Here is a 51,838-nt window from a genome sequence, read left to right on the forward strand (position 1 = left end):
TGTGCTGTCAAGGAACTACGATGAAGTTGCCCCTATCAAATTAAACGTAAACACCTATGTTGTATACATCAATGTTGGTAATATTTGGCTTCCTCCCCAGTCATACCCGCGGGACACAAAGCTTTGTTGTTGTGTGATTGGCATTGAAGTGTTTTCAGAATCGTTTGGGATCTGCTCAGTCCAGCAGGATGGACTTGCAGGGTCTTTGTATGCTCGGAAGCTAACGTTAGCTGTTACGTCTCTCTTCGTTACCACGACACACTCACTCGGCGTGCTCCCAGTCAAGACAGACGCCCTATTGACTCATATTTGCTATTTCTGATTCTTTGACTGTATATGTATGTCATTTCCAATGAAAAGGTGCGTTGTATCCACCGAGTTGTGTCGCAAGTTATTGTTGTTTTTGGCCTCATCGCCTAAATGCTTTGAACGTTTCAGTGTGTGTATTTGTGCCCATGCAGTTTTAGAACGTATAAAGACAGATTACACATTATCTTGCCTTCTGCTTTTTGTTTCCAATTCAGAAGTCAAACTCACTGCTTTCATCAGCTTTGAGAAGGTCCCCGAGTTTACAGTGCAATGGCCAGCCATTTCAGAAGCTACATCTGGGACCCAGTCCTTATCGTTTCACAAATTGTACTGATGCAGTGCATCTACTACAGCTTCTTGGGACTTTGGATGGCAGGAGTTGACAGCCTTGTGCAGATTAACCGCTCTCTGGACCAAATATTTAGCTATCAAGTAAGTCCTACTCTTAACCATGTGTAATAGCAATTCATGCCGTGATATGCCAATTTATGAACCCAACTACTGTCTAAACCAGGCTTTTCTACTTGCAGGCCCTTGGATTTGCAACTATACAAGGCAGACTTTCAATGATGGCATTTGTTTTAAATTCTCTTACATGGTAAGATAAAGGGTAATCTTTGGAGTGCTTCTTAAATAATTTTTCTTGTTCCTCTATCTCGTCACATCCGAGCAACACACTTTGAAAGCCTGGCCAATAACCTAAACCACATTGAAAGCTGCTAAGGATGGGCATCCCTATTGGACCACATTCTCAGTGCAGTGCGAATGAGTGTGCATCCTCGACCACGGCCAGGGTGTTTCATTTGCAGTCTACCGCCTACCTACTCAAAATTGCTTGACTCATTTGTTATAGTCTTCTAATCACAATCTGTTTTTCAATATTGCATCACAATTCATTACTAAAATGATAAGGTTGGGACATTTTAAGTTAAAATTTTAGAGTTGAGAGTTTAGGTACTTAAAAGGTCAAGTCACACCTAAGGTTTAGGTAAATTTGGCCTGAAAACATTGCAGGAGTGTTTTTATAGAATATTTATGATTCCAACTCCATATTATTTCATGTTTATCCTAACTTGTGTCTGTCCCAATATTTCACCAGTGCCCTCGGCCTGTGGTTTTTTATCCGCCGAGGGAAGCAGTGCCTGGACTTCACCGTCACTGTGCACTTCTTCCACATGATTGGCTGCTGGATCTACAACGCCCACTTTCCAGCTGCTCTGTCCTGGTGGCTCGTCAACATTGCTTGCATGGCTTTGATGGCTGTGATTGGGGAGTACCTGTGCATGCGGACTGAGCTCCGGGCAATCCCTGTCAACACGGGCCCCAAATCCAACCTGTGACTCACTGAGCGCACACTGTGATGCCGATGTGGGTACCAGTGGACAGGACAATTGACCATGGGAGTTTGGTCAGTAAGGGTTTTGGACTCAAAGAGCAAGCAACAGATGCAAATAGACTGTTGATTTAACAGAGATAAAAAACACAAGACCTACCCTTTTTTTTCATAATTGTCCATCTTACACTGAAAATCGTTCATTTGTATGCCAATTAAGATGCAATGCTAAAATGGTTTTAGATGCAGGTTAATGTTAACTGCATCAGAAAATGCACTATTGGATAAGGTGGTGTCTGAAATGTCCATCGATTTGTACAGTGTTCTGTATCCTAGTGTAAACCAGCTGGGGATCTTGTTTGCTTTCATCAACATTCTTGGCATATATAGCGTTGGACAAAAGGTTGTTTTCTGGGTTGATTCTCAAAATGGCAACTGTGGCTCATAGTTTGCAGATTGCTTCTATAATGCTGTGGCTAGTTTATTATAAAAAGACATTTCCCCTCTGTAAGGGATTATCTACCAGCTTCCTGCTTCGTTGATTTTTTAAGTGTTGTGTGACGTGGATATGGAGAGGAGTATTCCATGCTTTTACACAATGTATAATTATTCATAGAGACCAATGCTTTTGAATCAGTCCAATTGTGAGATTGCTCTAGCTCGTGGCTGTGAACAATATAATATGAGTGTTACCATAACATCTATGAATTCAAAACTAGCCTATCATTCAATCTGAGCCTTTATCTGAACCCTATCAATGGTAATAAATCTTGTTTGGGTTGATATTTCTTGATATAGTATTGTATTAGAGCCTGGATGGTAGCAGGCAGAGAAAGCGATCTTCACTACCAAAGCAATTCATCTATTTAGAACAACTTGAAGTAATCATTTTCACATAATCAAATTTATTCTATAGAGAAAAAGTTGTGTGGTGGTATGGCTCTGTTTGTCCAGAATCGACCAGGTACTCTCTTCAAATTTTGCTGCATTAAGATAATGTGTCTTGGCAAATGCGAGGTACAATGTTTTATACATTACCCAATACAGAAAGTGTCCAACCCAGTCCATTGACAATAAGGAGAGAGAAGGAATTTAAACTCTCTAATTTAAACTCTCACTCTAATCACTGCTTTCATTTGACATTAACTGGAACATTTTAAGTTTAGCCTAATACAAGGGAAAGATGAATTAACGTCAAGATGTTATGGGTTACAAATAATTGTCCGGCTTACGTCAGCTGGTGAAACTGAGCTTCTATGAAGAGTGCCTTACACCACAAATGGGCATTATGGTGGCCAGAGGTCTTTCCTCTGGGCCGGAACCCCCTCCCTCTCTCTCCACTTCCTGTCTTCTGAGTGGTCAGGTGGAAGAGAACAGATGGGGACACACTAACGAGCTTCTGCATCGAGACGCCACACTCTCATTATCGACATTTTGCTACAGGCACGGCTAAATACAGAAGTGTTAGGCTGAAGGAGTGATCTCTGAGTAAACTGTTAAACGAAAACACCCTCATTTAAAGTGAGAATTGGTAACAATGTATTTTGAATGTCTTAGGACTCATTTGTTACATAACTACCTGTATGAGAGCTTATATAGACAACTTCACAACCATCACAATAAAACATTCATCACAACGAAACAAATGGTTGGGTATTTCAATAGATAGTTCTGTTTTATTGTTACAAACATATTACTTTGTGATACAATACTTGGTACAGGCTTTTATAAATACTGTGCTTTGTTATTGACTTCCAGAAATGACAGGTATTGCATTTCATGTTTACATTCAGTTCTTTAGATAAACTTTTTGTATATGAGCTTTTTCATGTTACTGAAAACCTGGATGCAATCATGTTCATGCTTACTTCATCAGACGCTAAAATAACTGACCTCTTTCTCATGCTTTATAAACCAAAAATACAGTGTATTTTTTATCTGACATTTACGGCCAACACAAACAAGGGTTGACACTTTGTTAATACTTAAAATTGAGCACAAGCTACTATAAACCATGCCAATTTGGAGAGAATCGATATGGATAAAAATAAATTAAAACATATTGCTTCTACTTGGGATCCAATCCAATTTCATGCATAGATCTTACAACTTGCTCTGTGTCGAGGTGCAGACAGATGCATCTATAAAATCCATCTGCAAACCGTATGCTGAAAATAATCATGCGTTTGTAATTGTATTATTATAAATACCAAGGACCACACATTTCAAAAGGGCTAAATTCTTATATGATGTGAATAAAACATTAATTGCCATACTTGGGCAATTGTCCATCATCAACAAGCCGTTAGTGTGTGGTCATAATGGCGGAAGGTGTGAGGCTCATGGTTATAATTATTACTAGTTGTTAGCTCTTTATTGTTATTTGTTTGTTGTGTTTTAAAGGCCTTTCAACGCAATACCATGTAGAATATTCAATTGGGAAAAAATAATCTATATCAACCTCATTTGAATGTGTTCAGTAACACCAGTCAGTTCAGCAATCAACAATATAAATCCCATTCCGCAAGCCATAACATAACAATGCATGTAGATAGAGATTATTAGCCAGGGTGAATAGGAAGTTATGTGGGTTCAATGCCTAATTTGGTGTCTTAATAGCGGCCATGCAAAAATAGCCAGGAGTAGCTAAGATTTGCGTGAACATTGATATGGTTTCATTCAACCTCGCTTGATTGTCACATAAACATAAAATCACGACAGTTTGCAATATCCTTACATGGCGGTCTTATGCATGTACCATCTGTGTCTGGTTTGACAGATGGTTCAATACTTGTCAACATGTACAGTATAAACTATTTCTTATTTTTACAAAACAGTTTTGTTATTTTCTTTATCAAACAACTGTCACTAGAGTTTATCTAAATCAGCTCATTGACAAAATAACAGCACAAAGTCAACCTTGCTGACAAAGCTTATGCTCAATAACATTTCTCAACAATGATATTCTTGAAGTGGTTACACATTAGCCTTCCAAAACATAACATCTATGGCTTTGCGTTAACATTTACTGTGGCCCTTTAAAATTGCCACACCATTATAACAGTGCCTAATTTGCTAACTTGTCAATCTTGTGCTGATCAAACTCGTAAGCAGTGTTTGATTTACAAACATTAAATTGCTTAAGGAAATCCTTGGCTTGACGATTTAAGTGCTCAGGGGAGAATATAATGTAAAGAGATCTGGGTGTGCAGAGGGAGGGGGGATAGGTGGTCTGCTTAGGAGTCCGCTTCATGCGTATGCGGCTACAGACATGATGAGCCCAGCCAGCATGGGTAGCGGAAGGGTGGTCAGAGAGGCCCGGAGGAAGGGAGAGGAGCTCGGGGCGCACAGGTCAAACAGGCTCCCCTGGAAGCGGATCTTCCTGGAGTCCTCTCGGAGGGTCTCCCAGATGGGGCCCACCTCCTCCTGACAGTCTGACAGAGCCGTGAGGGCACACGTGTGGAAGGCTTCCCAGTGGCTGCATGGCAAACACAAGAAACAGGGATGAGCAGAGATAAGCTTTGAAACAGCAGAACATTCATTGTTATGCACACCATGTGATTGTGATTAGAATTCCACAGGTTGGTGTTGGATATAATGTTGAAATAGGTCAAGTAAGACTTTAATTGCCATATATTAAAGCACCATAGCAGGACACATACAACATGTGAATAATGACTTGATGGTTTGTGTATGGCATTGTAGATTGAATACACAGTGCTGTGCTTGCAATGAGCACAGAGCAACAATGATTTTTCTGATCTGGGTAATTACTGCTGCAGCCATAGTCATAAATTATTTAAAAGTCAAGCAACTCTGTGCATTCTTTCCTGTTCTCTACCCTGGAGATCTGCGGACATCTGTTCATTTGTTTTCAGTTGGCGTACACAATGCACAGCCTTAGAGGATTATAGAAAAAGGCCTATCGTCAAAGCATATATATCGAAAAATATATAGAAACCTTCCTATACAAAGGAATATCCTGGATGAGATTACTATATAGTATGACCTTTCTTTCAAACACTTATATTATTATATTATATATTTTTCTATTTATTGTCCTCTCCAATAGGCCTACCTGCACACCGCCTCAACTCCCCTCTCGCTGGTCACGTTCTCCTGGTAGTTGTCCATGCTCTCCCCCAGCTCCAGGACACAGTCCGAGAAGTCCTTGTATATCTTCTCACACCTCACATCGGTAGAGTCGACCGTCACAACGACGATGCACAGGGACACTACAAAGAAGACAGACAGCATAAGACAACCCTTGACAACGTGCACAACATTTCATTTGAATAATACATATGAGATCCATCAGAGTAAATACAATGTGCCGGAGGTTAGTGGTCAATATGTGTACCACCCTTTGGCCAATACGGGGCACGTTGTATCGTATTTAGTCCCTGTCTTAAATAGGGGGCTTGGCAGCATTTTTTTTTTAAATATTGAATATGGCAAGATCATGTTGTAATAACTATTTAAATCATAAACCGTTTAAAATTACTCTCTTTTAATTTGAACGCCATGTTCAGTGTGCTAAACATTACGTTGATGTTCGGTAACACATTGCATGGAGGGGTGTGCCCTGCCACATAGGCAATACTTCGCTCCGTAAAAAAACATGTTGAAGATACAAGAAAGGATATTCTTTGCTTTTCTGCGGAGACGCATATGGATGCATGCAGACTTTACATAATTCAACGTGTTTGCAGGTTTTGGTACAATATCAAATCATCTTGCATTTAAACATTTGGAGTATCAATGTTGGAAAATTGTATATAGCGAGATTAAATATAGGTTAGATAGGCACGCTTACCAAAGACAAGTGCTAGAAGTCCACAGATCTTCGTCGATATAAATCCCATATCCCATTTCAAGCCAAGCAAATAACACTTCGAGCCATAAGACAAGGGAGCCAATAAACTCGACCAAACATATAAATATTCCCCGCAAATCGCAATGTTGAGCAAATCAGATGGCCGTCATTTGCAATGGATTGTATATTCGTAAATAATTACAAGATGCTACGCAGGCCTATTTGGCGCGTCTGGCTGTGGCTGCACAGATGCTTCCGACAACAAGGATACCTGCATCTATCTGTGCATATTTCTACTCTCATCCTGGACTGCTCTTATACCTCTATAACCCCGACATGCTGCTGCCACCCCATGGTTTATTGTGGCTTGGAGTGAAACAGCGCCTCTGTGTTACATATGGGGTCGGCAGCTGTGCACTATCTAATCGAACTTGATAGAAAACAGAAATTCAGTTTGTTCGACGGTCGCATAGACCTATTAAAAAAAGGCTAAACAAGCCTACTTCTAAATCTTGAATGGCCATATACAGAACTTCCTGAAGCTTTATCTTAGGACAAAGTATGTTTAGTAAGCCATAAATATAACCATGAAGAGACCTCACTTGTTATTTGCCTTATTGTTATTTTATTCTTATATTAAATATCCTACCCTGTTCATAGGCCTCAAATGAAGAAGGAATAAGCAATTACTTCAGACAAACAACGATTTTGTTCAGCCCTTTATTTGTCCTGTGATGCAGTTTGACAACATGGCACACATTTTTTAACAAAAGCTTAAAATACTTAATACTTTTCAAAGCCTCATGAGAAATAGGCAAACAAAAACAAAAAATCTGTTTCCTGATAAGGCTTTGCTCTTATTTGTTGTACCTAGAAGAAATGAGTTGAACTGATGGAAATAAAATTAAACTGCATCCAAACCATTCAAGCTTAAACAGGAATGATGGAAAACCGACAACCAATACACAAATCCAATACCAATATCAAACCCATCACATACAGTAAATACTTGGAAGGCAGCTTGAATTATTTTCAAGCTTTTTTAAATATAGAAAAGAGATGTCTCTAACGACATTAAACCTCAACGCACACTTAATGCACGTACATCTGGTGTGTGCTATTTTTCAAATTAATGCAGTACAGACCATTGTTCACATCTTTTTTCAATATATGATCGTGAAGGTCCTGGTGATCTTTAAGGCCCAAACCCCTGGCAGGTGAAGGCAGCATTAGGACAGATGTAAAGGGTTTGCCAGTCATACTGCTGGGACGGGAAGCTGTGCACTCCACGGCTGCTGAGCAGTGGTTATTCAGAGTCAGTTACTGTGGCTGATGAAGAAATTGGCGTTGGAAGTCGCTCATGGCAGGGAATGAAAGCGGGAAACTATTGATCGGTCCCAGCTGCCCTCTTGGTTCGTTTCCGTGGCGATGTCTTCGGGGATGCTCTGTCTGTAACACAGGTGGTTTGTTTAGAATGATGCTGTGGCTTTTATTAAGATCAGATAAATCAATTCAAACAGAATGCTGTTGTATATTGTATGATTCCTTGTAGAGTGTGTCAACATGTAAAACGTACTCATGGCATCAAGGGTTTCCTTAGGGATCCAGCTGATGTCCACATCATTCATGTTGCCAGTGCCCTTCTCTATCTTCATCGTAATTCTCCTCTTCTGAAAATAGAAAAATATCATGCCTTGATAAATAAACACAGGGCAATGATTTTTTTTAGGGAAGAATATTAGATAAAGAGAAGATGCAACAACCCCCTTATTTGGGGCTTCTTGTATAATATTTAATCAAATTATTAATAAAAAGATGCCATCATTACAAGCAGTAGTCTACATTATAAGCTATTAACATATATACTAAGTATGAATGAGTTGAGAAAGTTGTTAAAACCCTTACCGTCCTAGAGTCAAGAACCTGGTACATGCCGAACAGCATGAGAGCCACCAGTCCAGTCAGGAAGATGTACATGAACATCCTGGAAGCAGAACAAAAACAAAGGTTCAGGCCCACTTTCTCATTCTGTTTGGCACGTGATCACTCAATACATATGCAACTCTTTGATTATAAAAGCAAGGACCAAAGCTGTTTCTTAAGGACTTATTTTCTCATGTCATTATTCAAATAATATAAAACTATTACTATAAAACATTACGTTTCTCCATCCAACCCCTCCTCTAACTCTGTGATGGTGACAGTCTGGTTATAGATGGCGGTCTGGAAGGCTTTGCCCTGGAGAACAATGATCAAAACGTCATTAGTTAATACATTACAGACAATAAGCTTGCTATTACTGGTAGTAATCCTGTATACTGGTAGTATACAACTGATGTCGTCAAATGCAACCACCAAAAATGTTTTTAGCTGTGAGTATACTGGCATTCTAAATTACTCATACAGACAGATTGGGACCAAAATCTGTTGACCTGATTTCTGCATTGAGATAGCTAACTACAATCAGCTAGCTGTGCTGTGCCAGGTTGCACAACAATCTGTAAACGAATGTCATCCAAAAGAGCTCATTCTTGCCATTGGTTGACTCAGACCAGGTGTCCAGATGGTAATATCCCACACCTTTCATATTGAATAATATTCTTAGTTTCGTAGAATTAAGCTAGAAGACTTTACAACTTCAGGCATAAATACTCGATTGCAAATAGATATCGTGGGTGAATCCTCACTCTTTGAAGCTTACAACCCTTTGTAGCAGATTGTAGTTTCGCTTCACCCCATCAAAAATATCCTGTCCCAGAGCAACCAACCACACTGTAGCTTTCTGAAACCTCCATGGGGAGACTTCTTACTTCTGTGTCCATGTAGTTGAGGAGAATAACCAGGCCAAAAGGCCGGCCAGCCATGGGTTGAGCTGGGATGAAGGAATATTCAAAGGAGGCCTGTTTCTGGGCCGGCACCACAGTGTTCAGCTGCAGCGCTGTGAACTGCACAACAGAGGAATACCACATAGTTCAATTAAACATGAGACATGAGACATAGAATAAACTAACTCATGCAATCAAGTTTAGAAAACTAGCTTTGAAATTTCATCCCATATGGCATGTAGTCGAACTAGGTTATATTTATTTAGGTTTATACGTTTGATTTTAAAATGTCTGGCCTGAAATATAAGTGAAAATTTTGAGGGTCTCTATAAATCTCTTAACCTATGCACCACAGCTGTGTTTCAACATACGTTCTGGATGTAAAACTGGAAGTCTTGGGGGTAGCGGAAGGAAGCCTCTAGGGACTGGACCGTGAACTCCTGGTTGCCCTTGTTCGTGAATCCCACCAGGAACTTCACGATTTCATCAGATGGGAACTCTGTATTGTCGGGACAGACATGGTACACACAACATGGTTCAGTGTCAATAAATGTATAACATATATTCGGTAACATACATTTTACAATCCTAGACAACTCACAGGCAACTCCTCCAACTCAAGTGCATGTGTGTTTCTGAAACACACATGCACTTCACTATGCATAGGTACGCGTGTAATGTTATACTTAGGAAGGAGGCCCATTAAAACAACGAACCCTCTCCAGTCACAAAGACGATGGTTGTGTCAGCGTCAGGATGGGAAGTAACATCAGCAGATTCAGAGTCTTCCTCTGCATCACTGTCCTGTTCCTTAAGGATAGAGTAGGACACTCATATAATGACCATTCAGAACTGGTATAAATTCAGGATGTGCAAATCACAATCAGACAGCTAAATGATCCAACACTAACACTATAAGTACTTAAAATGAACTCTAAAGATGTAACATAAAATCTGTGTGAAATCAGTTTGGCCAGAGACACATGATACCCAGAGGCCTATGTTTGAAGAACAATTATCTGTAACACTTTGATGGGTTCCTGTTTGAAACCTACCTGGTGTATTATTTGGTCTTCCTCGACAAGGACCTCTTCCTCCTCTTCCTCATCCTCCTCATCAACTGTGGCATCATGTCCAATGTCCTCAGCAGATTCCGACTCAGCAGAAACCTGGCCTGAATCATGGCCAAACCAACAACAACCAAAAACATTTGGTACTTGGCAACATTAATGTACACAAGTTGCATGGGTTTTAGGATTTATAACGATCTGTGTGAGTGCAATCATTGAATAGTTTGGAAAGCAGTGATGAATGAATTGAAGTGAGCAGCTACCATATGCTACACAAATTTACTTTCAGGGAAATTATAAACACTTACATATGAAGTGTACGCCTTGAACTGTCGCATAAATTGGTTGGTTGCACAGAATCTCTTAAACCAGATTCAATAGGCTACAAACTGTTTTAGGCCAAGTTTAAGATGGTCAGACAATATGCATTGCTGAAGGCTGTATACCAACTCGAAATGGTGGGCTGAAATGGAAGCAATGATGACAATTGATAATATTTGACGACGATAACCAAACTTCAAAACTCGATTTAAACTGTACGTGCAGGCAGGACAGCGAATCAAGATACTCCGTGATTTTTACCCCCACACATTTGGAACTATGGTGACGTGTCCCATATGCTTCGTCCAGTTAAGTGTAAAGCACAATAATCACTGGGATTATATATATATATATATATATATATATATATATATTGATTCCAAAAAGATTAAACTCTTACGAAAGGTTTCACTTAACAAAAAATTAAGTAAAAAGATAAATGCGGGGTAACATTCCCAAAGTTTTACAACACAAGTAAGTAGGTGGAGCATGGCTTTCATTTCATTTCTTAAGAATTGCGACACTCTGACTTTGATACAACTTCACATACAACTTAACTTCAACATGCTTATTGTAATTTTAATGACCACTCACTAAGGCCTTCTTCCTTTCTAAGGTCTGAATGGAAGTTTTGTGCCACGTCAATGTTACGCTCCCTGATAACTGAGTAGCAACCGAAGGACTGCAGTCGACTATTGTCGACTGTATACTATTGCATACCATTCCACATCTAAACAAAGTAAATTACTTACCGATGGATATTAATCCACATGGGAAGGCCAGGAGTAAAAGGAGAACGATTTTGGATCCGAAGTTGAACATTTTGTGTACTTTAATGTTGGGAGATTCTTCCACACCAACAGTCAGGGAAAGAGGGCACTCCAGAAAGGGGAGGGGATTGAACCTTTTATGACACGCCTATTCCGGGGCAGTTTCGTTCGTTTATGATTGTTTCTTTTTATTGTGTTTTTAAGATGCTTCGTATCGGAAGACACTCTACCTGTGATTAAGTGTGAATACGTATAAGCTCGTCTTATAAATGTTAATACAGAGAATGGAAGACAATTAATCATAATCACTATGGTTTGGATACGATCAATCATTTAAATCTATCAACTTATCTTGAATAATGTCAAAGCAGATGTATCCCCACAGTGTAGATAGAAAAACAGTTGGTGTGACAGAGTTGGATGGTAAGAGAGCAGCGATACATTGTATGTGGAAGAAGATCAGGAAACAAGATGGATGAATAGATAAATTACATATAGATTAATTACTGAAAACAAGTCATGGGAATAACTTCACATTTTACGGGTTTCCACCACTTTATAGGTCCATGGTTAGCACACTGCCAGCATGTTGTTTATCTTTGACGTCACCGTTTGAGCAGTCGATCGCTCGATTTGGTTTGGTATGCTGTTTGTCCGCTAGATGTCGCACTTATCCACCTAGTGTTTTTTTTTATTATTGTTTTGGGGCCGCAGTTGAAAGATTATAGCCAGGTATTCCAGGAACCAGACAAATCGAGCTCAAGTGTTTCACGGCCGATGTCAGTCTAGAATGATCAGCAGCACCATGCCTATAAGGTAATAGTTTAGTGGAGTCAGTATGCAGCTATAATTACTAGGGACGCTGGAGCCAGGTAAAAGGGCATGAAACTTCAAGCCTAGAGTTTAATTTAATTTAATTTAATTTAACCGATATTCCTCGCCGCCACGAGGTGTCAGTAATAGTTTATGATGGACACATTTTTCGCCACCGTCAAGTTGAAATAGGCGTACTGCATGATAAACTGTATATAGGCATTATCTATCTTATTTTATAAGATATATAATGCCTAGATAGATAATTACAGTTTATCTCCTTACATTTTAGCTTACCTTTATATTCCAACAATTGCTGACAAATATGCCTGAAAGCCGCAAGGAAGTAAATAATAGTGTAAGGCTTCATTTCTTCAGATCAGGAATAAAATATAATAATATCAGGTAAACCAGTAGACACTACGACATTTTCTAATAAGTTATCTTTCTCATTTTAAGATAATGTGGGTCCCTCCATTTGTAAATGTAATGTTATAGCTATTATACATATCCATATATATATAGAATGTTTTAGATATTTCTTTTCATTTCATCACAAAGTATATTGGTGACCAAATTGTAGTAAGTATTAATATGGCATTGTATTAAAAGGATTTTTTTTTTGTCACGGAATTAACTGCACTTTTACAAAAGGGAAAGTAGCAGTAAAACCGTGTTGTAATTTATAGTAGTTTATACTGTCCAGCTACTTATCTCATTAATAACCATGTGAAGTGATAAGGGTGTGAAGGCCAGGCTCAGCTGAAATAGGAACTCCATAAATTTTTATTAATTTAGTGACATCCGAAGAGTATCATGCTTGTCATTTGACAACATTTCATAGCTCTATATATATATATATATATTCTATTTGTATTAGGTAAATGCAAGAAGTTGTAGTTATTGTGGTTAAAATTGAACCAAAACATTAATCACAGGTATTAAGCGTTCACCTATCATTTTTTTACTTGATATTCTATATATTATTTTTAATTGAATGAGACTGATGATTTAGGGTTATTAAAATGTGTAGTAAAATAAGTAAATGAACACATTATAAACCAATTTGTGTTTTGTATATTAGTATTTTGACTGTTCTAATACTTATCGTAAAACAACACGTGTAGAACACTTATCTTAGCGATAGCCCTGTGTTAGTATAATTGTAAGGTTTATTGGATGTGGAAGAGTTGGGACAGGGGCCATGGTGGATTCCTATCAGCTATTGTCAGGCCCATCGGAGCAACTCAGGCATGGTCTGGATTAATTAATGTTAGGGTTGGTTATTCACACATATGTTTTAAGTGACCTGGATTGTTCCCTGCCCTTTATCTGTATTTATCTGTTTCAGTGGTTGCCATGCATTAAATATTTCTTATTGGCAATAGCCTAGGGAAACTGGAATAATATATTTCCATTATCCTTGATCCCGCCGTTTGATGATGGATTGTTAATAAATTAATAAATTATACCAAACAAAGGTATTGGAAAACTATTGTTCAGGATGATATTAAAATGATAAAATGATAACGACAATAAACCAGATGGCTATTCAAAAAGATATAATCAATTATATAATGATTAAGCATGTGATCGGTTGCACATTTTTTCCATTATTACTCCATTTAAAATAACATGAATCACATTTTTGAATAAATTAATAAAGTATACATTGAAAATAAAATATGCTTCCAATCCTAACACTGTTTCTCCTTAACATTATGTATTCCAATAATTATTGACTAATAGCAAGTTCAAGATGGTATAGGTCCTCCTAAGTGTGTAAAGCAGGTAAAACTACCCTTGACCCTAATCGTCCGAACAAATAAATACCACATCAGTCATACAGATATGTATGGCTTCCATGAATACTTGTGAACCATACATATATGGTTATCGACATTCCAACTCTGCAATCCACTGACCTATGTCATTCTGTCTTAAAGAATTCAAGAAATGTAGTGTCAGAGCCAATTAAAACATGTATTCAATACATCCTGCACCTCACACCAGCACACTAAACCTTGGAGTCATGTTCGTTGATGGGAGTCTTTTTCACCTCACTGTAAAAGTCAGTGGGCATATGAAAGAAGAGTTCATCGTCAAAGCAATCTTCGTCGGCGGGGGAAGCCAGGCAGGGCAACTTGAGTACAAAGCCAGTCACCACGCCTCCCACGGTGGCCGCTGCGATGGTGGAAAAGATGGCTGCCACCTGGTAGAGGGCTTGCTCCTCGGCGCTGCGCCCTAGACCAGCCTTCAGCCCCGGGATGAGCTGCCGCAGCGCCAGGAGCTTAGGATCTCCCTCGGGAGGCGAGCGGTGGGCGAATATCTCGTACATACTCGGCCCGTACGTTTCCTCGGTCGCCAGCAGGATGGCACAGATACCGGCTGTGCACGAGATGAGGCCCGTCAGCCCATGGAGGTTGTGGATCCCGCACTGGTCCTGGATCCGGAGGCGTTGGGCAAGAAACGGGGTGAGGTACCTGTATCCCAGGAAGCAGGCGGTGCAGCCCAGGACCCCCAGGGCATATGCTGCCGCAGGGGAGATCATCATGTCCACGGAGGCCCCCACAGTCACACCACCAGCCAAGGTCACGTTCTGGATGTCGGCCATGGTGAGCTTGCCCTTTTTATTGAACACGGCCGATAGAGCGAAGGCAGTCATAGTAGAGGAACTGAGCCCAATGAAGGTGTGGAGCACTGCTCTGTGCTGGTCGTCACCCTTCAAGGTCAGGGAGGAGTTGAACGAAGGCCAAAACACCCAGAGGAACAGCGTCCCCAGTACAGAGAGGATGTCTGAGTGGTAGCTGGTGAGCTCCTTCGAGTGTCCGTTGTTTAAATTGGGTCGGTACAGCACAAATGTCACTCCTAGGCCGAAGTAGCAGGCAAATAAGTGAATTACAATGGAGCCACCTGCATCATTGACCCTTATATACTTCAACACAGCCCACTCTGTCACAGAGAAGAAGGGGACCTCTAAGAAGGCCATCACCAGAAGCTGCACAGGACTGGTCTTTCCGAGCACAGCCCCGAATGAGATGAGTACAACTGCACACGCAAACTCTGCATTTATGAGGTTGATCACGGCGAGGTGAATCTTGCCGTCTTGGTAGAACTGGAAGTAGCCTTGCACCAGGATTGCCCATTGGATCGAAAAAGTGGCAGTGAGGAAGTTGAAGACCATTCCACTGAAGCCGTAGAAGCGTAGAAACGCCAGCAGACAGCCGAAGCCAACGAAGATCATCACCTGCACGTCGGCGAAGTAGGGATAGTCTCGGTAAAGAGAGTTGTCCATAGGTAAGGTCATGTTGTTCTGCATCTTAGCGTTGGCATTGTCATCGTACGTGACGAAGAAAGAGTAAAGCACCAGAAGTATGACTTCCAGCACCAACACCAACGCCGGCAGGCGCACTCTCAAGCTCGTCGACGATGGATTCATGTTGATGCACAATGAACAGCTGTGAGTCGTGTGGCTGTAGGGCTCTTTTATACTGCAATTCACCTTTAGATAAGAAGCTTTGACCTCTGGGTCAAAGCTTCACAGCTTCACATGACAGTGCACTGCAGCCCCACATGATTTTAAAAAGTGCTGATAAAGCTGATGAGACACAATTTATATCCTTTCATATGAATATTTTAATTGTAATATTAATATTAATTGAACAATTATAATAATTAAGAAAGACAAATATTTAACTAATTTTTTTAAATATAAGTAATTAAGATTTGAAAACAAATTTTGCTTCGATTTAAGACAGAGAGACATATTATATTTTACCCCTTAATACTTTAAGATTTAATTGCATTCTATTATTGTTGTTTTATGTTTTTTTTAGACCCATACCATTTGTTTTTTTTATCAGATGTTGTTGTTCTTTATGAACTACGTCCGCTGTAAAAAACAAACAAACATACACCACACATCAGGCTATATATCGTTTTATTAGCCATGGGTCATCATAAACAAATTGAAGAAAATATTCCATTAACTTTATGAAACCATTACAATAGCAGCGGACTATAACTGATTTATTCATTATTTTTTCAAAGGGTGTCTTGGAAAATGAACACGGATAGCATAAACAAGTAATAGAAATGATACCACTATCAGGTTTCTCCATGTCAAGATTGTCCCTTTTTAGAATCTCGCTTGTTGCTGTGCATTACTCTTTATTATCTATTATGTCCATTTGTCAACTGCTGGCTATTATCTCTAATACCTAGATATTAGAGATTATATCCAGCAGTTTACAACTTTTTTAGTGCACTGGACAGTGTATGCTTTCTGACACGTAACTCAACATACTTTGCACTGCACCTTATTAGAGATGAATGACCTCCTAACTATGGTGCCTTACCATTAAAGTCGCTCTTTACTTGCTGGGACCCTATGAACTTAGATATAGTAACTATAGTTTTGCGTAGACAAATATGTCGTTCAATGGGCTTTACTGAACATAGTAAAACGTACAAGCTCATACCCTTTTCCACACAAAGTGCTTGAATATTATACTTGCTGCACAATGAGATGGACTGATGTGGGATTGATTTATTCATGTTATAATTTTATTTGAATAATATAAAGGCAGATCATCAATTGGAGATTATTCTGAATAAATATACTTTTTTTTTTTAAATCCTGACACATTGTTAACCCTTGACCCTTGTCTTGGCTTGGAAATATGTTATGTGAAGATGAAGCCCACCACCTGTGACCTGGACCCATTTCCCGCAACCCTGATAAAAAAGTCACTCCCCTGCAATTAGTCCCATGATCACCAAAATCATCAATCAGTCTCCGGTCCGGCCATGTCCCCACGTCTCTGAAAACTGCTGTCATCAAGCCACTACTCAAAAAGCCCAGCCTTGACCCCGAAGCACCTACCAACTACCGCCCAATCTCTAACCTCCCTTTCCTATCAAAGGTGTTGGAAAAGGTAGTTTCTGCCCAACTCCACAACCACCTCAAAACAAACAGTCTTTATGAGAAGTTCCAGTCTGGTTTCCGCTCTGGCCACAGTACGGAAACTGCCCTGGTCAGGGTCACCAATGACCTGCTGATGACTGCTGATAATGGCCCTCCATCACTTCTCATCCTTCTCGACCTCACCGCAGCATTTGACACGTCGACCACCACATCCTTCAACACCGCCTTCACTATTCCATCGGCCTCTCTGACACTACCCTGGCATGGTTCACATCATATCTCTCGGACAGAACAGAGTATGTATCACTGGGTGATGCTCAATCATACACGCACTCTGTCACTTGTGGTGTCCCTCAAGGATCAGTCCTTGGCCCCACCCTCTTCACGCTATACATGCTCCCCCTTGGTCGTGTCATCAGCCGGCATGGAATATCTTTTCACTGCTACGCTGATGACACCCGACTCTACATAAAAACAAAACCAAACCCCTCTGCAGCCCTATCCACAATTTCCACCTGCCTGGAGGAGATCAAGGTGTGGATGGCGGCTAACTTCCTGCAGCTCAATGGCTCCAAAACGGAAGCCATTCTTGTTGCCACTCCACACCAGACCCGGTCATCCACTATCACCAACATCAGCTTCTCCGGCAATGACATCCACCTCTCATCCTCAGTCACTAACCTCGGTGTCAGAATGGACCCTCACCTGACCTTTGAGGCCCACATTCAACATCTTTGCAAAACCTCCTTCTTCCACCTCAGGAACATTGCAAAGCTCCGCCCCATACTCACTCTCCCCGATTCTGAAAAACTTGTCCACGCCTTTGTCTCCTCCAGGCTGGACTACTGCAACGCACTCCTCATCAGGATCCCAAGCAAGAACATCCAGCGGCTGCAGTACATCCAGAATTGTGCTGCCAGGATCCTGATGGGGGTGCGGAAGTACCATCACATCACACCCATCCTCAAATCCCTCCACTGGCTTCCTGTCCAGGACAGGATCGAATTCAAGATCTCCCTTCTGTCCCACCAGTGCCGCCATGGCACTGCCCCCCTATACCTCAAAGAACTCATCACCCCCCATTCCTCCTCACGCCATCTCCGCTCTGGACAGGCCAACCTCCTCCAGCTTCCGAGGACAAGGCTCCGAATTACGGGCGATCGCGCCTTCTGCTCAGCTGCACCAAGTCTGTGGAACGCTCTCCCTGACCCTCTAAGGGCCCCACAGACTGTGGATTCTTTTAAAAAAGGCCTAAAAACCCATCTTTTTAGAAAAGCCTTTGGCTAAACTGCTATTTTAAAGGGGACATATCATACCACCAGGTGTGAGTGTGATTAGCCATTACAATCAGGTTTGAAAATGTGCAGCATTGTGACATCACAGGTGGGCGTGTCCATCTAGATGTGTGCTGGATAGATCAGTCTACCAGCCTACCCAGTGGACTAGCAAACGCTGCTCATCTATCCGTCACACATCTCGGTGGACACGCCCACCTGTGATGTCACAGTGCTGCACATTTTGAAAACGGCTTGTAATGGCTAATCACACTCACACCTGGTGGTATGATATGTCCCCTTTAAATGATTAATTTTTCTCTGTTATTTTTCATTTTAATCTAGTTAGTCTTTTATGTTGTATTTCTTTTAATGTGCATTGTAGCACTTTGAGGTCATTAAGTTGATGTAAAATGCGTTATAAATAAAATGTATTATTATTATGTGCAATGATTGTCTTTATGTTATGAGACATTAGGCGACAAACGTGTATTTTGTAAATGTAAATGTATTTTTCAAACTTGTAATATTACAATACCATCCCTACAAAGCCCCCTCTGTCATTATTTAGAGTAGGGTTGGCTACAGGTAGATCTGCGTTTGATCAATACCTGATGTGGCTGTTATCCAAAGCATTTCTCTTGGGATCACTCTGATCACTTAATGCCGTCTAAAGATCCCAGGTCTTTACACTATATTGATATTTGTGTCTTTTGCATAATGCTATTCAATCAAAATGGTTTTGATGAATAGGTATTCTACCAAACCCCGCTGGACGCTCTAATCTAGACGCATGAGGGCTCCGCCGGCCGCTCGCCGCTCACTTGAGTAACGGCCGAAGAAGAACCGATGGACAGGACCAACTCCCAGAATGCACTGCAATGCCAACGTAGGCAAACAGGAACATGGCCACCGGTGTGTAGCATCAGCAGCCCATATTCATAGTCGATCGAGTTCGATCAAATTACCGTGAGTGTATCATAATCTAATACTTCTTGCGCCTCAAAGAGTGAAGAACATATTTCTTGGAGTGTTTGAAACCAAACCCGGATAGAGTCGTGTTGCTGGAAACCATTCACTGACAGGTAAAGGATGAGAAAGATTCAGTTAGCATGGACATTAGCAATCATCAATACAGTATCAGCCCAATTGAATGTTGGCAAGATGCTCATCAATAACTTCCACATGACATCGATCCTCAGCCATGGATTAATTCAAAAACCTGACATTACATTGTCGCCAATTCTTGACTAAACCTGGTGTTAGCTCTGTTTTGGGATCTTTAGCTTAGCATATTTTGGGTGAGTTAATTGCTCAATACTTTGACCAAATCGTTATTGTACCATGTCAGTTGTAGACTAACGTTATATATTGTGCTTCAGCTTTGGTTTCTCTAGATTAAAGTCCAATATGTTGGAGAGTAAAGCTCAAGCCGCTCAGTTACTGTTCCAGATGAGTGTACAAGTATAGACTGTTCTTGTACTTGTCTAAATACTGTACAGACAGTATGTAGACATGTTAGCAATACCTGGCGAATATTTTTGTACATGTGTATTAATTTACAGTCACAAGGTGTGACTGTAACAAACTGATGTACACATATCTTGTGTACAGCGTTTGTACTATTGAGGCTACTTTGAACCGACCTTTACTTTCTCTTCAGAGTGGCAAAATGGCAAGTCCAAGGACCAGGAGAGTTCTGAAGGAAGTACGCACCGAAGATGAGAACAACGTGAGTACTCAACTGAAACAGGGTTTCCCGCAGAAAATGTGTTAGTTAAGGTGGTGGGGTTTGCCTTCAGAACGTTGGGGGTGCAAACAACATTGTCAACATAACAACAGAAAGAAGAGCATTCAAATAATTTGGTGAAATTTTAAATATGCAAATATTGATAGGTATACTGCTAATCAACATTGTTGTCAGTTTTGTATATCTCATGACATAGTTGAGGTGGCAGCCGTGAGGTGCTTAGGCGGCCGCCTAGGCTGTAAAGTGCTGTGGAAAACCCTGTGAAAGCTGTCATTATTGATCACGAAATGGTGAATTAACAGAATTAAAGCAAATAATCTGGACAATAAATGTTAAACACATTTTGAAAAGATTTTCAACTATAAGTCTAGACCATAACTTATATACTTTTTGAGAAAAGCTTTGTGGCATCTGCAGGTTGCAACCAATTAATAAGACAATAAGACATTATTATTTTCCAAATCCAAGATTAACCAAATTTTCTTAAGGATGGAGATTCTTTCTAACTTCATAAAAACAAAATCCAAAATATTTTCATCTGTATTCAATCATAATAGTTATAAACGAAATGTGTCAATATAACATATTCATTTTTTTCTAGCTTTGCTTCGAGTGTGGTGCTTTCAACCCCCAGTGGGTCAGTGTTACGTATGGTATATGGATTTGTCTCGAGTGCTCTGGGAAGCACAGGGGCCTGGGAGTACATCTCAGGTACGCTCAGTGTTAATAACCGTATTCTTTTTTTACTTTCATAAGTAATATTGAATGTGATAACTTTATTATAAAATATAACATTTTAGTTAGTGAATATTCTTTCTGAGGCCCCGTCAACATATATATTTTTTAATGTTCATATTTAAAGCACAGGAAAAGCAATCTAATGTAGCACAAATTATTAACAATTAACAATTCTTAAAGTCAAAAGTATCAAGTAGCTACTGAAACAACATTGGGTATTCCATTACTTTTTATCATATTTTTTCGTCATCCTTTTGACAGTTGACCTTACTGTGATGACTCTTTTATACTGAGAGTAAATTCTTCATAGCCACAATGAATTTGAAATGTAATTCCATTATGGTATCCACTTCCCTCTACAGCTTTGTGCGCTCGGTCACCATGGACAAGTGGAAGGATCTTGAGCTTGAGAAGATGAAGGCCGGTGGCAATGGGAAGTTCCGCCTGTTTCTCGAGCTCCAGGATGATTATAATCCCTCTTGGAGTTTGCAGGAGAAATACAACAGCAAGACTGCAGCCCTATTCAGAGACAAGGTAGCTTACCTGCTAGCCAGCCCTGTTCGGAAAGTTTCACATACACTTTGAACTAATGACAGCAGCATCTGACTGTATTGTCTTTAACAGGTTGCTACAATAGCAGATGGGAGGGAATGGTCCATCGAAACTTCCACTGCCCAGAACTGGACATCTCCTCAACCTAGGACTAGCATGTCAAATTCTAGTCGGTAAACTGGAATTTAATCCTGTTAGGCGTTTTGAAATGTTTTTCTTTATTTGAATTGCCGGTGGAGTGACTCATTAACCAAATTGTACTCAGTAATATGTTTAATATAATAATAAATAAATGTATTTATATTTTATTGATATTATAGCTCAGTAGCACCCGGGCAAAACCCTCACAAGCCTGGCGACAAGGCGTTTGAAGATTGGTTGAGTGATGACGTGAACTCCTATCAAAGGTATAACAACATTACATACAAAGCTCCCTTCACATGTATTCTGTACGTATCCTCAACCAGTTTGTCTAGGCTAGATTCGAGGGGATATAATGTTTCCCCCATACATCCCACTTCTAGCGGAGGCGGCTACAGTGGAAATCAGGAGAACCGATACGTCGGCTTCGGCAACACGGTGACCCCAGAGAAGAGGGATGACGACTTCCTGAACAATGCCATGACGTCTATATATTCAGTGCGTCTTCCCATAATTACACCAAGAGTCGGGTGAGTCACTGGTGGAACGCCTCTTTAAATGGCCTCTGTTAATTCACTAGGGTTGGAGCAACTTTGCGGTCGGAGCCAGCAAGTTTGCAACTGTTGCTAAGGATAATGTAAGTTTATTTATTTATATTATACGGTTCATGACATTGGATTTGAAATTCAATTGAAAGTGTGTTTTTTGTTTATTTCTTTTACTTAATACAGACAGCAAAACTGGCAAACCAAGCAACTCTAAAGGTAGGAAAAGGAGAATCAATCAATTAAAATGTAAAACAATGCATAAAAAATGTGTATACAATTAAATCCTTCTCATAAATCATGACGATAAGAAAACACGATTCTCCCAATTTGGTAGACCTCATTTTATTTCTGATTAGTATTTGAAATACTAATTTCTTGCACACATATTTAAACTTTACGTTTCATTACGTCTATGCATGAATGAGTCCTTCTGGCTGTGAACAGCTCTCCCTCTTTAACCTTCCTCTGCCTTCTCTGGATGTAGTTAAAGGGCTATAAAGCGCCCCCAGAACCGGTAAAACATACCTGCTGCATGGCCCTTTCACTACAACGCTGACATTTGCCACGCATACCTTTTTACTTTAATTTGGGATTTAAATGGTTGTGGTTCTTGTGATTTGGAATGCAGCATTTGGATTTAATCAAATGTATATGTAATTTTGATTATGTTGCCACATCCCTTATTTTGCCTTCTAACTTATTCACCACTAACTCATTTAATGGATCATCTCTCAGACAGTGGTTCGCTAGCTAGAAGTAAAATAACTGAAGGATGATGTTGGCATCATCTAGACTCAAATAATTGACATGGTAGTCTACAATGATTTAAACCCAAGTCATGGCGTCCCGTTGCCATGGGGATATCCATTTGTGCATGGTGGCTTCATGTTCAGCTGATGATCATTATTTTTCTGCTGAAATTGCTTCAGAGGTGTCGGGTTGTGTGTGGGACATTTAACTGCTAACAACACAGTGGGGAAACTCACTTTCTTTAATTAATTTGGACCCGAATACAATGTGTGATTCCTAAAAAAGGATAAACAATTATTTGGACCATTGTGTCCATTTTTAACAAAATAACCCAGGATGTAAAGTAACATGACTAATAACAAATTGGTATCCCATGGGGTTGGTAAAGGCGGTGAGTAAGATCAACTACCACACCACCATACCAAGGCTCTTTCAGTGCTACTAATGATACTCACAGTAATGCAATCGCCACTCAGTGCCTCCCCGCTCCTCTTGCATTACAAATGTTGAACGTCTCTTATTTCATTAAAGTGAATTCTTCCTTCTCACTTCCAACTAGGCCGCAGAGTTAGGACAGACAATAAATGAGAATGTTATCAAACCCACCCAGGAAAAGGTAACATTGATGTTTGAGGCAGGTTGTTGGCTTGGTGGCGGGCTGTAGTGCCACTGACAGTGAACGGCTTCAGAGGTGAATGTGTGCTTCAACACGATGCGTGTGGGAGGTGGCTCTGCACTGTTAACCGACAAAAGCAACAGAGATAATGTTGACATCTTTGATTTGATGGCTTTTCTAGTCTGCCTATCTGCTTCTGCAATTATTGAACTTATAGATGTTGTGATTCTTTGCTCCTTTCTGAAATCCTCCACAATGAAATCACTGCCGCTCTGATTATGGTCTTTCTAGAGAAAAGCAGTCTTATGTAATTTTTTGTACCACAATTTTAATATGTAATAATATAGGAATATAAAGATATATGTATATTAAAAGAAAATTATATCATACGTCTTTTGATATGGAAATTCCAATATGTTGTAATTGAAGGTATGGCTTTCTCTGCCTCTGTTGCTTAAAATAAAGCTGTTTTGGGTAATGCTAAGGCTTTTGCATTTTTCTGTAATAATAAGGCTGATTAGGCTTTCCAGAAAGGTCACTTATCAAGATGTATTTCAACACCAGGTGTACCACACACACTGCTTGGTTTGATTTTGCGTTCTAACATGCAATAGCCATTGTCTATGTGTGTGTATGTGTAACATTGAATGTTTAGAACTGCACAACACAGCCGCATTTGTCCAGCAAATCTTTCAGAATGTGTTTGCATGATGGTTAAAAAGTCTTATTTTTCTAATACTGTGGCTTATCCAGGTTAAAGAAGGGAAGTTGCTAGATGAAATGACAGTAGGCATCTCTGGGCTGGCCAACAAGGTAGGACGGTGGAGGACAGACCTCTGCTGCACTGTGTGCATCCATAACCAGTCTCCTCCGCAGGGAACTCTGCCTCCCAGCCCTGGTATACTTCTACTCATTGGCCCTCATTCGGCCCTTTAAAAAGCCATAAAGTCTGCTCAGCAAATTAATGGAAAATAACGTCGGGGTATGTTTCCATTCAGATTCCTGGGTGGAGACTGGTTTGGGTGTGTTGTATATGTTTCACCAATGTTAACAGAATTTTTCCGTTTTTCTTTTGCTGCCATTAATTTGGTGGTGAGTACTGTATTCAATTTTACATGACATGTATTTTCACAAAGCTACAAGTTTTAGAAATCATGCAATCAAAGACATTTCCGAGACTGGTTAAACACAGTTCTCTAGCTACGGATTAAAGATTGTTTAAACCACATTGATTAAAATGTGATTAGTAGTGTGTGTGTGTGTGTGTGTGTGTGTGTAAAAATATATATATATTATCCGTCTATGTCATTTGAAATGATATAAATACAGTTTCATTGTTTTAATGAAGTACAACTTAAACTATGTCCATTTTGCATAGTGGATCTCAATAATCATAAGCAAAGCTAGGGTTTTAACACACAAACTGCATTGCTAAACTGAAACTCTTTGCCATAGGTTCAGGGGGCCGGCTCCAAACTGACTGATCTCTTCATGGGAAAAACCGAGGATGGGTGAGTACAGTGAGCTACTGACCTTCATCCCCGCGTCGCGTCGGTCGATGCATGGTGTAAAGCATAACCACAACCTCCTTGGATTCAGGTCCACTGGAGACAGCTACCAGAACATGGAGTCCACCGGGGTCTACGAGGCTGCCTCCGGGCAGCCTCCAGCCAAGGACTTCTGGGAAACCTTTGGCAGCAACACCTCCCTGAAGCCCAAGAAATCCCCCAGCAGCGACAGTTGGACCGTGGCGGACAACTCCACCAAGAAGAGCTCCGACAGTTGGGACAATTGGGGCTCGGAGGCGGCGTCAAACAACAAGCACAGCACCGGGGACAGTTGGGAGGCCTGGGACAACAACTGGGAGAAGGCAGGAGACGGGAAGCCCAATAAGAGCCCTTCAAAGCCCGCTGAGGAAAGCTGGGAGAATGCAGACTGGTAGTGGTCACACACACACACACACACACACACACACACACACACACACACTCTCTCCCCCCTCACCTTACCTCTCTTCCTGGTCCTTTCTCATCCCTCCATCTCACAGACACTTTCAGGGAAAGGAAAGTCCGATCTTGTTAATCCATTTTTATATCATAGCTATTCATGAGTTGCCATTTCTGATGTCAAAGTGTCTTCAGTGGAATCATTTGAACTCAAAAATCAACGTCAATTTCTATTTCCTCTTGTGAATAAATCGGTGTTTATGTCGGGTGAGTTAGTGGGGCCTTTGATTTCGCCTTACATTTATTTATGCGTAAGGTTGTGTTTATTGTCGAAGGCGTATACCCCATCTACCTGGTAACCCTCCTCATTTTGGTACAGTATTCTGCCTCAAATAATAGTATTGTGTAGAATATTCAAATGAGCTAAAAACTAAAAAGGGGAGGGGGGATCGAAATCAAAGTCACATCTAACACAAATGATGTGAACATGGTAATCTAGTATCAAAATGTAGTTGGCAAATGTTTTATATATATTTTTTCGATGCATGATGTATTATTTATGTTTGTCTTGCAAGAATTAAAAGCTCAAGGAAGTATGCTATATTGTTGAAAAGACAGTTTAATTATAGAAATTGGTGAAGATATTCATGTGGATGAAATAAATTAAAATAGGGAAACTGGTTTGTAAAAGTCACCTACTTTTACAAACCAGAAATTTGCTCAGATTCATTTCTATGTTCACATCAAATTTGAGTGGCCAAATATGAATTCATCTTTTGGGGAAGGTTTTGTAAATGAAATCTAGGGTTAGTAAAACAGAAGTTGTACCACCATGAAACCATGTCCCCACGACAAACGTTTAAAGCTTCTTAAACGTCTCTCTCCGTCTAAAACTTCTAATTTTGACCTTAATCGGACAGGCATGCCCTTTCATAAAACTTAAACAGGAAGAAAAACTCCTGTAAAATCTTCAATTAGGTAAAAAACAAAAATCGATTTAACCCATGATAATAGGAAAGAACATTTGTATTTATTGTATAGATTTTATTTTCAAATAAAATATTTCATAGGGACCTGATTATATTTTCTTAAAATCAAAAATGTATATCAGAATATTCAAAGATGCATGAATGTATTCTTTTCACAAATGTTTGCCATTCTCAATTTGTAGGATCCCATTTTAAATCCCTGCCTTATTGTTGCATTGGTGCACTCAGTCTGAGCTATATATAGATGCATATTTACCCAGCATAGCATGACTATGCCATGCTGGACGGTTCATAATTATGTCCTGGGCAATAGGCAATATCATCATTTTAATATTTCCTCTGTATAGTGATGATTCTCTAACCTAAATCGTTTGTAAAGCTGGATTGTGTGTGCTTCATTAGTCATCTAATTTAAGAATAAAAAACATAACTATCGAGACATACTTCATACATGGAGTATGTCTATGACTAGAGGATTTGACACTTTTCTAACTCTGGGTGTCATGGACATACACCTATGAGCTTAGTCTGCCAAATGAATTGTTATTTAGTGGGGTACACAAACAAAACGTAATCTCTGTCCAAGGCCTTTTCTATGGTATAATTCCCCCATAGATGCACACACACCAAAATGTGTTGATGCTACAAACTGATAGGAATTTTGTCTTCTGTGACCCCTTATTCAAAGTTATGTCTTTTTTTCTCCCAATTTTAGGTTTGTGTACAATCCATACAACCTCTTGCATATTATCGATATGAATTATCAGATTTGTTTATTTATATATACGTCCTGTTCACCCTGCATGGCCCCATATGTGTAAGACCTATGACTTTGTACATTTCGAACAGAGATACTATTGTAAGATGTCAAGCATGTGTTGTGAAATGCAGGAAGTGTTGAATAGAATTGAAGTCTTCATTAGTGTGCTCTAATTGTTATAAAACACTATTAATTGGTCCCATGCATGCATTGGACAAATATATACCAGATGTTTTGGAATATAATAGCTATTCTAGGTGATGTGAGTGAGGTTCCCATGGTGCAACGTGCTTGGACTTGAAAGATGTAATCCACGTGATACCATGTACAGCCTCCACTGCCAATGTGGCGCAACTCCAAACCCATCCATGTTTTAGTGTTCGGTTGAGGCTTTTGTGTTCTAACCATTCTAACCAACAGCCCCTAGTTGTCACAAGTGCAGATACTAACAAACGTAAATAATGGTCACCATTGCAGATACTAACAAAAGTGAATCCTAGGCCTGTTATCATATCTGATGCTGTGATGCTGTGTGTCGCCATGTTCTCTGCTGAATGGCGGATCTGTAACTCATTCACGGGAAGAGGGGAAGGGTACCTCCCTGTGTGGACCTCCTTAGGTGTCATTCAGGTTCATTTCTTCCTCTGATTTCCTTTTCTGGATATATGTGATCCGACGGCATTCAGGCGACTCGCTCCCCAAAGTCGCCTATACATTCCATCCCATCTCTTCCCTTGATAGGTTTACTGTGTTGAGAACTTGATTTATGTAACCCGTGTCCCCTTGTGCTGCCACAGCTCCGTTTCGGCATTTGGTGTGGCATGTTATATTAGGGGGGGGGGGGTATAAAAAAAGGTGTGCTATCTAGATGGGTCTGATGCATTCACATGTTCTCAACTGTGATGACCCAGGGACACCCACAGCAGAGGGCCCTCTGCTGTGGGTGTCGCCCCCCCTAACCCGGGCTATGGTTTGCAAAAAAGAAAAGTTGTATTGGTGTTTTTTTTGTGGTTGCAGTAAACCCTTTTCTTTTCATGCTGATTGCTCGTATGACAAACTGAGTTGTATGCGTGTGCCTCGTGAATAAACATGTATGATGAAGTGGTGTAGGTCGAGATATTTTTCACTTTCTCTGCTCTTATAGATCTTATAGATAACAAGTCCCACTTGTTATCTATTGTCAATGGATGTTGTTATTGATCATGTGTGTAGTGTATAGGTCTACAGGGAACATTGTCTATTGCCATCACTATTGAAATATCAATGGTTTGGTGATGTGGGGAAAATATTGTTCAGTTTATATAGTTTATAGATGGCATATTGTTAGCACAGAAATCCATTCATTTCGATTAAATAAGGTAAAATCCTAGTTTTGAATACATTTTCATGTGAGTGCATGTGAGTATAAGAAAGTGTGAAATCCAGTTTTTTTTCATTTTCAATGCAGGTATATATATTTTTTTCTGCATTCGAATGTCATTACGGTAGGTGTTATTACAATGTTGCAACAATGCGATATTTTCAATTTGAGGACGATGTGAGGAAAATCCTTCTCATTGCAGACAGATCCATCTACCTTGTGGCCCGCCTACAAGGCGTGGTGTTGTATCCCATTTCCTAAACTATTTCATTGGAGGGGGAATCCTAAAACAGCATCTATGGCCGAGCTCGAGGGTAAGTAGCGTCTGAGCCGATACAAATGCGTTATGAGCGGTTAGTTAGTAAGAGGGCATTTCAATGTAACGACGCCAATATATTGTTGATTGGGTTTCTCTCAGTGTATCGGACGTAAATTGTAAATTAGACCAACTCGCTGAGATAACAGGCTGCAATGGTGGACCAGAGCGGATAGCAAGTCAATGACTGGCTGTTAGACGATCAAATATTACATGTCTGGATGTTTAATTCGCTGATATTGAAGGAATAGCCTGAGCGCCGAATATATGGCGATCACACGTGTTAAGTGGCTGCATGAATGGCGGAATGAATTAGTGTGCGTTAGTTTCGGGTGTTGCATATTATTTGTTAGCATCGACTGGTGGATGCACATTCCGTCATCAGGCACATAACGTTACATCCCAATCCCCTCTTCCAACTCCCCACACATCAGCAGGGCTATAAATACAACGTTTACTTCACGGACAGCTTTTAGACCTGTATGTGTCTTAATGCATTGCTTTGCTGAACCGTTAGCTCTATCCTGTCATGGCCTAGCGTTCATCTTTAATTGTGGCTGATCGCAGTTTCAGTATGTCCATTTCATTCACATTTGAAACCAGACATGTAACATATATCAGGCAAAACTGCGATTGCGACTAATTCCCCCGTGCTAGAACGTACTCCAGTATATGTTGATCTCTAAATGTAACCTTTAGTAAGCTCTTCATCAATTAATAATACATCAATAATAAATTAGATTTATTATCCCACCAAGAGTATTTTTGCATTTGCCAGATAGTTTGCTCAGAGAACTATTCGATTGTAAAATTGGCTTGAAATATTGGTTAGAAATTGGGAGACAGAAGATTCCAAACCTATCCTTAACGATGGAAGTGAATCGGACCCATGCTAAACACTTTCTGCAGACTAGTTTATCATCGCATGTTACCCTCTAGCGGTGTAGGTAGGTTTTCAAACCCTATTTGGAACACTGAAAAAACACCAACAATTGCCTGTGTGCAGGAGGCCTCTGCGCTTGAATAGCTTACTTGACGAAGGGCTAACAAAAGCTGTAACCCAAGGCTTACCTTAAAGTGGTCAGGTTTTAATACAGTCTCATTAAAAAACACACGTATTCTTGATTTAACCCAAATATTGTTGTCCTTGCAGGGAAGCTGACACAATGTTTTTTACAGCAACACTCTGAGATTGATTAATCAACTCATCACCTTTCAATTAGGTGATGTATTGCTTTATTTTGTTCCATTCTGTATTAAACAAAAGTATGAAAAAGGCAAGGAATACAGAAATAGAATAGCAAGTGTACGTACAAGAGGCCAATTTTAATGAGTGTGGCGCCAGCTGTCCTGTGCCACCATGTTTTAATACAATCCAGTGATCCTGAGAATGAAATACATGTGGTATACAAGTCATGGAACTAACCTCAGACAACCAAGTCTTTGAGTTCTTAAAATACATGGGTGTTTCTTAATAAGTGGTTGTTTACTTCACAGGGTCCTGTAAACAAATAAAACAGCAGTGATGCCGCCCCCATCTGACATTGTGAAAGTTGCAATTGAATGGCCTGGTGCCAATGCGCAGCTTATTGAGATCGACCAGGTCTGTACTCGTTCACTGCCATGCTTTTAAACGCCTCTAATATCCTCTCTACAGTCTGTTAAACAAGCACTTGGAGGCATGTAGACTGAGATTTCGTTTTAACTTCTGTTGTAAACCTAACACTGAAAATAATTGACGGACAGAGCGTTTGATCTTTATTGCAGTTGAAAGTGGAAGACTTTCAACTGAAAGTCTTGACACGCCGGTTATATTTCTGACAGTAGAGATAACTGCAGATTGTATTCAGGAATACATATACAATGTTGCCATATTACAATGTTGTATGACTGTGTAGATTCAAATGATCTTTTTTGTTGAAGCATTTCAATTTATTTCCCATGCATTTATAATAAATTATGTGTTTACAGAAAAAGCCTTTGTCTTCAATTGTGAGGGAGGTATGTGATGGGTGAGTACAACATTTTCTATATTGATTTATTACTTAATGTATTTACGTGTAATAATCTAGGTAAATTCATTCAATGTGCATGTTAAAGTGTATAGCCACCAAAGACGGGAATAAAAATAAAGTGTCGATTTGGCTTCAGGTTGCATTAATAAAAAAAGAATATATGATCAGTTTAAAACAAAGGGTTAGGAAATAATGTATGCTGAAATAATGGTTGAAGACTAGTACAAATTAAATTTTATATTTTGGTAAAATCCACGTTTTGAAATACATCCAGTATTCCCACTTCTAAAATGATTTCCTCTTCTGTCTAAATAAGCGTTTTCCTTGGGTCAATGGCCTCCTTAATGTTCTTAAAGCAGACTATCGTCTCCAGACCGTCCCTGACTGTTTGTCCCCCGTTTCCTCCTAGAAGTGTCTGCATTTCACATACATCGTATCTTGTCTCATGTTTATTCCGACAATAAACACACTGCCAAAAAAATCAATTTCCATTCCATTTAAGTTTGCTGCAGTTCTCCCTCCCTGCGGAGCAGCTTTCCTTCCGTACACGCACAACGCCCACTTCTTGTGTCCTCTATCCATAAATCCTCCATCTGCCATAACGAATAGACCTTCTGGAGGCCTCCGCTAGATTTCAAATATCTTTTTCTACCACGCGTGTACTGTTTGTCAATGTGTGGAAATTGTATGTGGGGTGAACACAGCCTACCCACATTCTGTTTGGAGAAACATGCATTTTTCAAAAAACCTTGCTCATGGCGTTGACTAATGCCAGAGCATCTGCAACGGCTGCTCTGATGTGCCCTTTCCTTCCATGTGCTGTCTTAGGTGGTCGCTGTCTGGGGCAGAGCAGTTTGCCCTCCGATATGCAGACGGGCCCCAGCTCTACATCACAGAGCAGGTGAGCCCCTCTTACTTCTAGTTCTCGAGCGGACTGCGGTCAGAGTTTAACTTTTTCAGACCGTTTACCCGCTCTTCTGTTTTTTTTCTTCTAGAGTCGTTGTGACATCAAGAATGGAACCATCCTGCGCTTAGCCATTTCTCCTGTAAGGCACCTATTTATCTATCTATTTATATAAAAGTCTGTCATTTTTTCATACTTCTGGTTCATCGAGCAATGCTTCATATTGTATGTGACAAGTTAAAAAAAGTTAAAAGTCCAAAACACATCATGCAAGTCACTGGAATTGCCCACAGTCTTTGCTTTTATAAACGCAATGCTCTCATGGAAAGCATTGCAAATGAATCTCCTTTCAAGGCAATACTTTGGGGTAAAAAAACGAACAACAACAATCCGACGGTGTGACTAATATAAGGGGGTATGTGCTTGACGTACGTGCCCAGGCCCGTGCAGCTCGTCAGTTGCTTGAAAGGATCCAGTCCCATGGCATCGACGCGCGCCTGGAGGCCCTGAAGGAGCTGGCCAAGCTGTCCGCCGACCCCACCTTCGCCGCCGAGTTCATCACCATGGAGGGCATTGGCACGCTGGCCCGGCTTGTGGAGAGTGGCACTCAGTGAGTCTTCAAAGCCTAAATGTATAGAAGGGATGCACAGATGTGTGCAGTTTTGGGCAGGGAATCACCTTCAATGCTGGGTTTATTTATTGGAGGCCTTTGTGTTTTTTGATGTCATTGGTTATCATATTTCTCTTGTCTCTAGTATCACTGCATATTTTTAGGTACATTATGTCAAACTGTGTTTCTGTTATTCTTACCACCTACATGTTTTCCAAGATGTTGATGAAAAGTGCAGTGTAGTGTAAAGTTTTAAGGGCATCCCCAGCAGGCGTACTTCCTGCTTTTGTCTGGTAACCACAAAGCAGAGTCAACCCAGTAAAGTCTGTATGCACTGAATAAAAGTGTGAAAAAATGGAGAATAAAAAATGAATGTTCAAAACTGTTTGTCCTGAAGCTTTGGCGAGATGCTGGCGTTCACACTCACAGCCTTTCTGGAGCTGATGGATCATGGCATAGTTTCCTGGGACCTTCTTTCCCTCTCCTTCATTAAACAGGTATGAATAACTCATTAATTTTCCACTGTTTCACTCTTCAAGGTCTTATAGGGTTTTATGCAAAAAGTTACATTTTATAAGAAAAGTTTGGAGCGCTGGCTTTAAGTGCTGCGCATGAATTGACAATATTTTCTTTTCTTTTCATTTGCTTGACCTTCCACCCTTTGTGCATGCCGGAACTGAGTGGGTTGCTGTTGCCTAGCAACTCGCTGTGCCTTATGTTACTTGGATGGCTCTTTTTTTATTTATTTATTTTTTCTACTTTGTGAAAAGCTAAGCTAATGTTCTTTCAGTGGAATGCGCTAGAACTGTGGATTGACTCTGCAGATATAAATCCAAATTCCAGACAGCTCTGAATGAAAATGTGTATTACTGCTGATTTAATTTGCCATGTGGCATATCTTAATCAAGAGCACTTCTACTGTTATATATTAATAGATTCACCGCACATCCAAGCAGTGTGTACAGATCTAAATGTAGATATCGTTGGTGAGAGCAAAGTTGCACAGCGTTTCCCACTCCCAGCATGGTCTGCATTCTTTCAAATGCACGGACCCTTAACAGTTCTATCTGGGCGATTAGAGCGTTTGATTGGTCCACCAACAGACTGCTGCCCATAAATGTGGTGATGCCCCTTTTGATGTTTAACCTGGTTCCGAATAGCTGTATATTATCTACCTGCAATTGCAAATCATTATTAACTTTGAATCTGAGTTAAGGTATCTAGCTTTCTGCAACAGGCCCTAAATCATTGACAACTCTTAAACTGAACAGAGTTCAATGTACATTGCTATCACATTATACTTTTTTATCTTATATTCTCTTATCTCAACTATAAGCTTGCTCAGCAATTCATTTCCTAATCTTAACTACTACTACTTTTTAACTATGAGCTGGTACCAAACAGGCAAACCAAACCCTGTACATTGTTCTAATTTTACATTTAAGATTTACTGCAATTTATTCTCTTGTAATGAAGGACAGCACTGCCTTAGTTAATGCACTATTGAAATTATTGCAAAACCTTTGAAAAACATGAAGGAAATGGACAGTGAATTATCCAGATAAAGTGTAATACTGCTTGCATGATATATTGCTTGTGTGTGTGTGTGTGTGTGTGTGTGTGTGTGTGTGTGTGTATCTAGTGATTGTATGGACAACATGTAAGCCTATTCTCAGTCTATCCTGCATTTCAAAAAGTGTGATGTGTCTCTGAGTAGAACGCTTGATTAGGACATTGTACAGTAGGGAAATGTGGTGCTGTGTTATTCATGGAATTTTCAAGTTATCGTTCCTCATACACAGTCCCCCTTTCTACAGAGAAAGGGAACAAATGTATAAAAATGAATAAGCATGTGAAGTAGTGATTACTCCGTGGGAAGTCGGAATGGGGAACGCGTCATCTCCAACCTACGTGCGTTCGAGCCATGAAGCCAGAAAAACATGGATGCTCGCACTTAACTACAAGAAGACAAATGCATTATTATAATTCTAGATTAGTTATGTAAATGATCTAGTTCTGTAAAAAGGTGTTGTTGACAGTAAGGGAGCCGACTATACATTGCTGTCATCGTAAGGGAACCCTTCAATAAGAAAAAGTGCTATTAGTTACAATGCTAGCTGCTGTATTGGTATATACTCGGTATTGACCGATAGTCGTTCATGGCTCGGAATCTGTATGGTATGGAAACATCTCTATTTGAGACGGGTAAAACGGTGCGTGGCTTCCACAGATCGCGGGCTACGTGAACCAGCCCATGGTGGACGTGTCCATCCTGCAGCGCTCGCTGGCCATCCTGGAGAGCATGGTGCTCAACAGCCACAGCCTGTACCACCGCGTGGCCCAGGAGATCACCGTGGGACAGCTCATCGGCCACCTGCAAGTGTGAGCATACACACACGCACAGGAGCCCCCCCACTCGCTGCCGTGGGGGGGGTGGAGGGAGGAGAGGAGTGGTCCGGCAGTGGCGCTCTGAATTATTTTGTAGCCCACCCCCCCCCCCCCCCCATTGACTAGAAGAGCTGAGGTTGTCTGTGTGTGACCCGCCGGTGGTTGCTATGGGGACCTGTCATATCGATAACAAACCAGCATGTCTTTTATGGCGGAGAATGTTATCGTGAATTGTAAGTGTTTAAATGTAAACAATTATTTTTTGTATTATCAATGGCCGCCCTCTTTTGATAGCTGGTAGCCTTTCAGAGTTCTACAGAGAGTTTTTGACCCACACAAGCGATGTGATGAAGATGGTTTGTTCAATAGGATAGGATTCCCAACAACCTCAGCCTGGCAGTAAAAGACTAAAGTAATAATAACTATAAATATTGTTGTCGTCCCCCCCCCCCCCCCCCCCCGGTGAACCCAGACCAACACCCTCAGTCTAGTACGGGTTCGACCTCACATGTCTGTGGAGCAAAATGCTTCTAATGGTTTGTTGCCTGGCGTTGACCTTCTCCACAGGTCCAACCAGGAGATCCAGACCTACGCCATCGCCCTCATCAACGCTCTGTTCCTGAAGGCCCCCGAGGACCGGCGACAGGTCAGCCACCAGCCCGTAGCGCTCCTCCGAAACGCTCATAGGACTAACTGGGATAGGGGGAAATAACATGTTTACACTCTGCGTAATGCTGCGTGCTCACTCAACACTAACAGTTTGAAATAACAATGAATGTTTCATAATCCAGAGTTTGGGGTTATTGATGACAAAGCTTAGTGGACTCACTTAGCTGTGTATACTGTGTAAGGATCTTTGGACCAAAGACGTATTGCCTCCCCGTGGATTCATATCAGTGTGGAACTGAGGGCCAGTTGATTGGATGCTAATTTAGATAGCGCTGCTAGCGCTCATTCTTTAGATTTTCTTGGACTGGTGACGTCATTTTAAAAATCAACCAACCCATGCCTCGTGAGTTTCCTTCTACTTTTACTTGTGCTCCATATTATTTCAAACTGAAAAGAAAAATTCAGTACAGCATTACAATTCTAAGAAATGATTCAACTCAAATAACATTCATGTGCAAATATTGTGCTCTCTATTTACTAGAATCCTATACACTGTTCCCCTTTGGGTTCCATACGGTAAGGAGATGTCGAGTGTCTCTTTAACAGGCCAGGAAAACCTGGTGCCAAAAAGGACATGCAGTCCCACCTAGGACACAACACCTGCTCCATCAGACTCCCTCATGTATTAGGAAGGCGCAGCAAAGCGCAGCCTGTGGAACGACACTTGACATTTCCCGTTCTCCTCAATTTGACCCGTGAAATTGTGTTTGCAGCACAACTGAAAGTACAACTGACTCTGGCGGAGGGGCAGTATGTCTTGTCGGGTGTTTGGTGTTATTAATACATAACACACCATCTGTGTATGCTTCCACACAGCGCACTAACACACTACCGCGGCACCTCATGCCTGGCTGCCTCTTCTTCTTCTTCTTCTTCTTCTTCTCCATGTCCTGTCTTATCATTGCTCGGCTCCCTGTCCCCCAGGCCAGGTTTGTCCAGTTACGTGTCAGTCCAGTACCGTGGTTCTCAGGATAACTCGCTTCTCGTGGCAGAACTAGAGTCTCGTGGCAGAGAACAGAGTTACCGCTTTACATTTTCACCCATCGCATCCAACTGGTTCCCCGGTCTGAGCCAAGCCTTAAACCTAGTACCCTTTTTTCCGAATTTGCCTTTTTGAGTAGCGGGAGTTCATCTCCACAATGTACATTGACATTGAGCCATAGCAATTGATACGACATCCAGTTTGTTGAACTCTTTCAAACCAGCCGGGCTCACAAATTGCCTGGGCGCGACAAACTTGAAAGCAGTGACGGGGGGTTATGGGAGTCGTTCCCAGGGGCCAGACAATATGTATTTCACCATGATACCGCTCGCGCGCTCTGTATGCATGCTGTATCTGTCGGCGTTCTGCATGTACAGTATGTCACGGCCCATGCGCAAGTTTGTAAGTACTGTTTCCATCACTGTTGCACCTTCCCTCTCCTCACACCCCCACACCCCCATAGGCGGAGTGTACTAACCCACTGGATCAGCAGCTCACTGTGAGTACAGCCCTCCCCCGCCCCCCCTCTGTTCTCCCACCCCTCCATTGACTCCTCTCTGCTGTTCCCCTGTTGAGCCATTCAAACGCTATGTGCTATGTGGTCCCTGTCCTTCACACAACCAGGGGATACAAACACCACAGCCAGGTTGCTTTAGCACCTGGACGGACCCTTGAAGACGGACCACGGCTCACACGACACACACACACACACACACACACATACACCCACACACACAGACACACACACACACACACACAAACACACACAAGGTTGAATTTGTTTGTTATGTAATCATGCGCTGGTACAAGACAGCATGCAGCCTACTATTAGTCCCAGAGGGGCGATTTTGGAGTCATTGTATCAACCAAGGGCAGTTAAACGATTTGAAAAGTGGTAAACATTTATGATCAGACCAGGTATGTCCAGTGTGAGAGTAATCGGCTCGCTTATCAGTGGGCGGGGGGGCAAATGGGATTGCATGTGTTGTTTTATCTGAGGTGTTTTTACTCTCTGCGCACTTCCCTAAGTCAGCTGCTTTGCTCTTGTTTGATGTTCACTGCGGGAAGAAATACTAAGGAGAGAAAAAAAAATTGTGCCGCATCTGTCACGTTGTTTGACTCCCTTCTCCTCTCTCCCCAGGAGATGGCGAGCACTCTGGCTCAGAAACACCTGCGCTCCATCATCCTCAATGTGAGTCACAGGCCCCAGAGCACACACAACACATAATTAATGGCTGGTGTAAGTGCAATGGCCGACGCTTGTGGTAAATTAATCGTCCGATTTTTCGAGGGGTAGAATTAAGGGGCCAGGATGCCTTTTGATAGGAAACGTCTCTGAGGGGACAGATTCACTGCACCAAGTGGTCTTTCATGAGCAGTGACACCTTTTTTGTAGAGTTGATATACCAACATTAGAAAGTATTGGATTAGGGATGCTCATTTCCCTGGTCTAACTCTTCACAGAGCTCCCTCTAGATGTTAGTAAAGGACACTTTGGTATTATTGCATTGTTCCTATGTTTGCATAAGCAACAAAACAGTTTCATATTCATATACTCATTCCGGTTCAAATATTCATTGTTTCAATTCTCAGTCAATCTTTTGATGTAGTACTTCAAAAAACAGTTTTCTGTTTTTTGCATCATTATGATGAGACAGGATAAGCAGTTTACGACTCAAACGTGCACATTTAAAAACTGTTTGCTTTTAATTATACACTGGTACTGCACAAACTGTCGTTTGTGCATTCTAGTTACATAAACCCCTGTCTGAATTGTATTGGGATTTCTATTGCAGCATATCATCAGAGGAAATCGGCCAATCAAAGCAGAGATGGCCCATCAACTTTATGTTCTTCAGGTGCTAACCTTTAACCTTTTGGAAGAACGTATGATGACCAAGATGGATCCGAATGACCAGGTAAATAAATGGATCTCTATTTTGATATGATGTGTTGTTCCATATTTTCTTTCACAAAAGTATTTTCATTGTTGATTTGACTGTAACTAATGGAAATGTTTTGCTGAAAAGTGTTAGTGTCACAGTTCGGTAACCCCTTGATCTGTAGTTTGGGTTGGTTGGTTCTAACGCACAGAAAGATATTTCTACATATCACAGCACACACCATCAAGAGATAACTTTGAAGACATGCTAACGCTACTATTCCTGTTGGTTTGTGGCGGTCCAGGCTCAGAGAGACATCATCTTCGAGCTGCGCAGGATTGCGTTTGATGGAGAGAATGACACGGGGGGAACAGAGAAGAGGAAGGCCATGTACACAAAGGACTACAAGATGCTGGGCTTCACCGTGAGTCTGCCCCGCGCCAGTCCTTTTGTTCATGCATCCCTGATAAGCCTGTCTGAGAAAGGCTCTGAGTTGAACGCAAAGGTTTTCAGTGTTGCTTTTTTTACTTGCCAAGTAATTATCTGAACTAAACTAAACAGTAAAGGACAAAAATGTATTGTTTTCCTATTATTTTCATCTTTCAAATCATCTCCTTTAATTGGTCTTTTAATTTTTGATCTTAAAATGTTTAGAAAATGTGATTCCTGCCATTGCAAAGCACCATGAAGGGCTTTGAGTTTGAAGGGTGCCGTCCATAAACCTGTCTCTCGCCTTGCCTCGCCTCTTCCCGTCTTCTGCGGTCGCAGAACCACGTGAACCCCGCCATGGACTTCACCCAGACGCCCCCGGGCATGCTGGCCCTGGACAACATGCTGTACCTGGCCAAGCTCCACCAGGACACCTACATCAGGGTCAGCTCCCCCGTCCCGCTCACTAGAAGCTCTTCACTCACCCTCATGGACTGACCGGTAACACTGCTGCCTCTCCTGCCCCCCCCGCCACACAGATCGTTCTGGAGAACAGCAGCCGCGAGGACAAGCACGAGTGTCCGTTCGGCCGCTGCGCCATCGAGCTGACCCGCATGCTGTGTGAGATCCTGCAGGTCGGAGAGTTACGTGAGTATTTCTGAACAGCCGGAGGCTAAACATTGTTGTTCTTAATCCTCCAACTCAATAATGTGTTTCTCCCCTGACACCGGCGTGAAGCAATAACAATGAGGCAGAAGTAGCTGCTCCCTGAAATAGCAGTAGTTTTTATTATTTGCGCGCCTTAACAAATCCTTACCTCGACGGTGTTTGCGCAGCGAATGAAGGCTGCAACGACTACCACCCCATGTTCTTCACCCACGACCGGGCCTGGGAGGAGTTCTTCTGCGTCTGCATCCAGCTGCTCAACAAGACATGGAAGGAGATGAGGGCGACGGCTGAGGACTTCAACAAGGTCAGGGGTCCACACGTGTAACATGCATAGTTACACGTGTGAGGCCACCTGGATCAACATCGTGCATTGGTTATGGGGGAAGTTTGGAGGGTTGATGTTGATTCTTCCTCTACAGGTGATGCAGGTGGTCCGGGAGCAGATCACCAGGGCGCTGGCCATGAAGCCGGCCTCCCTGGACCAGCTGAAGAGCAAGCTGCGCAGCCTGAGCTACTCTGAGATCCTGCGTCTCCGCCAGACGGAGAGAATGAGCCAGGATGATTTCCAGTCTCCACCAATCATGTGAGGCTATGCCTGAACCAGGCTTTTGACTAGTTTGCATTCCTCCCTGACCGTGAAGGTTTGAGCCCACAGTCCTACCTTGTACACTCGCTCATTTTGATTTAGTCACTTAATGAATAAGTCAATAATTATCTTGAATTATTTATTTATCCATTGAGTGACTAAATCAAAAATGAGGGACTATAAAAAGAAGGATGATTAAATCCACATATTGGGCTTGTACATCAGAATGCATCATGGGAGGTTCTGTTGTTGATACTGCCACTATGAGAAGACTCAACAGAGTCACTGTAAAATAAATACGCAACTACACCATGCCTTGTTTTGCCACGTCTGGCATGAGAAACGCTGCGGCAGTGTCAAACACGACAATGTCTCCCCATAATGACAAATCGTTTCAGGATTAATGACTTAACAATGACCTAAAAAAAACCGTACCAAGAACACGGCAGCGAACAGCCCAGCACTCCTATTCCTCCTAGACGGAGGCGGTCATTGCTTAAGATCTCCCCTACAGAACCAACCCTCCTCTCTGCAGTGGATCGGAGGGCGCTGGTGCCTTGTCCTGCCTTTAAAACAAAAATGTTTGTGCCGCAGAATATTGTGTACTGCCTTTGCCAAGCGATGTTATGCACGTCCTCCATCAACGCCCACGCGCGTGTGGCGGCGGCACCTTTCATGCTTTGCAGTGAGCTGCGGGAGAGGATCCAGCCCGAGATCCTGGAGCTCATTAAGCAGCAGCGCCTCAACCGCCTGTGCGAGGGAAGTTGTTTCCGCAAGCTGGGGAACCGCCGGCGGCAAGGTACGAAGCGGCACAGATGCTCCTGTTCTCTGCCCCCCCCCCCCCCCCCCCCCCCCCCACCGGGGGGGGAACCTTCCACCCCCATTGTCACTCAGGTCCCTCTCTCTGTTCCAGAGAAGTTCTGGTTCTGCCGCCTCTCCCTGAACCACAAGGTGCTGCACTACGGGGACCTGGACGAGTCCCCACAGGGGGAGGTTCCCTTTGAGCTGCTCAGCGACAAGAGTGAGTCAGGGGTGGTTTCAAAAGCATTCGTCTGAAGACTACTTGTGGTCTGGCACGGCTGAGAATTTATTTTATGTTTGGTTTTTCTTGTTCTTTGCTGCAGTTCACGTGTCAGACGTAAAGTCCGTGGTAACGGGGAAGGACTGCCCACATATGAAAGAGAAAAGTGCACTGAAACAGAACAAGGTACGGTTCAGGCCGTCGGTTGTTTTATTGCTGTTGGTTTCTCTAGTGGTGTGTGTCCCCCCGATTGGGCGGTTTGAAGAATACAAACCCTATTTGGTCAGTGTCTGTTGTGTGTGGGTATGAATTCTGTTAAACACATGTTCACTAGAGGGCACCATCGCGTTTACTTGGCGTCAAGGAGTCGTTTGGACTTTGCTGTTCCCGTGGCGACCACTTAAGGGAGGGGCACCCATTATCAACGATTTCCATTTAGTCCTTTTCTTCTTATTTTCTTCCAGGAGGTGCTGGAGCTAGCATTCTCTGTTTTCTACGACCCTGACGAGACGCTGAACTTTGTAGCGCCAAACAAATATGAGGTAGGCTGCCAACGTGATCAAAATGTTATTTTTGTATGTTGAGTTTGATATTCCCTCGCTGACGTTCCTCTCGCTGTGTGTGTCGGGTGCAGTACTGCATTTGGACCGACGGGCTGTGTGCGCTGCTGGGCAGAGAGATGAGCAGTGACCTGACACGCAGCGACCTGGACACGCTCATCAACATGGAGATGAAGCTCCGCCTCCTGGACCTGGAGAACATCACCATTCCCGAAGCCCCGCCCCCTGTGCCAAAGGAGCCCAGTTCATACAACTTCACCTACAACTACAGTTGAGGTGTGTGTGCAGGAGTGTGTGTGTGTGCGTCAGTCTGTCTGTGCGAGTGTGTTATTTGTGTGCATGAGTGTAGTAGGTACGGGCATACTCTAGTTCTTGAGTAAATAAATATAAAGTCAAAATAATTGTGTCTATTTTTAGCTACATCACAGGACTATTTTGTTTAGCCCTTGATACTGCATTCTAGCTTCATGATTATATTCTATTTGTATCTGAGTAATTAGCTTTTACATTCTTACAAAATGCTGCCAAGGAGATGTGGTAGGTGTAGTCATTTGTGGGTTATTCACCTTGGCCGCTATATTGGACAAAATATATATATATATATATATATATATATATATATATATATTTCTGAAAAAACAAGTAATGAACAACTAAAAGCCTACTCATCAGATTAATCATAAGTAACCTTGAAGTATTAATCCTTGATAAGGAATCAAATTTAAATCAAGAATTTAAAAAGCTACATTCCTATTATGTATACATGTGAGTGTGTGTCCGTGAATCAATTTGTGCCAATTCAGATTTAAAGATTTTGTCTTTAAAGATAGAACAAAGTATTGCCTGCTTTAAATATCGGCAAAAACTAATCCATACGGTACTTATCCATGAGGAAAATATTGTCTAAATCAGTCATAACACTATAAACCTGTTTTCTCGCAAAAACACAGCCTTATCAGTAATATGTGTCCATATATTTTGAAACATTTTTTGTGATAGTTATGCGTTTTTCTCACTGCATTTTGTTACTCCATCTGGTGTGCCCTCACAAAAAAACAAAAACTTCTGACGCTTCTAATGCTAAAATATTCTGCTCAGTTGTTTTTTAATCCTGAGTCTTCAGGCTTCTTTAATTATCAGCTTTTTTTTAAAGTTCATATCAACGAAGACCATTTCCCCAGCCTTGCCTTAGTACAAGTGCTGCAAGTAAAATGTCGGAAATGTGTTTCATAAACATGAAACAGCTCGCATTTTTGCATTTCAAGCAGTCTTGATGGTGCGCGTAAAAACATAAAACTATATTTCATTAGATTTTTATAATTTCATCATGTTTATTGCATATTTTTCGTGTTGTATTTGTATTACTTTTATCTTCTATGGGTATTCATTGCGAGTGGATATTGTCATTTCAAATGCAGAATATAAATATATTTTTATAAACTATTGTGTAGCTTTGCCGGCTGTGAAACAAAATTGATAATGACGTAGTTACACTGGTCCATTTAGTCAACCCTCGGTACGGCCTCAGAAACGGCAGACATGTCGTCTCATGGGGACAGTTTATATGTATTGGCATTTATTATTTGTTGAAAATAGTAAAATCAATGAATGTCACCTATTTCAATACTAATGTGACCGGTTGACCGTTTCCAGTTAACAAAAATTTGAAGTAAATAATGCCTTTTACTGGTGATCCTGTGGCAGCGCTAGTGAGTTCTCTTTGAAAAGTGTATGATTTCATGTGGCAGGTGGTGATGTATTTTGTATTTTATTTTTATCTTTTGTATTTTATTTTGCTCCTCAAATGTTGAAGCTGCTATCAGAATACTGTACAGCAACAGCTATAATTCATCAGTAACCACCAACAAACGTGTGTTGTTGCGCTGGATGTACTAACTCTGGACACTTGGAGGTCTGAGCATCTTGCTTGACCCGCTAAACCACTTATAGCTACTTGCTAGTGCTAGTTACAAATGACGTGTTGTAAAGTACAAAATAACAACATTCAATCTAAATATGTTTTTCATAATTAGATACCTGTATATATAGTGTGTTACTTCGTTGAAACATGTATGTGTGAATAAATACAAAGTCTAACTGATATTTGAATTGCATTTTTGTTCATAGAACAAGAAGTTTTTCAGATTGCAAGTTTCACAAGCATACACAAAACAGAAAACCTTGTTATGTATCGTTGTTATAGATATACAAACGTGTGTGTGGGTGTGTATAGGCTTGGGATGTCGATTTGTTCTAAAAATCAACAAAAAATAATTTACGTTTATTTCACGACGTAAATTAAAAAGATTTTTAATATGCAAATAGCTCAAAATAGATTTTAACACAGTCATCTAGAATAGACCACTTATTTTTTTAAGATAATGTTATAGGCAGGAGATCGAACAGAGTTGATCCACTTGAATAACGAGAACCCAGACAAAAGCCATTGAAAGCTAAGCAGAAACAGTTACCACATCAATCAATTTGACACCGAATACTAAATAAACAAACAAAGGTGCTTACTCTGGATGACTAAAGCTGTGTAAGTGTGTGTGTTTGTGTGTGTGGGTGGGGGAGTTGGGTACTCAAAGCTCTGCACCATTTGTCCACAATAGTGTAAATGTCTGGTCATCATTTGAGAGGGAGATATCTTCCACAATCTTGATCCAGTGAGTCACATGAACCTCTGACCCTTTCTCTCTTCTCTGTTCACTTCCCATCTTGTGGTGGGCGTTGGAAAGAAAACTTTTGATTGTCCGTTTTTTTTTTAACTCCCTTGTTGGCTGGTACTATAGTTAAGGTTTATTTATATACAACTACAACACAAAACAATGTCAATATATATATTTGTATGTATATATATATATATATATATATATATATATATATATAAATATCATATAGTGTATATAAAATAAATACAAATATCTTCCTGCACCGTGGAGGCTATGTATGACTATAACCAATTGGCTGGAGATGGTGTTTTATGTGTGTATATATACAGTGTGTGACGGGTGCTAGTACGGGCTCTCCGTGTACATACACTGCTCATGGCTGTAACCTCAGCAGTAGTGGTGGAATGGCGCTTTCTCTTCCTGCGCTCCCTGGTGACTCGCATCCTCTGGAGTTTGATCCGGCAGGCCGTGATCCTTGACCTCCTGCAGGAGGCCGACGTGGCACTGCTCCCGCCGCTCGGCGGACCTTCGGTCCAGGCCCTGACTGGCCACGATCAGCAGGATCACAACCAGGAACAGCAGCACCAGCACCGTGGAGCTCAGCTCGGGCCCCAGGGGGAGCATTTGTTGGCTCGCCGGCGCCTCCTCGGTCTTGACCGTGACACACTGCGGGCGGCTGCTCCCTCTCTCAGTCCGGCGGCCGTGCTCGCTGGCCGGGCCGACCCCTAGGTGGAGACACACGCGGTACAGGGTCTTTGGCACCAGGTGGGTCAGGTTGAAGCTGTGCGTGCCGGCGAGGATGCGCGTGGTGAAGGTGGGCATGTGCACCGCGTCGGGGTCTATCGCCCGCCAGAACAGACGGGTCATGGGCAGGTTGTGTCCGTTCGTCCAGGACAGAACCATGTAGTGCTGTCCCACCTCTCTCACCTGCAAATCGCCCCCTGCCGTCTCGTGCGGGTGTCGCCTCAGGTTGGCAGGCAGCTGCTTCTGCCGGGGTCTCTTCCTGATGACGCAGTGCACCACCACTGTTACGCTGCGCGTGTCTGCGCCGAGCGCGTTCTCCGCCACACACGTGAACAAGCCGGCGTCTTTGGGCGTCACGCCGGTGATCTCCAGGGTGCCCTCGGGGAGGAGCCTGTAGTGGGTGGAGTGATTGCGCGCCGCATGGGCTTGGGGTGTGTCCGGGGAAAGGCTGTGGCCGGATGTTTGGGTGGTGGTGGTCGGGCCTTGGGAAGGAGCGAGGCCGGACGCTGGCCCTATCCTCACCCCGGAGGGCATCACCCAGTAGACCTTAGGCTGGGGCTCTGCCAGAGCTCGGCAATGCAAGGCCAGGCTGGTTCCTTCTCTCACGCCGACGTACGCCGGCAGGGGGCCGGCCGGGATCAGGGGCAGGCAGGAGGCGGACATCTCCCTGCTGGACACGTCCTTCACCCTGCGGGCCCTCAGCTCCGGCGGCTCGGAGCACAGCGTGGCCTGCGGCTGGATGAAGCGCACCGTCCGCGGGCCGGCCCTCCCTGCCCCGCCCGCTTGGGCGTGAGCCGCGGCCCCCTGCGGACGGGCGTCGTGGGCGTGCCGGTGGAGGGCTTCGTCGGCCGCCCAGCGGAACAGGCAGTCGCAGCGCAGCGGGTTGGAGTGCAGGCTGACCTCCTGCAGGCCGGGCAGGGAGAGCAGCGTGTGGTGGTGCAGGGCGCTGAGCGAGTTGGAGTTCAGCATGAGGCTCTCCAGCCGGCTCAGGTGCAGGAAGGCGTGGGGGTGGATGAACGACAGGCGGGGGTTGTTTGTGATCTCCAGCTTGGTGAGCTCGGGGAGGTTTTCCAGGGCGGCTCTCTCTATGGACACCAGGTCCTCCATGTTGTTCAGACCCAGCTCCTTCAGGTGGATCATGTCTCGAAAGCCCCCCGTCTCCACCAGCCTGATGCGGTTCTTGTTGAGGTCCAGGAACTTGAGGCCTGGGACTCTTCTCAGGGCCTGGGTAGGGACCTTGGTCAGCAAGTTGTCATAGAAGGAGAGGCACTCCAGGCTGTCCAAACCATCCAGGGCTCTTTCCTTCAGGACTCTCAGACCCATGCCTCCAAGCATTAGGCTACGGAGGGACCTGAGCGCCTGGAAGGCCTGCTCCGGGAGCACCTCAACGGGGTTCCCTCCCAGCATCAGCACCTCAAGGCGGGGCAGGGGCTTGAACCACTCGGGGTCGATGGTGGTGAGCCTGTTGTTGTTCATATGCAGACGCAGCAGGGACTCCAAACCAGCGAAAGCCCCCGCCGCCAACGAATGCAAGCGGTTGTGGCTCAGGAAGAGCTCCTGTAGCACCGGATAGGAGGAGAAGGAGGCATGGGGAAGGAGAGCCAGCTGGTTCTCCTCCATATGCAGGGACAGCAGCGAGTCCAGCCCGGGACGTGGGCTCCATGATGGGACGCTGCTGAAGCGGTTCTGGGACAGGTCCAGCTCGGTGAGGTTCGGGAGGCTGGGGAGCTCCTCGCTCTGCAGGCCAGAGAGGAGGTTGCTCTGCAGGCGCAGGGTGTGGGTGTCATGAGGTAGGGGCGAGGGGAGCTCTGTCAGGAGCAGGTCATTGCAGTCAACAGTGGGAGCTTTGTGATAAACTGATTCGGCGGAGAACCATGGCTTGATCTGACACACACAGCGCGCCGGGCAGGAGACGTGCCATGGCAGCGAATGAATCACGGCGACGCTGGACACACATGTACCGACAAACACACACAGCAACCACTGTGACTGGACTAGCACTGAAGTCGGCCTCATAATCTTCACGTGTGACATGAGTGATCCAGATGAGGTAATGGAATGGAGCCGGTTCACAAGTTTCTCATTACAAAACGGTCTTGGTGAGAGAATTGTACACATTCACCGTATTGGGCAGCTTAATGGACCGCGACTGATTTCTTTGTCGGGGAACCTTGAAGGGTTGCAACAGCAATATTAGCCCCAATGGGAACAGATAAGAAAATACATTACAAAGGTGTTATTCCGATTTGTACAGAGATTGTAGATACAAGATACAAATACTGAGAGTGTCTTCAGTGGGCCCGTAGATTGAAGTCCTTTTGAATTTGATACAAAGGTCTGACTGATTGCCAGACAACAGCGGTGTGGAGGAGGCCGTTGATTGGCTTTTGTTGTCCAACAGCGGATCTCACATGGTGTCTATTGGTAGGACATGTGACGCAGAGTGTAGTGGCTCACTGCGTGTTCAGCAGCCCAGCTGTGAAAAGAGAGATGCATACAAATTAAACAGTATCATGGTTTGCTTCTCTGCATTTAGTTCTATGTTATACAGCATACTCTACTCTGGAAATGAGGATGACATTTGGATGAAGATGATGAAAATAATGCGTTAAATACTGTGTTATTTAACTTTGAACTTTCACGGTTGTAAATGTGTGCTCATCTGTTGGTTTATTTTTAGATGTGGATGGTAAGAAGATGTTCCAATCTAGCTGGGAGAACGCACACATTTCAAGACACATTCTCTTGCTTTTATCTCTCTTTCTTCCTGTCTGCTTGATTAATACAACAAAGATCCCAGTGCCAGGTGTCATCAGAGGGAACGAGTGGTGGCTAGGAGGGAGGGAGGGAAGGGAGGGGGACTACAGATGCCAAATCTGAAATACGGGTGTTTTTGAAAATCACTGTGTATAAAGATGCCATTTAAACTGACATGATTAAATGATGGGGGGAAAAATGCTAAGAACAAGATGGCCAGAATTAAGAGAATACGATTTGTTTGAATACATTGTGCAAATTACAGGCTTTAAACTAACAGTGGGGAGGAAGAACAAAGCCCAGCCTAATCAGAAGTGTATGCTATCTTTTTCAAATCAGGAACAATTTTGAATCTAAAAATAATCCTGTTGCAGATAGTGGTATCTTGGCTGCAGCACATGAAGTGTTGCGGCCCAAGTATTAGGCCTATAAATAAATTATATATAAATGTCTAACTGTTGAAACATAGACCTGTTTATTTCAAAAGCTGGTAAAACTGAAAGCCTGGAATAGAAGGTATTCACTGCATTGCCCGGCCGTGCCACTAGCGGTTCTCAGTAGCGTTCTTAGCGGGGTGGGGCACCCTAGGGCCCCCTTTCACTAGGGCCATTAGGGGGCCCCTCATTGGTTAATCTCCTGTCATGGTAGGCTTTCTGCTAATGCCATTTTGTAGCTACTGTAACAGCTTGTGAATTGAGACTGCTGCGTCTAACTCTGCTTGGCCCTGAACAACTTCTACTGAATGTGTGTTCTTATTGGGATATTTGTGTGTTGCTCATGTAGTGTGTTTAGCAACTTGTGGTAGGAGCAGTGTCTAGCATTTCATTTCTACCATTGTGCACCATATGCATCAGAGTGAGTGACTGAGTGAGTGAGAGACAGAGAGAGAGAGAGAGAGAGAGAGAGAGAGAGACTAACCTAGACCTAAGCATGTCCCTGCTTCTGCTCTGGGTTTCACTGTAGACCCCTGTGTCTTATTAAACGTAGCTGGTGCTATGGACCAGTAAGGATTGTTAAGTCTAGCCTAGGTTAAGGTGTGTGCAGGGATTTACGTATAGTGTAGTGAGCGGTACCTGAAAGAAAACAGCATGAGCTTCTTTAGTCTATATTCCCTGTCCGTTGGCGGTAGGGCTGAACCCTTCATGGATCAGTGAAGCGAAGTGCAACGTGCGTTGTTGTCTTCTAGTTCTATATTCAATGTTACATTTACAGGTTTAGTACAGGGCACAATGTGTGGGGAATACATATTGTTTGTGTAAATCAACTACTAGGGGCCTACGAGGTTCCTCCCCCGCTCTGCTGATGCTGCCGCTGTCAGGTTGTGAGTGTCGTGCATCACGATCACGAAGAGCCAAAGAGGGCTCCGAACAGCACTTAGGATCACAGCTTATGATTCAGCGGGCATAAAGACACTAGGGTTGGTCGGGGAAATATGGGACATTTAGGGATGTTCTTTTTTACACATGGGTACGGTTATGAACAAGGCAATGAAAGATCTTCATCACTCACAGCTTTCTCTGTGGCTAAGGAGAGACTCCAGCCATAGATCTATGCCTTAGTTACTTAAGTAGGCCTTTACAATTTCATTATTTCTGTCTGACCTTTAAATTATCCACTTATCAACATTGATCAACATTCCTCAGACCACGCCTGTATAACATGCAACACAGGCATTTACAGTACATATGCATGACCAAACGACATATGTGCCTACATAAACATACAGAAACATGTATTCCACATATATACACATACACATACAAAGTGATGGAAAATGATGCTGGCTAGACATTGGTTATATATTGCTTAAAATAGTTTATATATAGATAGGTATAGATAATATGTTTAAGAATAAATTGACTACAAAACTGTAGCCTCAAAAGTTCATTAGATTTGAACTAACAGAAAATAATTTATTCAAACGTTTACACGGCCGTTTAAATAAAAAGGAATTGCAAGAATGGTGATTCAGATCGATGATATAATCCTACCGCCTGCACAAACAACTCATGGATCTAATAAATAATCCTGCTCATTGGGCCAAGCTGCAGCTAACAGACCTCACTTCATCTGGAGAGAGAAACACACCAGTGGAGGAACACAGCAAGGCTTTCAAAGATGCTATTTGAGGAAAATAAAATATGAATATGAATGTACAGCAGGGGAAACACATGGTTATGAGAGTGCCGAGATGTGCCACTGCATAATTCTGTAAGAGGCTATGACACTTAAGGACACTGCAACAGTAATGGAGAGAGAGAGAGAGAGAGAGAGAGAGGGAGAGAGAGAGAGAGAGAGAGAGAGAGAGCGAGAGAGAGAGAGAGAGAGAGAGAGAGAGGTGTTGTCGGGAGCAGAACGGAGCAGAGCCACCACAGAGATTTAGTTGCAGGATAATGACCCAATTATAAAGTAAAACGTGCAGTCTTGCAGCTGTGACTGCAACAACAATAACACACACACACACACACACACACACACACAGACACACAACACACACACACAAACTTACCCTTTTCAATCATTGTGTCTCTATTCACTGGACATGTCAACATCCTACCCTTGTCCAATAATCAATATAGTTCCCACTCTGTGTGCTTGTGTGCACTGCCATCCACATGCATGTCTATGTACCCACTGCAGTGTGCTGCCTGTTCCACAACATACACATTATGACACATTTCAGTGTTCTTACCTTAAAGGGAAGGGTTAACTACATCTCTCTGTTCATTCTTGCCTTGCGAGCCAGTAAACCCATCGCAATCTTCCGTTGCAGTGAGTTGCGTCCCTGATGTCGCCGATGTGTCCTCTTCCTCCCTGTGACACATTAGCGGTTTTCTTACGATTCCTGAAAGGCCACCTTCCTGGCTTACTTTCTCTCTCTCTCTCTCTCTCCCTATTTCTGTAAACCTTACGCTCTCTCTATCTGTGGCGCTCTGGATGAATCGGCACAGGCTGAGTCTCTCCGCTTCTCTCCCTCTCTCTCATCAGGGACTGAGGTGTGTTCAGCAACCAAGCTTCTGTCTCTCTCCCAGCCGTCCCTCCCCTTCCATCTATCTGATAGTCCCTCCGCTCCTTTTTTTCGTTTGCTCATGCTATTGCAGCCACTCTCACTCTGATTTATTTGTATATTTGTTGCAAAAAATAACCCACCAAAATAATTACGGCTTCTGTTATTGAGTATGTTGGGCATATCTATAATCAGCTCACACATGTACACAATCACACACAAACACACACACACACACACACACACACACACACACACACACACACACACACACACACACACACACACACACACACACACACAAACACTCACTTCTTTGTTGCTGTCTATCTATGATGGTAAACAAGTATTGGGAGCAATTCAAGTCCCCCTTTTGGTAACTCAACCAAACTAATTATTACATTTGAAACTTTGCAACCATGCATATTGTCGTTGCTTTTAAACTGTGGATGCTCTTTTCCAGTGTCTGAGCAAAAGGCATAATAAGATGTCTGCAGCAACATGGTATATTTGTGTGTGGGGGAGTATCTGTGGACACATACATTCCTGTAGGTTTTGGGATAAGGGTACAATCTTTGCAGAGTTGTGTTTTCCCCCAGCCTGCTAATGAGGTCCAGGCTCCCTGTAGTGAAGGCTTGTTTTTCCATCACAGTGTGTCACTTCCTATGTGCCCCCAGTCTACTCCGCTACTGTCATGCCAAGGTGGAAATGCGTGGACCTTGTTTATGCTTTGTGTTTTTGTCGGAGACAGGTGTTTTTACGGAAGATGTGCTTTGAGAGTCCCTAGACTGCATTTCACCAGAAGTTTATTTTCAATTAGAGTAGAAAAGTAGAAATAAAATAATAAAAAATATGAGGCATTGTGTTTATATTTATTTATAACAGATGTCAATTGATTTTGGTCAATGAGATAAGTCATGTGCATGGATGTGTTATGGTAAATGCGGAAGAATGAATAGAGGTGAAACTTAGAAGAGTGCAGCAGAATTCAAGGAAGAGTTAATTGACTTATTAG

The 51,838-nt window shown here is 42.3% G+C and overlaps 7 protein-coding genes across 11 annotated transcripts in view; 3 read left to right on the forward strand and 4 right to left on the reverse strand.

The window, feature by feature from the left end:
- sys1 (SYS1 golgi trafficking protein) overlaps positions 1 to 3,237 on the forward strand; it is a 3,357-nt gene extending 120 nt beyond the window's left edge. Inside the window, exons 1-4 of one of the 3 annotated variants that reach the window (XM_079748767.1) lie at positions 1 to 360; positions 525 to 741; positions 840 to 907; positions 1,409 to 3,237. The exon at positions 1 to 360 is cut by the window's left edge and continues 120 nt beyond it. In XM_079748767.1, coding sequence (XP_079604893.1) covers positions 580 to 741; positions 840 to 907; positions 1,409 to 1,649 — 471 coding nt within the window. In that variant the 5' untranslated portion in view covers positions 1 to 360; positions 525 to 579 and the 3' untranslated portion in view covers positions 1,650 to 3,237. The other 2 variants (XM_079748766.1, XM_079748768.1) reach the window with 2 other exon arrangements.
- Positions 3,238 to 4,713: 1,476 nt separating this feature from the next.
- On the reverse strand, positions 4,714 to 6,577 carry LOC307084117 (neuritin-like). Its single transcript, XM_079748339.1, has 3 exons — positions 6,459 to 6,577; positions 5,721 to 5,877; positions 4,714 to 5,120 (listed from the first exon to the last, which is right to left on the reverse strand). Exons 1-3 carry the CDS (start codon positions 6,505 to 6,507, stop codon positions 4,892 to 4,894), a joined length of 435 nt encoding a protein of 144 aa, XP_079604465.1. The 5' UTR covers positions 6,508 to 6,577; the 3' UTR covers positions 4,714 to 4,891.
- Positions 6,578 to 7,170: 593 nt separating this feature from the next.
- On the reverse strand, positions 7,171 to 11,552 carry LOC307084011 (translocon-associated protein subunit alpha-like). The gene is made up of 9 exons (XM_079748121.1): positions 11,427 to 11,552; positions 10,339 to 10,457; positions 10,000 to 10,093; positions 9,655 to 9,782; positions 9,269 to 9,403; positions 8,620 to 8,696; positions 8,364 to 8,442; positions 8,035 to 8,128; positions 7,171 to 7,907 (listed from the first exon to the last, which is right to left on the reverse strand). Exons 1-9 carry the CDS (start codon positions 11,494 to 11,496, stop codon positions 7,843 to 7,845), a joined length of 861 nt encoding a protein of 286 aa, XP_079604247.1. The 5' UTR covers positions 11,497 to 11,552; the 3' UTR covers positions 7,171 to 7,842.
- A 2,722-nt stretch (positions 11,553 to 14,274) lies between these two features.
- LOC307083671 (ammonium transporter Rh type B-like) lies at positions 14,275 to 15,696 on the reverse strand (the record flags this gene model as incomplete). Its single annotated transcript, XM_079747623.1, has 1 exon — positions 14,275 to 15,696. The coding sequence occupies one exon, from the start codon at positions 15,694 to 15,696 to the stop codon at positions 14,275 to 14,277; it is 1,422 nt and encodes a 473-aa protein (XP_079603749.1).
- Positions 15,697 to 19,366: 3,670 nt separating this feature from the next.
- On the forward strand, positions 19,367 to 28,331 carry arfgap1 (ADP-ribosylation factor GTPase activating protein 1). 2 transcript variants are annotated; one of them, XM_079748085.1, is made up of 13 exons: positions 19,367 to 19,543; positions 20,122 to 20,190; positions 20,810 to 20,919; positions 21,309 to 21,480; positions 21,571 to 21,671; positions 21,819 to 21,905; positions 22,023 to 22,137; positions 22,220 to 22,276; positions 22,371 to 22,403; positions 23,497 to 23,553; positions 24,307 to 24,366; positions 25,009 to 25,064; positions 25,153 to 28,331. In XM_079748085.1, the coding sequence occupies exons 2-13, from the start codon at positions 20,131 to 20,133 to the stop codon at positions 25,493 to 25,495; spliced, it is 1,251 nt and encodes a 416-aa protein (XP_079604211.1). In that variant the 5' UTR covers positions 19,367 to 19,543; positions 20,122 to 20,130; the 3' UTR covers positions 25,496 to 28,331. The 2 variants fall into 2 exon arrangements, with proteins under 2 accessions (XP_079604211.1, XP_079604212.1); XM_079748086.1 differs by lacking the exon at positions 23,497 to 23,553.
- Positions 28,332 to 28,886: 555 nt separating this feature from the next.
- elmo2 (engulfment and cell motility 2) lies at positions 28,887 to 42,266 on the forward strand. 2 transcript variants are annotated; one of them, XM_079747327.1, is made up of 23 exons: positions 28,887 to 28,922; positions 30,078 to 30,147; positions 30,422 to 30,527; positions 30,896 to 30,936; positions 31,768 to 31,840; positions 31,935 to 31,985; positions 32,284 to 32,453; positions 32,851 to 32,950; positions 34,684 to 34,835; positions 35,409 to 35,487; positions 36,956 to 36,991; positions 37,634 to 37,684; positions 38,289 to 38,411; positions 38,680 to 38,799; positions 39,144 to 39,248; positions 39,344 to 39,452; positions 39,641 to 39,777; positions 39,893 to 40,056; positions 40,746 to 40,858; positions 40,973 to 41,080; positions 41,184 to 41,266; positions 41,545 to 41,622; positions 41,715 to 42,266. In XM_079747327.1, the coding sequence occupies exons 3-23, from the start codon at positions 30,450 to 30,452 to the stop codon at positions 41,913 to 41,915; spliced, it is 2,172 nt and encodes a 723-aa protein (XP_079603453.1). In that variant the 5' UTR covers positions 28,887 to 28,922; positions 30,078 to 30,147; positions 30,422 to 30,449; the 3' UTR covers positions 41,916 to 42,266. The 2 variants fall into 2 exon arrangements, with proteins under 2 accessions (XP_079603453.1, XP_079603454.1); XM_079747328.1 differs by lacking the exon at positions 36,956 to 36,991.
- A 2,361-nt stretch (positions 42,267 to 44,627) lies between these two features.
- LOC307083507 (leucine-rich repeat neuronal protein 2-like) lies at positions 44,628 to 47,177 on the reverse strand (the record flags this gene model as incomplete). Its single annotated transcript, XM_079747416.1, has 1 exon — positions 44,628 to 47,177. One exon carries the CDS (start codon positions 47,175 to 47,177, stop codon positions 44,703 to 44,705), a length of 2,475 nt encoding a protein of 824 aa, XP_079603542.1. The 3' UTR covers positions 44,628 to 44,702.
- Positions 47,178 to 51,838: the final 4,661 nt, after the last annotated feature.

Source organism: Pollachius pollachius, assembly GCF_949987615.1.
Source record: "Pollachius pollachius genome assembly, chromosome: 12".
Classification (NCBI taxonomy): Eukaryota; Metazoa; Chordata; class Actinopteri; order Gadiformes; family Gadidae; genus Pollachius; species Pollachius pollachius.

Coding starts and splice junctions, on each gene's coding strand:
- LOC307084117 (XM_079748339.1), bottom strand. CDS start 6,507: ATGGGATTTATATCGACGAAGATCTGTGGACTTCTAGCACTTGTCTTT. Junction 5,878..6,458: donor ACTTCTAGCACTTGTCTTTG/GTAAGCGTGCCT, acceptor TCTTCTTTGTAG/TGTCCCTGTGCATCGTCGTT. Junction 5,121..5,720: donor GGAGTTGAGGCGGTGTGCAG/GTAGGCCTATTG, acceptor TTTGCCATGCAG/CCACTGGGAAGCCTTCCACA.
- LOC307084011 (XM_079748121.1), bottom strand. CDS start 11,496: ATGTTCAACTTCGGATCCAAAATCGTTCTCCTTTTACTCCTGGCCTTC. Junction 10,458..11,426: donor ATGTGGATTAATATCCATCG/GTAAGTAATTTA, acceptor GCCATGATTCAG/GCCAGGTTTCTGCTGAGTCG. Junction 8,697..9,268: donor TCAACTACATGGACACAGAA/GTAAGAAGTCTC, acceptor ATTGTTCTCCAG/GGCAAAGCCTTCCAGACCGC.
- arfgap1 (XM_079748085.1), top strand. CDS start 20,131: ATGGCAAGTCCAAGGACCAGGAGAGTTCTGAAGGAAGTACGCACCGAA. Junction 21,481..21,570: donor CAGCCCTATTCAGAGACAAG/GTAGCTTACCTG, acceptor TGTCTTTAACAG/GTTGCTACAATAGCAGATGG. Junction 21,672..21,818: donor AGCATGTCAAATTCTAGTCG/GTAAACTGGAAT, acceptor TTGATATTATAG/CTCAGTAGCACCCGGGCAAA.
- elmo2 (XM_079747327.1), top strand. CDS start 30,450: ATGCCGCCCCCATCTGACATTGTGAAAGTTGCAATTGAATGGCCTGGT. Junction 38,800..39,143: donor ACAAGATGCTGGGCTTCACC/GTGAGTCTGCCC, acceptor CTGCGGTCGCAG/AACCACGTGAACCCCGCCAT. Junction 39,778..39,892: donor CGGCTGAGGACTTCAACAAG/GTCAGGGGTCCA, acceptor CTTCCTCTACAG/GTGATGCAGGTGGTCCGGGA.